The sequence below is a fragment of the Suricata suricatta genome, chromosome 12, assembly GCF_006229205.1.
Source record: "Suricata suricatta isolate VVHF042 chromosome 12, meerkat_22Aug2017_6uvM2_HiC, whole genome shotgun sequence".
Taxonomy (NCBI): Eukaryota; Metazoa; Chordata; class Mammalia; order Carnivora; family Herpestidae; genus Suricata; species Suricata suricatta.
In genome coordinates this window covers 83490611-83559499 of record NC_043711.1, presented here as the reverse complement: position 1 = coordinate 83559499, position 68889 = coordinate 83490611, and the positions used below count along the sequence as shown (strand labels likewise).

The 68889-nt window shown below is 49.0% G+C and overlaps 5 protein-coding genes and 1 long non-coding RNA gene across 8 annotated transcripts in view; 4 read left to right on the top strand and 2 right to left on the bottom strand.

Annotated features, from left to right (window-relative positions):
* The window catches only part of LOC115274034 (ubiquinol-cytochrome-c reductase complex assembly factor 1), a 102218-nt gene extending 100255 nt beyond the window's left edge, over nt 1-1963 (top strand). For both annotated transcript variants that reach the window (XM_029917402.1, XM_029917401.1), the window contains exon 10: nt 1-1963. This exon is cut by the window's left edge and continues 446 nt beyond it. The gene's annotated coding sequence lies outside the window, so the exon portion shown is untranslated.
* A 10490-nt stretch (nt 1964-12453) lies between these two features.
* On the top strand, nt 12454-17564 carry FAM83C (family with sequence similarity 83 member C). The gene is made up of 4 exons (XM_029916006.1): nt 12454-12966; nt 15139-15306; nt 15496-15620; nt 16124-17564. The coding sequence occupies exons 1-4, from the start codon at nt 12454-12456 to the stop codon at nt 17562-17564; spliced, it is 2247 nt and encodes a 748-aa protein (XP_029771866.1).
* A 2078-nt stretch (nt 17565-19642) lies between these two features.
* On the top strand, nt 19643-25933 carry EIF6 (eukaryotic translation initiation factor 6). The gene is made up of 7 exons (XM_029919279.1): nt 19643-19745; nt 19958-20076; nt 20198-20283; nt 22033-22208; nt 22758-22934; nt 23129-23310; nt 25658-25933. Exons 2-7 carry the CDS (start codon nt 19970-19972, stop codon nt 25665-25667), a joined length of 738 nt encoding a protein of 245 aa, XP_029775139.1. The 5' UTR covers nt 19643-19745; nt 19958-19969; the 3' UTR covers nt 25668-25933.
* On the bottom strand, nt 23833-26528 carry LOC115275505. Of its 2 annotated transcripts, none has more exons than XR_003901591.1 (3): nt 26237-26528; nt 25368-25547; nt 23833-24140 (listed from the first exon to the last, which is right to left on the bottom strand). It is a non-coding gene; the product is annotated as an uncharacterized LOC115275505 (long non-coding RNA). The 2 variants fall into 2 exon arrangements; XR_003901592.1 differs by lacking the exon at nt 23833-24140 and adding an exon at nt 24192-24244.
* Nucleotides 26529-26533: 5 nt separating this feature from the next.
* MMP24OS (MMP24 opposite strand) lies at nt 26534-28377 on the top strand. Its single transcript, XM_029919282.1, has 2 exons — nt 26534-26644; nt 26723-28377. The coding sequence occupies exon 2, from the start codon at nt 26726-26728 to the stop codon at nt 26891-26893; it is 168 nt and encodes a 55-aa protein (XP_029775142.1). The 5' UTR covers nt 26534-26644; nt 26723-26725; the 3' UTR covers nt 26894-28377.
* Nucleotides 27733-54279, bottom strand: MMP24 (matrix metallopeptidase 24). Its single transcript, XM_029919278.1, has 8 exons — nt 53646-54279; nt 49430-49546; nt 47593-47897; nt 38967-39128; nt 36974-37188; nt 34326-34464; nt 32592-32858; nt 27733-30428 (listed from the first exon to the last, which is right to left on the bottom strand). The coding sequence occupies exons 1-8, from the start codon at nt 53822-53824 to the stop codon at nt 30091-30093; spliced, it is 1722 nt and encodes a 573-aa protein (XP_029775138.1). The 5' UTR covers nt 53825-54279; the 3' UTR covers nt 27733-30090.
* Between the last annotated feature and the right edge of the window lie 14610 nt (nt 54280-68889).

Genomic DNA, 68889 nt, shown 5'->3' with positions numbered 1-68889 from the left:
AAAGGCTGCAGAGGGATGGGGGTACAGGGGACTTCCACCAAGGGCCCACCATGGCCAAAGAGCAGTTTGGAATGCTGCTGAGTCAAGACAGGTAACCACACTCTGTCCTCCAGTTTTGAGCCATGGGGTTGAATTGGCCATTAAAAGACACAGAGACATATCTCTGCCATGGCTCTTTATTCCAGGGTTTTTTAGGAACTTACCTGAGAGGGCATTTGCTGTAAGCTGAGGAGCGTCACCCCACTCAGAGACAGGATAGGAAGAGAGTCAGGAGGATCTCTGCTGCTGCTCTTGTCTCCAGTTCATGGAGATGTCACTGTTCTGGCCAAGGGGTAGCCTGCCAGCCTCAATCCTCTGGGACCCAAGAGGCTTCTGATGGCCAGGGGGCTTGTCACATCCTGAGTCGTTTGGAAAGAAGCCCCAAGAACATAGCCCCTTTGTCACTTCCCCATGGAACAGGGTGAGGGGCATGCTGCCTTTTCCTCTCTTGGCTCCTTTATGTGAGATACGGGGGAGAAGAGGAGTACTTTTTTCTGGCTTAGTTGTACCATCCCAAGCCCAGCCCCACTCCCAGCTTTCTAGCTCCTTGAGCATGTGCTACAGAGCCACCTTGGTCTGTGCACTTGAGGGTCAGCCCTCTCCTCCCTGAGTATGATTCATCTCTTGGGGGATTTTCTTTGCACCGAAGGAAGGGGGCGGGGAACCATATTGCCCCTCCTTCCCCCATCAAACTTCCTTCATTTAACTTGCTATAAAATGAGTCATATAAAGAAATTCTATATGGGTGAGGTATATCCCACTTCTGTGAAAACATTACAAATCAGACCGCCTTCTCTGAGTTTATTTAAGATGCTTTTGTTGCGAGCGGAGTTCTAGAGTGAAGCCTCCTCTGTGTGTGTGAGATAATAACACCTTGTAACTCATTACAGCTGGGCACTATTTACATAAACCAGAGCTGAGCCAGGCAGGAATTTGCTGATTAATTTATTTTTAATGGAGTGAAGTATACCATGCACCAAAATAAACTTTACTGTGTGTACCTAACTGCTCCTGGAATGGATGGAAAAATTAATGGAACAGATTTTGGCTCCCAACTCCACACATTAATTCATATATAAAAGTTATTTGAGCCTTAACCCATTTGCTGTCCAGGGCGGCTTCCCAGCCACAGATCCCAGCCACAGATCCCAGCCCACAGCACCAGTTCAGCTACTGGGCTTGCTTGAGAATCACGGAATTGCAGATTTAGAAGAAACTTTAGAGGTCACTTAGTCCTGCCCTGGTCCAGAACTTGACTCCCTGTCTCAGCATCCCAGTTGGCCTGTGTTCATACAGGCCGTTTATGAATGCCTCCAGAAGTAGATGGTCCCGGCCTGCAGGGCCATGTCCCGTCTCCATAGGATGAGTAATCACCAAACACTGCAACGTGTAATATGGGGCTGCGCTTTAAAGAGCCAAATTGGATCTATCACGTCAGTTATGTCCCGAAGCCCTCACTTCCTGACGGCATCTTTCACCCCCACCCCTTCAAGATAAAGTCAAGGCTCCTGGAGGCCACAAGGCTTCTTAATTTGACTTCTGTTTGTTTCTGAGTCTCTTACTCATTTCTTCTCTGAGGAAACGGAACCACTTGGGGTCACCTGAAGAGACCACCCTGTATGTTTCCTTTACCTGGAATCCTTGTTTCCTCTTTGGACTAAAGAAATCCTTAAATTCTCACCCCCCATCCTACCTTGTCTGACAAGGTTGAAATTAATTTTTACATACACACCCTTTATCCTGCTCTGTGAGCTCCCTCAGAGTGGGCACTGTGTTTGAACCAGTCACCTTTGTTTTTCTAGAGCCCCAGGAGTGCCTGGCTCATGGTAGGCATTGGAATAAACTTTGGTAAATGAAAGAAGGAATGAATGACTAGATCATCAGTCATTAGTACAGGCTCAATAAAAGTTCCTTTCTGGATCATTCTCTGACTCACAGTTCAGCTTATTTTAACAATTCAGTACAAAGTACCTCCGTTGGCCTTTGCATAGGATGAGAACTAAGTGTTCTTTCTATAGCCATATGCTTTTCTTTCTTTCCTTCCTTCCTTCTTTCTTAAAGTAATCTCTCCATCCAACATGGGGCTCGAACTCATGACCCCCGAGACCAAGGGTTGCACACTCTACAGACTGGGCCAGCCAGGCACCCCTGTAGTTATATGTTTTTCTACTGTAAACTGTTATTATACAAAACAAGTTAAGGATGTTTCTTGTCCTCAGGGAGAATGCTGTCTAGAAATAATTTTGTCATTTATTTGTACTCTGTATACTTCCTGAAAGGATCACAGCAAATTAAGAGACACAGTTCTAATAAAACTGCAGAACAATTAGAACACAGTTTAAAAGTTAAGGTGCAAGTATTGGGAGGCGGGAAAGGGAAATAATCATGTCAGAAAACTGTGCTTCTAAGGGGGCCTGCGTGGCTCAGTTGGTTGAGCATCTGACTCTTGATTTTGGCTCAGGCCTTGATCCCGAGGCCATGGGACTGAGCCCTGAGTTGGGCTCCACCCTGAACATGGAGCCAGTTTAAGATTCTCTCTTTCCCTCTGCCCCTCTCCCCTCACTCACTGCTCAGTCTCTCTCAAAAAAAAAAAAAAAACTAAACTAAACTAAAGTGGTGCCTGGGGGTTCAGTCGGTAAAGCATCTGCCTTTGGCTCAGGTCATGATCTTGTGGTTCACGAGTTCCAGCCCCGCATCAGACTCTGTGCTGACAGCTCAGAGCCTGGAGACTGTTTCAGATTCTGTGTTTCCCTCTCTTTCTCTGTCCCTCCCCTGTTGGCACTCTCTCTCTCTCTCAAAAATAAACATGTTTTAAAATTTAAAAATTAAAAAAAAATTAAAAATGTAGGGTGGCTCTGTCTCAAAAATAAACATTAAAAAAATTTTTTTTAACAGTTAAGAAAAAGAAAACCTGTGGCGCCTGGGTGGCTCAGTCGGTTAAGCGTCCAACTTTGCGCAGGTCATGATCTCACATTCGTGGGTTTGAGCCCCGCATTGGGCTCTGTGCTGACAGCTCAGAGCCTGGAGCTGCTTCAGATTCTGTGTCTCCCTCTCTCTCTGCCCCTCCCCCACTCATGCTCTGTTTCTCTCTGTCTAAGTAATAAATAAAAACATTTAAAATTTTTTGTTTTTAATTTAAGAAAAAGAAAAAGAAAAGCTGTGCTGCTAATAACCAACTTTCGTAGGATTTGGGGGGTGCTTTATGAAGTGGCTTTAATGCATTTTCTCACAGCAATCCTGTAAAATAGGGATCCTCATTGTTCTTACCCCTTTACACCGGTGAGGGGACTAAGGCTCAGAGAGACCTGGAGGGTCACTTAGACAGAGGAAGAAGGGGCCCAGGGTGCCCCATTCCGCATCTTCCAACCCCAGGGCCCTTGTTCTTCCCCATCTCACACTGCCTCCCACAGGTCAGCGAGGAAATCTGCAGGGAATAGAACCCTGCTCTGAGCTTCCTGGCAGCCAAAGGCAGAAAAGGGAGTCAAGGTATTATAGGTTCCATTGTCACATAAAAGGAAGTATACTTTTTCATGAGAATAAGTAAATTATTTCTTTACTCTTCAGAGAAGAACGTATTATATGGGTTTTAAATGAGAAACAACTGAACGATGTGAATAGTACCTCTTAGGATTTCAATTTTGCCTAAAAGTTTGAGAACCATAAATAATTGCTGTTTCTTACATCAAGCTGAGATTAAAGCCAAGGCCTAAATTCTGCCAGTATCTTTTGCAGTTCTGTTTTTGTCTCAGACATTACTTCGTATTTTCACTTGTTACCACTTTAAAAAAATTTTTTATATTCTTTATTTATTTTTGAGAGACAGAGACAGTGGGAATAGGGGAGGGTCAGAGGGAGAGGGAGATACAGAATCCGAAGCAGGCTCCAGGCTCTGAGCTAGCTGTCAGCACAGAGCCCGACGCGGGGCTCAAACCCACGAACCGTGAGATCATGACCTGAGCCGACGCTTAACTGACTGAGCCACCCAGGCGCCCCACTTATTACCACTTTTAATCCTCAGTGACAAATCTGTGAGGTAAGTGTTGCTAAACTCCTGTTAACCATTGCGAGAAACTGCGTGATGCTCAGGGAGGCCCAGATTTACTCTGCATGCAGACTCAGGTGGTTCTGTGACCTGAGTCCAATGCGTTTGGGAAAGGAGCAGTTGTGCTACAATTTAAAAAAGCAAAAGGAAACCTTAAGCAGTATTCCAGCCATGTGGGTTTGTGTGAACACATACATACTAACAGGAGAAGTCAGAACAAGGGGGTTAGACATCAGAAAAGCCTTGAAGGGAGTCGGGACGTAAGGATGGGCAAAGTTTAGGTCGGTGGGATATAAAACAGGAGATGAGTTGCCCAGGGGAAAGCACGGAACAGGAAGCTCTTCGGACTCAAGTGGGCCAGCTGAGTGGTTTTCTAAGGTTGCAGCAGAGAGCTCGGTGGGGCCACGAAGGGGGGGCAGCCTGGATAACGCATCACCTGGCAGGCATTCTCAGGCCTGTGACCTGATGGGAATGGAGACGTTTGGTGGTATGCAAGGTGAATTGGCTCAGTCAGGAACTAGCCAGCTAGGCATGAGGGCCTGGAGGGTGATTGTAGAAATTCAAAGGGAAGCTCAGGGGCACCTGGGTGGCTCAGTCGGTTGAGCATCCGACTCCTGGTTTCTGCTCAGGTCATGGTCTCACCATTCATGGCATCGAGCCCTGCACTGACAGCACGGAGCCTGCTCAGGATTCTCTCTCCCCTCCTCTGCTTGCACTCCTTCTCTCTCAAAATAAATAAACTTGAAAATTTAAAGGGAAATTCAAACTCCAGATATAGTTTGAAGAAATCCTCAGAACTTGATGCCTCCCTGCACTTGGGGCCTGAAGAAAGCAGCCTGGAGCTCTCCTGGCAATGCGAGCAGAAGAGGGAAGCTCACAAAGAAGAATCCTCTGTATTGTGTTTTTTCCAAGTGCTAACTACATTATCCTGTGGGATAGACAGGGCAGAGATTATTGCCCACATCATGCATAGGGGAACAGGTTCACTGAGAAGAGGCCACTAGTTGGTGCAAAGTGACTCAGTAGCAAAGCTGAACAGCCTCCTGTCTTTCAAGCGCTGCCCCATGGCTTTTGGTGTGTGTTGGTTATGTCTATATGGGAGTGGGTCTGGTGGAAGGTGCCCCAGGGAGAGCAAGGGCAAAGGGTGGGGCTGAACCTCAGGAGAGGATTAGGATAGAGGGGCTAAGGGCTATGGCCTTGTCTTGGGTATAGAAGGGACACTTGAAAACATGAGAATGGATGGAGCTCCTGGAGGTGAAATGTAGAGGGCTGACTAGGAACTGGGGTCAGTGTGGGAGAAAGCACTCTGAGGGGCTGGGGTTGGGGAGGAAGAACAAGAACCAGCATAGGAAGTAGAGGCTGGGGTAGAAGCCAGGAGAAGAGAGCTTCCAGAAGGAGGAGGGTTTTAATGCTTCATGCTGCAGAACAGGGGCCAAGGAGTAAGTGAATGAGGCTTATGGGCTTTAGACTATTCCAGGAACAAGATTTTTGAGAGAATACAGACATTGCAAAGGGTATCTTGGTAAGTGACCTAGCTGAAAATAAATGTAGAGAACATGGGCAGGAGTTAGGAGAGCATGGTAAGAACTAAGGTATTTTCAACACAGGAAAATGTTGAAGATGTGCTTGGGGGGTGAGGAGGAACCTGAGTAAATGTAAAGCACCCCGTGGAGTAGGAAACTTCCCATGAATGTTAGGAATTACGAGATCTCTCTGCGAGTGGAAGCCTGTTCTTAAGAACAAGGACCTGGCTTTGGAGGAAGGAACATTTTTCTGTAACCAGGGATTGGAGCACAGATGGGGATGAGGGATTTCTGAGGTGATGGCTGAGAGGGGAAGGACCAGCTCTTGCTGGTCTTGACGCCCAAGGAACCTGGAGTTTATCGGTCATTGGGGTGAAGGGAAAAGGAAGGGGAGCTGGCGGGCTTGTGGAGAGTCTCAAAGTGTTTGAACTCTTCCTTTGGGAGCAGCCCTCCTGTACTTGTTGCCCTGGTTCTGCCCATTTCTAGCCTTCCCACAGAATCCCACTATGCCTTGCCCTCTGCACCACTGGTTTGGCCTTAGGGAGGGTAAGCCAGACCGCAGGGCCCTGGCCATGATCTATGCACTCCTGTCCCAGTGTTAGCCAGCCATCACAAATCATCTGTGGCTTCCAGGAGACTTCCTTTGAGCCCTGCTGGTGAGCCTAGGATCTAGACCCTTCCCAGGTCAAGGGCATCCCCTCCCCCTACCACACACAAATATACCGTCTGTCTATTGAGAGGAGAAAAGGTCCTAGAGATCCTGAATGGAGAATTCCTAGAAAGGGAGTCTTCAAGTACTGACCAATGATGGGGGGGGGGGGGCGGGAGTGATGGAATATGTAAGTGCTAGAAGAGACTTGGAAACCTCCAGCCCTGCCTTCTTCACACATGGGAGGCTGAGGTCCTGAGAGGCTCATGCAAGATTTCACAGTTGGGAACCAGAACCATAGGCCTGTGCTAGCTTGTTTCTTCCCTAATTTTATGTCTTCCTGCCCTGAAATGGCTCCTTCACCTCCCAGTCACCATCTGAGAAAAAGCCTGCCACAGGGCTGTACCCTAGTTGGGGAGGGGGGTGTGGGTGGAGACACGGTTCCTCTAAGGTTCCAGAATGGGTCGTGAGCTGTAAACCCCAAAGCATTTCATTTATACTTTGGCTTAACCTGTGGCTTATAATTATTTATGAATCTGCCTTCCCCACTAAACTATGAATTCCTCCAGGGCAGAGACTGAGTCTTACTCACCTTTGCGCCCACAATGCTGGTTTAAAGGAGGCATTAAATATATGTTGGGTGAACTAGATGGACAGAGGGAAAGGAGGGGATGGGATAGGATGGGAGGGTGAGGTGGCTAGACCAATAATGTTGGGGGCTTAAGAGGTCATTAGATAATATCTTTTTCCTCCTCTCCCAAGTTCAAAATGAATTGAGAAATAATACCTAAGAGACAGGAGTGCCTGCCTGGATGGCTCAGTCGGTTGAGTGTCTAACTTTGGCTTAGGTCATGATCTCATCTTTTGTGAGTTCGAGCCCCATATTGACCTATCTGTTGTCAATACAGAGCCTGCATCAGATCCTCTGTCCCCTCACCTGCTCGTGCTTATTCTCTCTTTCAAAAATAAATAAACATATAAAAAATTTTTTTAAAGACCTAAGAGACAGAAAGACATGAAAACAGTAGTTTTACCAGTATTTCTGACAAGCTGATTGGAGAATGTAGTTTTCACTCTCTGGCCAAATGGGTTTGTTAATTTTCTAAAACTAAACCTACTCATGTCCACCCCCAGAAAGAGCAGACCTGTCCCTCCCCATTACGGGGGCAGAACCTCCTCTGGAAGTTTGCCATTCAGTTGAATGAATAATATGCTACTTTTGCCTACAGCAGAATCAAAGAGAGAGAGAGAGGACCAGGCAGAACAGAAAATTGGAGCACACCTCCTTCTAGGCCCCCAGTCAGATAAGCCATCCTTCCTTGGAGAGGAAGAGTGAGTGAAGAGAAAAGAGGGGGTGGTCCTCTCTCACTTCCCCTCCAGGAAAGTAGAGTAGGAATTCCTCCCCCCGCCCCTTACAGAAACAGGAGTGAGAACAAGTCTCGAACAATTGAATGGGATAAGGTGGATGGGAGGGTCACGGGAGGTTGAGGGAAGGGAGGCCCCATCAGCACAGTGTCTAGTATAGACCCCAGACACCTTTACAAAATAGAACGCCCAAATTCTCATTCTTGTGATCTGCCTGCCAGAATGCTCATCTGTGTATGGATAGTGAAGAGAGGATCTTGTCTCCTGTGAGCTGGAATAAGAGGCCAAATCTCAGAGCCACACTCCACTGACATGGCCAGAGGGCCAAGTTCACATTCAGGGCCAGCATTTGGTCTAGAAAGGGTCTGAGACAGACCGAGGGAACTTCTCTGGTCGCTGCTTCAGGCCTCTTTTGTCTTCAGGCCTCTGCTAGAGCCCCTGCCCTTTCACAGCCTGAGAAAGCTCTAGAATCCAGCATGTACTGAACGACTACTACTTAGTCATGCACTTGCCGTAAAATAGCCTATTTATGGGGCGCCTGGGTGGCTCAGTCCATTAAAGTTCTGACTTTTGGTTTTGGCTCAGATCATGGTCTCACAGCTTCGTGGGTTCAAGCCCCACACTGGGGTCTGCACTGACAGTGCAGAACCTGCTTGGGATTCTCTCCTCTCTCTGCACCTCCCCACTTGTACTTTCTCCCAAAATAAATAAATAAACTCAAAAAAATAAATAAATAAAAGAACAGCCCATTTATTCCTCACAAAAACCGGGTGAAGGAGGCGATATTGGTCCCATTTTACAGATTAAACCACTATGACTCAGAGTTGTGATTGTTTGATTTGCTCATTAAGTGCCAGACCCAGTGGGACCTCCTGAAAGCCTGCGAGGTGCTCGAGAACAGGGAACCACACCCATCTGGGTTGTTTCTGCAAGTCTGGTGCTTCGGGCCACTCTCTCCCTGGGGGCCTGTTTCGTAAGTTATTCTAAAATACCACTCTAGGAATCTTGCCAACCTTGCACCATCGTCTGGATAATGAGAGCCAGCGATTCAGAAAGGCCCTCTTCAGAGTGTGGCTCCCGAGGCCTTGCCGGCAGCCCTTTCCCTGCACCACAGCCCCCGTCTCCCTTCAGCAGCCGTGCCCTGGCCCCTCCAGCTCTCCAGCCCAGAACGTCATTCTGCACATCTTGGAGTCGTTCTCATCCTCTAATATGTTCATCCCTTGTTCCTGTGTCTCTAGCTCTTAGGTCACTTTGTCTTGTTGCAAGGGATTCGGGCACATCTGGCTTTCCTCCTTTCCCTGACTGCTCCTCCCAGGAATATTGTCTCCACCGACCCAGAAGCGCCACATAAAAGGTACACGGCAGCGTTGGCGTCAGAGCAGCCTGCACCTGATGGGCTCCGACCATCCCCACACGACAATCATCAGGCCAGGCGCCACCTGGCTCCTAAAGGACAACAGACCAGGTGAAGTGGCCCCCAGGATGGCAGAATGATGCTGGGCAGGCGCCTGACACATCCCCAGGACAGGAAAATATTTTTCTTCCTTTTAATAACAGTTATTAAGGGGCCTGTGCCAACACACTGCCGCCTGGGTCCGGGCTTTGCTATCTGTACGGCTCCTTCCACTCTGGGTCTCCGGCCCAGGCCCAGCCCTGAGGCCAGGGATACCTGTCTACCCTCCGGTTGCCCTTTACCCATTCAGCCCATCGGGAGCGGCTACTCTTGCCACCCGGGAGATTTGATTTGATTTAATGCTTTCATTATCAGCGTGTCAGGGATACCTTGGAGCCCTTTCCACTTCAGTTCGTTGTCTTCCCACCTCTGCCCCCTCACTTGAGCTCCCCGTGTGCACAGCCAGTACCACGCAGCGGAGTTGGGCTCAAAGACCTCCCCTGTTGCCCGGTCACTCTTGCATACAAACAGATCTTCACCCAGACCTCACACAAATACACATACACACATGCGGACACAGGTAAATGCACACCAACATATGGCTAGATATTTAAAGGCAGCCAAGCAGACATACAAACGTCACAGATAGCATGTACATTACATGCACAGGTACAGTTAGGTATGGGCATGTGTATATAGAGTTGCATATGAAATTACTGATACTCAGTGTTGTTGGTTTTTTTACTTACAAAAATAGAATCTAGGGATGTCTCCCTGGCTCAGTCTGTAGAGCATGTTGCTCCTGATCTCAGGTCGTGAGTTCAATACCCACACTGAGCATAGAGCTTATGTTAAAAAAAAAAAAGTGTTTAATACAAATGTCAGCATGGAGGGAAATATACAAAAATCTAGAGCTAAATTTGTACACCTGTGTTTAAGCAGCACGAGAGCCAAAAGGTGGAAACAATCCAAGTGTTCATCAGTTGTTGAATGGATAAACAATGTGGAATTGTTGAAATATTATTCAGCCTTTAAAGGGAAGGAAATTCTGACACATGCTACAACATGGATGAACTTTGAGGACGTTATGCTAAGTGAAATATGCCAGTCACAAAAGGACAGATTCTGTTTAATTCCGCTGAGATGAGATGCTTAGAGTAGTCATGTTCATAAAGTCAGACAGTAGGAGGGGGGGCGACTGGGTGACTCAGTTAAGTGTCCGACTTCGGCTCAGGTCACGATCTCATAGTTCGTGGGTTTGAGTCCCACATCGGAGCCTGCTTGGGATCCTCTTGCCTCCTCACTCTGCTCCTCCTCCGCTCACTCACTCTCTTTCTCTCTCTCTCTGTTTCTCTTTCAAAAATAGATAAACATTAAGAAAGAAAGAGAGAGAGAGAGAGAAATAAAGGAAAGAAAGAAAGAGTGTGGTTACCAGAAGCTGGAGGAGAGGAGGGAATGGGGAGTTGGCATTTAATTAAGGGTACAGAGTTTCAACTGGGGAAGATGAAAACGTTCTGGAGATGGATGGTGGTGACGGTTGCACAACCATATGAATGTACTTAATTCCACTGAACTGTATATTTAAAAATGGTTAAGATGGTAAACTTTATATTCCTTTTCCCATAATTAAAAATAATTTTTATAAAGATAGCCAACAATATGTATCATCAGATAGATGTGTAACATTGAGGGATAAACACAGGCACTCAGAAACACGCTGCCTGCCCTCCCAGGAAAACTTCTCCAACCCAGATAAGGGCCCGGTTCTCCCCCTAAACAAACCTGGAGATAAGGCCCTAATGAGGGCCCTGCCTCCTTAGATGCCCCTACAGCTCATTACCCTCCCACGGTCTGCCTCTGTTTACCCAATTTTTATCCTTCACCCACCACCCCTCTCCCCTACCCCCCCCCCCACGGAAGGACCTCCTTAGAGCACCTGGTGTTCCAGTGTCTGCCCCTGCCTCCAGAATGGGATGGAATGGCCCAGCATCTATCTCTTGGCCTTATCCTGACCCCTGAGCACCTCACTTTCAGGCTCCTCAAAGACAAAGCCTCAGCCCCATTCATCTTCGGTCCCAGGGCCCAGCTCAACATGGGAACCCCTAAATCCCTCTGCCCCCTACCATGAATGTGTCAGGCCCTGTGTGAAGCTCTGTGGACATAGAAGGACCGGTGTCTGGTCTGAACATGATCACAGACCAGATAAAGCAAGTGTAATCAGTATTATACAGGGTTTGTGAGACACGGTGTTAGGTCTCCTGTTCTCCATCCTCATTGGACCTCATCCCTCCTTAGAAGGGTAGCACCTTGAGCTGGCATTGTGCACTGTTGTGACCACTTCTGCCTGGCCTGCCTCCCTAACTAACTGCCATCTACGGACCCCTGTTCTCCAGAGCAAAGCCTCTCACTCACTAGGCCAAGCCATGTGGAACAGCATTTCTCAGGGATGGGCCTGGGTCCACTGTCCCAGGTGCACCAGGGTACTTGTAAGTAAAAAAGTAGGCTTCAGAAGGTTACTCAGACTTTCTGGATTTGCATCTCAGATGGATGGATCCTGGGGATCAGCATTTTAACCTTCCCCAGATGATCCTGGGGTCTAGGCTGAAAGCCACTGCTTGAGATCCTTGGAGGATGGGCTCAGAGCCAGGGTGGGGGCTGGGCAGGGGACTGTGAGTGTCACACTTACAGAGGCAGTGGCAGAGTCATCATGGGAGCACAGAGGCCTGGATGGGGGGCAGATAGGTGTTGACGTCCTTGACAGTTCTGTGTGACGCCCTGTTCAGTTCTTATTTAGGGTCTGTTTGTAGGTGTGCCCAGGCTTCTGTTATCCACCGCGGTATGGTCAGGGTTATGGCTCGTCTCTGAATTAGCATTTGGGTCAGTCCACACGGGTTTGATTGAAATGAATGGTCTGCATATGACATGTCAGCCCGTCTACTTGTGCATTCATATCTTTATCTCAGTGTCTTGAGTCATTTATCCACCCTGGTGTGTATGTGCATGTGTTCGTGTGTGTGCATGTGTGTGTCTGAGCAGGTCTGGGCCCCTCTGGACCATAATCCAATCTCTATGGGGGCTCTGGAAGGTCAGGGTTTGGAGAAAACTTGCTGGGAACCTGGTGGTACTGGGGCAGGTGATGCTGGGGTGGGGCTGGGGTGGGGGTGGGCAGGAGTGTGTGCTAAGGGCCTGGCACTGCCATTTCCCTGAGCGGGCGAGTCTCAACAGCAGGCAGACAGGTGAGGCTGACCCGACAGGTTCCAGAGGCCAGGGGCAATGGGGCGGAGCATGGCTCTGACTTAGGGTGGCAACGTGTTGGGGGCCGTGGCACATACAGGGCGGGCAGGCAGGAGGTGGTTCTATTGGTATCTTCTTCCTGCTGCAGCTGGCCCAGGGTGCAGGCCATGGAGCCTGCTGGGGGGTGAGGGCAGCCAGGTGGGCAGGAATGTTTGGAGGCCTGGGGCCTGGGGACTCAGGGTCCCAGGGCATGGCAGGACCCCTGCGGGGCCGGGTGGAGGAGCTGAAGCGGCCGTGGTGGCGGGAGGCCTCACCACTGGTGCTCCAGCACAGTGAGGCTGCCCGGTTGGCAGCCGACGCCCTCCTGGAGCGGGGTGAGGCCGCCTACCTGCAGGTCATCTCCGAGGAGCGGGAGCTGCCCTTCCTGAGTGCTCTGGACGTGGACTACATGACCAGCCATGTGCATGGGGGCCCTGAGCTCAGTGAGGTCCAGGGACTGGAGGTCTCAGGGCCTGACCGCCTCAGCCTGCTCTCTGAAATCACCTCAGGCACTTACTTCCCCATGGCCTCCGACATAGACCCCCCGGACCTGGACTTGGGCTGGCCTGAGGTTCCACAGGCCACGGGCTTCAGCCCCACCCAGGCTGTGGTTCACTTCCAGCGAGATAAGGCCAAGAACATCAAGGACCTTCTGCGCTTTCTCTTCAGCCAGGCCCGCACGGTAAGGGCCTTCTATCTTCAGACTTTCATTCTACAGGTGTGTAAACTGAGGCCCAGGGAGGGAAAGGGACCAATCCAAGGCCATATAAAGAAGCTTGGGGTAGCATTGGGACTAGAGCCTCTGGCCTCTTCAGATTACAAGCTCCTAGAGGGTGGGCATCTGTTTTATTTACTCTGGTAATCACTTGGCACTCGAGAACATTATTCACCAAACACCCTAAAAATGCATGCAGAATTGGGCATATTGATGGGAGGGATCTTCTCTGAATCTTTCTTAGGAGAGGGTCCATGGCCTTCATTAGATTCTCGAAGATTTTATGATCCCAAAGTAAGAAGTTCAACCTTGATGAACATTTGGGTCACCCCCTTGACTTACTGAGGAGGAAACTGAGGCCAGAGAGGGGCTGGAATTTGCTCAGGAAGGTCCAGTCAGTTGGTGAAATAGAGCTCATGGAGAGAGAAAGGGGCCCTGACTCAGGCCCTGGACCCAGGCTGGGGGACCCTAGTGCATACCCCCAGCCGCACCTCACCCCCTCCTGTACTGCATTTCTAGCTGGACCTGAGACAGGGAAGAGGGCACTGGTGCCTGGGCCTCAGCGTGGCATTTGAGGGCTGGGCTGTTAGTTCTGCACCTAAATGGAAGAGGGATGGAGGCTTCTGGGCTCAGGGATGGAGAGCCGGGGCTCAGGAGAAAGAGAAGCAGGGGAGGAGAGCAGGTCCAGTGATCGGTACCAGGAAGGCTCCAGCCACAGACCAGCAGAGCTCTGGCCTCCAACTCAGGAGGCAGGGAAATGGATCAGATGACCCCAGGAAGGATCTGAGATGGGTTAGACTCAGTGTGTTAGTCTGGGGTGCATCCTGCTGCAGAGATCAGGAGCCAGCATGCTGGGATCTCCCAGGGACTTCCAGAGCCTCCTTGGCAAACCTGCCTGAGCCCCAGGCAGGGGAGGGCCAGGCCTGATTAGCACTGGGAATGGGGTTATTAGTGAGGTGGCTGCTGTTGTCACCCCTGTCCCTTTGATCTTTCTTGCCTGACCTTGTTCCCCCCCACCCTCAGCCAGGCCTGTGCCATGGACAAGGGCACCCTCCAGCACCTTCCCTCCTCATCCTCATCTAGACCCTCCACCTCTGGGCCAGGAGCCAGGCTTCCATTCCGGGCTGTCACTGACTCTCAGAGTGACCTTGGGAAGGGCTTCCTTTTCTTGTGGGCCAACTCCTTGTTTGTTAAGCAGGCAGCAGGAAAGGAACATTTATTGAGCTTCTGTTGTGTGTTGAGTATTTTCACATTGAATTCCCTGTAACTATGAGCTGTAACTATCATTATCTCCATTTAACAGACGAGGAAATTGAGGCTCACAGAGGTGAAGAAACAAACCCAAGGTCATATCAGTAGGAAGTAGCAGAGTGCAGATTTGAACCCGGTTCTGTCTGGCTCCAAAGCTAGAGTGATTTGCTCCTCTTGCCTCAGCCTGGATGGGGAGAGGCAGTTCTCACAGCAGATATACGCAAAGGGAAGTTGGGGGCTTGATGGTGTTGGGGAGGGGTTTCAGGGCTTCTCTGAGGCAGTCCATTATATGAGGAGACCACAAGCCCCAGTCTCTTGACTGAGCAGAAAACTTGGTCTGCTCAGTCCAAGGTGGAAGTGAGGGAGTCTGTGGGCATAAGATACCACACTAGACCTCTGTAGTTTCACAGGGAAACTGAGGCAGGTCTGGAAAATGGCTTGAAGCCCCCAGTAACTGCCTTGCAGCTCTAATTCCTGAGGATGGAACCTTCGACAGCACTAGGGCTGGAGCTAGTGGGAGAGCATGAGGGCCTGCGCTGGGAATGGGGATCTGGGTTCTGCTCCTGATTCCTTCCCTACTCTGGGCCTAGGTCTCCCCACAGACATCTTTGAGGAATTCATGACAGATAAAACCGTCTGTCCCCAGACATATGCACACAGAAACCTTCAAACATATTTTGGGCTTTCAAGACAGTGGAACCCCCCCCCCCTAAGTTAAGAACCTCTGAGCAAGGTTGTTAGGTTGTTGCTAAAAGCCCTTCCAGTCCAGATGTTCTCACAGGTTCTGGCCTCCTAATTTTAAGCCCAGTTCTCTTTTCTTGGGACCTCAGCCCCCCCTGGGCTGGGCAATATCCCGGGAAGGGCTGAACTTCTCCCTACATCCTCCAGGTGGTAGCTGTCGTGATGGATGTATTCACTGACATGGAGCTTCTATGTGACCTCATGGAGGCCTCGAGCCGGCGTGGTGTCCCCGTCTACCTGCTTTTGGCTCAGGAACACCTGAGGCACTTCCTGGAGATGTGCTACAAGATGGACCTCAATGGGGGGCACCTGCCGGTCAGTGAGGACAGAGGCGGTAACCGGGGGGTTGTGGGTCAGTAAGCACTAGCGGGGGGGTGTCAATGGGAGTTGGCGACTGAGTTTCCTTAGCTGTTTAAGGTTAGAGACTGCATGGGATTTAGATGTGGCTTGAGCCCCACACTCTCAAGGTCACCCCCCCCCAACCTACCACCCTCCTTGGCCCAGAATATGCGTGTGCGGAGCACATGTGGAGACACATACTGCAGCAAGGCCGGCCGCCGCTTCACGGGGCAGGCCCTGGAGAAGTTTGTGATCATCGACTGTGAGCAGGTGGTGGCAGGCAGCTACAGGTGAGCACGGGGAACGGGAGAGAGGGGCCGGGGGCTGTGCTACTGGCTGGTGAGGGCACCTGGGATCTGGCAGCTTGAATTTACCTTCATCCACCCAACCCTTGCAACATGGACTGGGCAGCTACCAAGTGCCAGGCATTGTGTGGGCCTCAGGGCATAGTGTGGGGAGAAAGACAGCCCCCCACTGGGCCCTGGAGGACCTCACTCTGTGGAAGGATCACTTTCATGTCTGGCCTATCACACCTCAGAACTGGAGGGACTCCAGGGACTCTCGCCTCCAGTCCATTTTACAGATGGGGAAGTTGAGGCCCTGAGATGGGAAACCATATGCCCAAGTCCTCTAAGGGGAGTTAGGACTAGCACAGACTCTGAAGTTGGAGCTCTGTCCCCTCACTTGGGTCCTAATGGTGGTGAAGTTGTCCTGGTATATTCCCCTGGTTATGACCCCTGCCTAGCCCCAGGGTCCTGCACTTTGCCTCCTGACCTTGACCCCCTGTCCCCAGCTTCACCTGGCTTTGCAGCCAGGCCCACACAAGCATGGTGCTGCAGCTGAGGGGCCGCATCGTGGAAGACTTTGACCGGGAGTTCCGCTGTCTGTATGCCGAGTCTCGGCCTGTGGAGGGCTTCTGTGGTGGTGAGGATCCCGTGTCTCCCAGGGCACTGTGTCCTCCCACGGTGCCCCTGGGCTTCCGGCCCGGTGTGTCGAGCCCGGCATCCTCCTCACCCTCCAGCACCAGCCTTAGCAGCATCAAACGCTCACCTCTAATGGGCCACTCTTCTTACCTCAGTCCGCCAGGAGGCGGTGGCTACAGTGACACGGGGATCGGGTCCTCACCCCTGGGCCCTGCCCACTGCGAGGCCAGTGGCCAGCCCTCTCTGAAACGCCAGCTGTCAGACCCTAACCATGGCTCCCTGCCAGGGCCCTACAGGTCCAATCTAGGAAAGCTGGGGGTGTCCCCATGGTCCCAATCCTCCCCTGCCCTCAACCACAGTGGTGCCAGCCCCCTGACCCTGGCAGTGAGGTCACCTCTGCTTGCTCGCCAACGCCCCCTCCTCCCCTTCCCCCAGGGTGTTGCAGCCCTCTCCCGGCTCCCAGAGAATGAGCTCCTGGGAAGCCAGGAGTCTAGTCCCCAACGAAGTCGCTGGGTACCTAGTACAGCTCTGGAGACAGTGGAGGAGAAGAAGGTGTCTCTGAATCAGAGCCATGGCCAGTTGGATCTTCTCATCCCCTTCCCTAGAGCCAGAGAAGCTGGAGGCCCTGATTCTGGGGTTAACCCCAACTCAGGCTCCCTCTGGCCTGGAGATCAAACCTCAGAGGACAGGAGGTTTTCCCCCAATGAGAGATACAACCAGTTGGATCTCCTGCCCCAGACCCAGGGTGCTGGGGGTACCCCTGAGTCAGGTTCCCCCAGATCTGTTAATCAAATCCCAGAGGACAAGAGGCTGTCCTCAAATCACAGCCACAGACAATTGGACCTCCTGGTACAGTACCCCAAGGCTGGGGGCTCCAGAGTGCCCCCTGAAGCCAACTCCTCAGCCAGGGCCGGAAAGCATGGTCCTGATGAGCGACGACAGACCCTGGGCCACAGCCAGCTGGACCTCATCACAAAGTTTGGCCCATTCCGGAATGAGGGGCCTGGGCCCAATGGTCTCCCCAGACCAAGCCCTGCTCAAAAGGCTGGAGTGGGCTCTGGTGATGAGAAGAGGCTGACCCTGGGCCACAGCAAGCTGGACCTCATTACCAAGTATCATCAATTGCAGGGCGCCAGGCAAGGACCTGAGCCTAGCCTCCCTGGGGGCTCCACAGGTGGCCATCACAATGGCAGTAGCAATGGCCTATCGGGGGATGAGAAGCGGCTGACCTTGGGCCACAGCAAACTGGACCTCATCACTAAGTACAACAAGTCCAAGTTCAAACTGCTCCGAAGCCGCTTTGAGTCCTAGTCCTGTCCCAGCAAGGGCATGTCCCTCCTCCATCTACTTAGATTCTAGATGTACTCAGGTTCCAGACTCTAGAGTTCTCCAGCAGGGGCTGCATGGGGAGCAGAGGGTGTCTAGAAGCTCAGGTTAGACACTGACTAAGTTCAGAATTCTTGTTCTCTCTCTCTCTCTCTCTCTCTCTCTCTCTCTCTCTCTCTCACACACACACACACACACACACACATGAAAATAGAACCCACAGTACCTGCTATTTGCCACTGTGCTGGGTGCCTCACACAGGTTAATTCTCATCTTTCATCCTTACAACATCCTACAAGATAGACCTCTAGTAGGTATATATTTCTAGGGTCATAGGTACTATCTTTCCTGTTTTATAAATGTGGAAGCTGAGGTCCAGGGAGTTTGATAACTTGCTTGGAATCTGATCCAAGTGAAATCAGTGGCAGAGCTGGGGCCCAAGCCCATGGCCCTAATGCTTAAGATTGTGTTTTTGCACAGACATAATACACCATTATCAACAGTTCACATGTCCCCATTCACACAAAATACACACATCACAGAGATGCCCCAAATGCCTGTACAACACAAACAGCGCACTGACAGCGTTCATACCCACAAACTGCATACCCATTGACACACAGTAAGTAAAAACAAAGGTCAGTGTGGTAAACCGAAATACTCAGAATTCTAGTTATAGGTACCCAATGAATGTACTATGGCTAAATGAGTGGCTAAACAAAATACATGCATTCAGTGCACAATGTAGACCCCTCAGGTTCCACAGACAATAAATGTGCATATAACCTCACACACACACACACACACACACACACACACACACACACACACACAGAAGCACAGGCTCTGACAGGTTGTGCGTCTTTTCCTGGATTTGCTACCTCCCTGGGAGAGTTTACACAATACAAACCAATAAAGGCAGACATGCTATGACCCAGCAGCAGCCTGGTGTATCCTGAGAAAGGCGGAGTTATGGAACTGCATGTTGAGGGCTGGGGAAGGGCACCATTCAGCCCAATTGTGGAGGGCGCCCGGAGGGAGAGTAGATGTTTGCGCAAGGGCTGAGGGAAGGACAGGGGATCCAAGCCCCCTCTATCCTCATGGTGACATTCTGAGAGGCCTTGGGGGCTTTTGTAGACTCTACAAAGTGTAGATTAAGTTCATCTCATCCACGAGAGCAGGTCCCTTGACTGCTACCATCTATCTTGGGGACAGAGAGTGGCTGCTGAGTGAGTGATCAAGCACATGCATAGCGGAAGCCAGTCAGCATCCACGCCATTGCCCATCTGGTCCCTCACTAACACCCGGTTTCATCCACCTTCCCCTTTCTCCAATACCTTCTTCAGACTGGTTTCTTCTACTTCTCTGGCCACATCTCCTTCTCCAGCCTTTGTCCTGGTCTCATTTCTCCCCACTGGACGCCTCTGTGGGTGACCTCATCCATCCCAGGCTTCAGCCCCAAATCTCAGCCCTTCACTCTCCCCTGGGCTCCAGATCTGGACTGGATGTTTGTCCAGAACCTCACACTCAGCACGTCAACTTCCCCACACCTGCTCTTTCTCCTTAGGCTTTATTTACTTCAATAAAAACTTCCATCATCATTTGGGGCGCCTGGGTGACTCAGTAGGTTAAGCGTCCGACTTCGGCTCAGGTCATGATTTCAGGGTTCATGGGTTTGAGCCCGTCGTCAGGCTCTGTGCTGACAGCTAGCTCAGAGCCTGGAGCCTGTCTTCGGATTCTGTGTCTCCCCCTCTCTCTGACCCTCCCCTGCTCACGCTCTCTCTCTCTCAAAACTAAATAAAAACATTAAAAAAAAATACTTCCATCATCAACTCATCTTCTGTTGGACATCCCTGGAGCTCCTCCTCTCTTATGCCTCGAATCCAACCAGCCACAAGTCTTCGTCAATGGCACCTCCCAAAAAGCGCCTGAATAAATAAATGAAGGAATGAATGGATGAGAACATGCGTGGGGCGGGGCCAGGTAGGGTCCCGAAAAGACCACTTACAACCTTAGAGTCCTCCCAGGGGGTGGAGCTACGGTGGCGGCTGCCTGCGTGGGCGGGTCTCCCCGCTCTCCCGGAAGTCTCCTTGGGCGGAGGCGGAAACGGAAACCTGCTTCGGGCGAAAAGAAGCTGTTGAAGCGTGCGGAGGTTGCGGTCTTTTGGTGAGCGGGTGTGGAGGGACGCCGGAAGGGATAGTTCCGGGCTCCCTGCTTCGTGAGTGGTAGGGGCTGGAGGATTCCGAGTCAGAGAGTCCAGAGGGGTCCAGTGGGCGGGACCTGAGATTGGAGGAGCCGAGAGAGGGGCGGTTCGCGGCTGGCCCTGAAGGGCTGAGGCCGGGAGAAGATCCGCTGGCCCTGAACCCCCGGTTCCGCAGCCCTTAGGCCTCATGGCGGTCCGAGCGTCTTTCGAGAACAACTGTGAGATCGGCTGCTTTGCCAAGCTCACCAACACCTACTGCCTGGTGGCCATCGGAGGATCGGAGAACTTCTACAGGTGCGGCGGGATCCCCAGTGTCTGCTGGCAATGGGGTGGCTGGATGGCTGAGGGGGTGCGGGGAGTCGGGGGCTCAGACCCCTCAGCCCCTTGACCACTGACTGAATCCACGTCCCTACAGTGTGTTCGAGGGCGAGCTCGCCGATACGATCCCCGTGGTGCACGCGTCCATCGCTGGCTGCCGCATCATCGGGCGCATGTGTGTGGGTAAGCCAGACTCTGAGCGAGGACGTGGATCCTCCCAAAGTCCTTAATTGTAGCCTTGGAGGGGACCCTTAGTGATCCTTGGATTTCCAGGCTTTCCTCTATTATCTCCAGAGACTAGGAATCTCTCTGGCCTGTGCCGGACCCGGTTTTAAAGTGCCTTCAGATCAGAGACGATCACTGGCGAAGGCTTCTGGATCATAGGATAACAACATTAAGTGCTTTCACTCTTAAACTTGATTTCATTTCTTCACCAAAACCCTGGCAGGCAGGCAGGCATTATTGGGTTGATCTGCTAATGATGAAGCCAAGATTCAAGGAACCCAAGTGACTCACCAAGTTCCACACCTTCCCTCCACACTTGGGAGGGAAGATAGAAATGTTTCTCCCTTGCCCCTGGCTCTGGGCAAGTTGCTTCCTCTTTCTGAGGATCCAGTTCTGCCGCTACAAAATGACAAGCTAAGATTCTGAGTCATCTTATTCATTGTCCATTTAAGTCTTAAATTCCCTTTATTATGTCTCTGAGTGGCATCCCTATCCTCGTCCCCTACTTCTAATCACTGTTGAGTTTGGCCATTGGTCCTTTGTTTGAGTTGGATCTGTCTTCCATTACTGTCATCCCTTATTTCCAGTTTTGTTCATTGGGGCCATATAGGAGTTTGTTCTTTTATTTTTTATCATAAGCCTGATGACCTTGGCCTCTGAGTATTTTCTTATTCAGGCCAAACACTCTGGGCTCTAACTATGACCTTTAGACTTGACACTTGGTGTTATTTTTTTTTTTTTTAATATAATGGGTGTAACCCAAAGTTTAGAAGTTCAAGAGTTGTGTTCTTGCGGAGGGAGGCAGAGGTTTAGTTGTTGTCACAATATAATTGTAGTTTGTTCATTCTTACTGTGTTTTGTGTAAATATACAACAGTATATTCATCCATTTTATTGACAGTGGGCATGAGGGTAGCTTTCAGTTCTAATATGAACAGTGTTGCTATGTCTTTTAGTGAACACATATGCATGTTTCTATTGGCTGTATAATGAGAGAACTGGTTGGGCACAGGGGATGTAGATATTCTATATAGTAGGTGATGCCAGATAATAATCTGAAGTGGTTGACCAATCTACACTCCTGTTGGTTGTTCCATATCTTTGCCAATATTTGGTATTGGCATTTGTTTTTAAATTTTTTTCTCTGTTTTTTATTTATTTTTGAGAGACAGAGAGAGACAGCACAAGCAGGGGAGGGTTAGAGAGAGAGGGAGAAACAGAATCTGAAACAGGCTCCAGGCTCTGAGCTGGCTGTCAGCACAGAGCCCAACATGGGGCTAGAACCCACAAACCATGAGATCATGACCTGAGCCGAAGCCAGCTGCTTAACCAACTGAGCCACCCAGGCACCCTTTGGCATTCTTTTTAATGCCTTCTGGTAGGTGTGTTGTGTTACCTCTGTTTTTAAGTAGCAAAATATACAGCTAACGCCAAGAGCTCCTCTTGTTAGTCCCAGCCCCCTCTGATGATGGCAAAATGGGCAGGGTGTGTTGGAACAAATTCCTGGGTTATCTCTGGCCTGCCCAGTGGGACTCCTGGTCCCTGGGGGTGTTGTATGGATCAGCGGGGTAGTGGGCTGAGGTCTGGGCCTAAAGCTTTCCTGGGGAAACTGATGGGCTGGGTTGTATCTAAAGCCCTCGGAGCTTAGCAGGACTGTTGTGTATTTGTGACCCATTCTTGCCCCACCCCCTAATTTGGATCTCTCTAGGGAATAGACATGGTCTCCTGGTGCCCAACAACACCACGGACCAGGAGCTGCAGCACATTCGCAACTGCCTTCCAGACTCAGTGCAGATCCGGCGGGTGGAGGAGCGGCTCTCAGCTCTGGGCAATGTCACCACGTGCAACGACTATGTGGCCTTGGTCCACCCAGACCTGGACAGGGTAAGGTAGCCCACTTTCACCCAAGAGTCACAGGACCAGCATGGTCAGTGGTTAGTCACTGTTCTTGCCCATCAGGCAGGACTTAAGGGTGTCTCTTGTTGTTTCTCTTTGTACTTGGGCTCTCAGATTTCAGGTGCTCATTGGAATAGTTATAATAGTGATAACAGAGGTGTGATCAGTGCCAGAAAGAAGCTGAGGAGGGTATTGACCCTTCAAAATCAGGGAGACTGGTCCATCTCAGCCTGCAACCAGAGCCAGGAGAGATGATTGACAATTAACTCTTGAGTGTAGGTTAGAGGGAAGAGGGTGATGTGGAGACCAGGCCTTATCTCCTTAGGGCATGTGTAGCTGTTAGGGACTCCATTGCTGGTCTAGACTCTGCTCCAAGCTATATTTCCTCCTTTTTCTGCGTGAAGCTTCCACATGGGGCTACACAGCAGAGGAATGAGGGGCTTAGGAGCCAAGCCCTGGGTGGTTCTGGGCGTGGAGGGCCCCAGGTTCCTTGCCTTGCAGGTTCTGGGCCCTGAGTACAGTGCCTTTGGCTAATAGGAAACAGAAGAAATCCTGGCTGATGTGCTCAAGGTGGAAGTCTTCAGACAGACAGTGGCTGACCAGGTGCTAGTTGGAAGCTACTGTGTCTTCAGCAATCAGGGAGGGCTGGTACATCCCAAGACTTCAATTGAAGACCAAGATGAGCTGTCTTCTCTTCTTCAGGTCCCCCTTGTGGTAAGCATTCCTTTCTCTAATTTGTCTCCTCCTGATGCAGATCCTTTGCCCAGTGTTAAGGGACTGAGTTATTACCTGTCACAGCAATTGGAGATGCAGGTCAGGGAGCAGAGTTTGGGGAGAGTCCTCGCCAAGGAGTGGCAGGACTGTGGCATCTGGTGCTGTGATCCACACATTGAGCTGTCCCTTGGCAGGCGGGCACTGTGAACCGAGGCAGCGAGGTGATTGCTGCAGGGATGGTGGTGAATGACTGGTGTGCCTTCTGTGGCCTGGACACAACCAGCACAGAGCTGTCAGTGGTGGAGAGTGTCTTCAAGCTGAACGAAGCCCAGCCTAGCACCATTGCGACCAGCATGCGGGATTCCCTCATTGACAGGTATCTGGGTCTCTCTTCTGCCTTTGGAGGGTAGAGGAGGGAGATGCCACCTAGAATGGGGCGACACTGCATTCACACTGGTGGGTCCTCGTGTGTGAGAGCACACCGGCACACTGCTGAGCAGTCACAAGGTTCAGCCAGCGAGCATTGCCTGAATATCTGCTCGTGCCCATCTTTTGAAGACTCAGCTCAGTGTCCCCTCTTTGGGCAAAGCTCCCCTCTGGTCCATCTTATTTTCTCACTGACCGCATTGTTTTGTAGTTTGTGTGTGCTTGTGTGTCAGTGTCCCCAGCCAGCAGCCCAGAGCTTGAGACCAAAAAGAGCTGTTTGCAAAGGGACAGAGGGGAAGCTGCTCTTAGGAACTAAGGGGATCCTAAAGGGCTTGTTGGGGGTGGGGAGTGCATCAAAATTGTCCGGATTTTTGTGGGTTTAAGAAGAAAGTGGGATCTTGGGCCTAATCCTGGATGTTCTGGGGTATGAGGCTCTGGAATCTCTTTTTCCTTTGGAGGAGCAGCAGGTGCCAATATTCACCCTTTCCCACTGAGGATTCTTCTCAAGGCATGCCACACCCCAGTATCCCAGGAATCTTTATGAAGACAGAAACCCCGCATACCCATATAGAGCAAGTACCCAGTGACAGACCCCCTACTTACAACAGGCAAAATTACCCTTCATTCTCCCTTCTTCAATCATTCGTTCATCTGATGTTCATTGAACCTTGTCGATAGGACTCCATGCAGGATAGTCAGGCAACTTAGTCCTGTGTTCTGCCTCTAGGAGCTCACAGTGTAGCTGAGAAGTTGTAGAGGCTACACATAACTCTTCACTACCTTCAAAGAAGAGATAAAAGGTGCCTTAGGTGGCTCAGGAAGCTCCAATGAAACACTCTGGTATCCCGGAAGGTTTTGTGGAGGACAGATCATTCAGTCTGGCCCTGGGGGAAATGAGTAGGTATTTGAATGTGCAGAGATGGAGTTAGGGAAGCACTTCAGACAGACCCAGAGGTGGGAAAGTATGGAGAGTGTGAAAGGGCAAGGTGGTATTGCCAGAGTGTTAAAGACCCTCAATGCCCATGTCAGGAAGTTTTGACCGTAGGCCTCTGATTTTGACCTTTAATCTGTGTTGAGATGCTTGTTAATAAGATTCCTGGCATCAACCCTGAGTTACCAATTCCCTAGGTCTGGAGTGAGACCCAACCCTGTGTGGTTTATTTTACTAAGTTTCCCTGGGTGATTCTGATGGGGAATCGGAATTGAGAGCAGTTGAAAGGATCTGAACAGGAAAGTGGTGCAGGTGGTTTATCATTTGTTCAATAACTTTTTTTTTTTTGGACATGCCAGACAGTTGTGATTTGGTGAATAAGATATACCTATACTCCTCCCTGCCCTTGTGGAACATAGAATCTTACAAAGAAGACAGTACACAATCATTTAATTAAAGGACAAAACAAAAAAAAACCTCTTACCAGCCTAAGAACAGAAAGAAATTTCTGCAGTCTGATAATTGTTACCTACTAAAAAAACTACAGCAAATGTATTTAATGTAAAATTTCAGAAACAGCTCTTAAAGTCACGCAGAATTGCCCACAGTCACCAGCACTGTGGTGGTCAGTATTCTGCTGGTTCTAGCTTACACAGTTAGATAAGGTACAGAAATGGATACTGGCAGCCACCTCATTACCCTCCTTTGTTTTGAACCTGTTGAGTTTGAGGTGCCCATGAGAGTTGATAATGAAGGTGTCAGGTAGTTGATTAGAAATATGTACTTTAGTTTTATAATTGTACATGTATTTATTTCTCCTGTAATTTTTCTTTTTTTTTTTATGTTTATTTTTGAGAGAGAGAGAGAGAGAGAGAGAGAGAGACACAGAGCATTAGCGGGGGAGGGGCAGACAGAGTGAGACCCACAGATTCCGAAGCAGGTTCCAGGCTCTGAGCTATCAGTGCAGAGCCTGATTCGGGGCTTGATCTCACAAACCATGAGATCATGACCTGAGCCAAACTCAAGACGCTTAACCCACTAAGCCACCCAGGTGCCCTTGTACACATATTTATTACCTCTAGGAAGAATATTTTGACTCCATCCCTGTCACTGGGGGATTTGTGGTCTGGACACATCCCTTGTCTTCTTTTGAGTCTCCTTGCTCCTTTCTCTGATGTTTGTAGTTACTTGTAGTTACTAGACTGGATTGTGACTCAAGGAAGCAGTGGAATCTGGAAGGGGCTCTGAGTGTGGCTCTTCAGGGTTGAGTTGGAACAAAGGGGTAAGGGTGGAGGTAAGCATCTTAAGAATAAAGGGTGGGGTGTGCTCTGAGAAACAGCTACTGACTGTGTCCTTCTCTCTCTAGCCTCACCTGAGTCATCTGCCATGGTGTTCTGCGGGTTCCTGCCTCTGGACTTTGGCCTCCTCTGCCCCACCCAGCTAAGCAGGGAGTTGGCAGAAAGCTCACTGGGAGTGAGTGGCTGGATGCCCAGCTTTTCACCTGTGCCCATCTCTTGGATCTATAGTTACTCCCAAAATCTGCCATATTGTACTGTCTGTCAGGCCTTACTGGCTCCTGATTGACTGCTCTCTTTCTTGTACCACCCCTATTAAAGGGCAGGTGTCTCTGGTTGTTCTTGAATGTGTTGTTTGGGGGCCTCCGCCTACAACCCTCCTTCTCTAACATTGTTCTGGGGGAAAGTGGGTAGGATATGCGCACGCACGCACACCCACACCCTCAGTCTCACAATTTCCCACCCTCCTCCTGAGATTATCAGGATGGGTGCTAATGATTGTCCCAGGGCAAGAGGAAGAAACACTCACTACTCTAGTTCTCACATTTTACACACAACTTCACCCTCTTATTTCTGGGGTTTAAGAGACGAGAATCTGTTCCAGCTCTCCTCTGGGCCGGAATGAGGACTTGTAGGGGGGTTTGGGGCACCTGGCTACAGGACAGTCTTGTCTTCTTTGACCAAGGTGGATGAAGGTTGCTGGCCTGACTGCCAGGTGCCATGGACAGCCTCAGAAAACTGGCAGGCACCCTCCCTTAGTAGCTCCAGTGGGTGTGGAGCCAGGAAGCTTCCAGATGAGTCCTGCGTGGCTGGGGCGTTGCTGGGGTGGCTCTTTCAGTCTCTGGATGTGTGCGGGGCGGGGCCTCCGGACGTTGGAGCAGCATTGGCTGGTTACTGGTGGGTGGGGTCGGGCCGTAAGCACCGCTGCGGCGGCCAGGAGGCGGAGCCTGTGCGCGGTGAGGTCATGACGCTGGCCCCTCCCAGCGCCGCTACGGAGGCCTGCGGTGTGCAGACTCCGGCACTAGGATCTTGGGGACCCACGGCTCAGGCGGCGAGAGGTGAGGGCCGGGTCTGGGCAGGGCGGGAAGGTTGAGTCGCATGCAGCCGGCCCCGCACCTAACGACTTCTCTTTGCAGACCATGGGTGCTCGGCTGAGCGGCGGCCAGGGCGTCCCGGAGCCCGTGCAGCCGCAGCCCCAACCCCAACCCGGGGCGCCCGAGGCCCCAGAGCGGCCCCAGCCTGAACCCAGTCCCTGGGGGCCACTGGACGATGTGCGCTTCCTCATCGCCTGCACCTCCTGGTACTGACTCGACATCCTCCGCAGTTACTGCCGGCTGCCAACATCGTTATGCTCTTATGTTCCTCTCTTGTCGTCTCTTTCTCCCACCCCGGCGCCCAGGACGGGCTCGGAGAGTCGAGGAGGTCACGGAGGACTGGAAGGAGGTCTGGGCGTGGCCGCCTCCGCAGCCTTGTCGTGGGGCACCTCTAGCTGCCCCTGAATTTGTTCGCTTCCTAGCCTGCTTAAACCTTCGTGCTCACCCCCACCCTACAACTTCTTCAGCCGTCTCGGCTCTTGGGCAGCCCTCCTTGGCACTGGCTTCCAGAACCAGGCCAGGACTCTTGGTAAGACCCCAAGACTGCTGACCTGACTTCCTCTCGTCTGTCCCTTATTGCTGAGAACCAGGCTTTTGCTTTCGTCCCTGGTTATGGCACCACTTGCCTTGGCTTCAGAGAAGACCTTGCCACAGTGACCCTACCTAGAGCTTTCAAAAAGTGAGAGCACCAACCTGAGGAGTGGAGAGGGAGCGGGAAGGGGAGAAGGGAGGCCAGGAGAAGATGAATAAAAGAGACACTTCTGACCTCATCCTAGCAGGGGCTTGTTCTGCCATCCTGGATCCCAGTGAGGCATTATCAGGCTGTGTTCTAGGAACCTCAGTAACACTGGGCATCTGGGGCCAGCCTTTTGGAGAGAGGGGACATCTGACTGCTGGGAAGATGAGATGTGTAGATGAGATGTGTGGGTAGATGAGATATATGGGACATTTCCCAGACACCCCCAAAGCACCCTGTTCCCCTTCTCCCAGAAGCTTCTTCAGGCCACTCCCAGAACCTGATCCTTGTACCTATATCCCAAGAAAACATCACACTCTGTCTTTTTCTTTTATTTAGAAATGATTTAAAAAACATTATACAAAGGCTGATCAGTTTAAAATGTGACCGACACTGAAATGCTGTGATATTCCCCAGGCCGAGGGGAAGCTGGGCTCTGGGGTCCCCAGTGCTGTGCCCTTCTGTCTGTCTGCCCTGTCCTGGAGTGATGGGCAAACAGATGACCACAAGACAGGAGAATCGGAGATTGGAAGCCTCCAGGCTGAGCCCTCTCTGGGCCTGGCCCTGCATCCCTCACATCTGCAGCCTGAGCTGCCTGCCTCCATCTCCTGCTCTTTCTCAGCTGGCCTCGGTAGTACCAGGAGCCAGTGGGGAGCCTGGGGAGCCTAGAGCTTTCAAAAAATGAGAGCACCAACCTGAGGAGTGGAGAGGGAGCGGGAAGGGGAGAAGGGAGGCCAGGAAAAGATGAATAAAAGAGACACTTCTGATCTCATCTTGGACCCTAGAGGAGTCCATAGGTGGGTACCCGAGGCCCAGCCAGCCCACCTGATGGCCTGGGCGAGAAACAACCTCTCTGTGCTTCATTTGAGGGCACGGTGAGAGTTAACCCTAGGCTTCCCAGGGCCTACACGAGTTGCATGTGAGTGGACAGGTATGAGCTAATAAAGTGCTTTGCAAAGTATAAAACACTATACAAACCTATGAATCACTAATATCTCTGCAGTTGTTCCCCACCCGCCCCAGGGAGCCCGCCCTTGGCCAAAATGAGAAAAAACAGAAGGATGATGACAGGGAACACAGTGGACCCACATAGGTGCCTCTGGGACAAGAGAGATTTTGCTCAAGACAGCTCCCAGGGCAACAGTAGTCCCTGTCTGCTATAGGTTAAGCCAACCCAAATCCCAGAGGCCACAGGGTAGGGGTGAGGCCCATGTAGGCTCAGAGGGTCTGAATGGCATCTGAGACTCTGCCAGCACCCTGAAGACATACCACCTTTTGGCTTTGGCAGAGAGCCAGTGGGCATCACTGAACCCTTTAGTCTTGCCTGGGATCTTCAGTGACAAACAGGGCTGCCTCCACTGGGTTGGAGTGAGGCAAGCTGAGCCCTAGAAATTCCTGCCAGAGACTGTGAAGGATGGGCCAGCTGGGTGTTTGTGTGGCGGTGGGGGGGTGCCCTTTTCCAAAGAGCAATGCAGGCAGATGGGCCCAGTGAGCTGGGTTAGCGAGGGCCAAGCTTGTATAAACACTGCTTCCAAGCTGAGAGATTGAGTTGGCCTCGGGATAACTGGGGTGTGGGCTCTGAACACTTCAGAAGGCTGCCCTGGGCCCATTATCCCCAAGGCCATGAGAAATGCTGGCCTGGAGCCATTTCTGCCTCACCTAGCTAGTCAGGCTGAGCCCCAGGCCATATGCAACAGAGCTGGGGACTGGGAGAGTGGGGAGAGGGACAGAGGAGTGGAGGATAGTCACAACTCAGATCAGCCTCCAGAAATGGGGTCAGCTCCTGCCCCAGCCCTTTAGCCTCATGAGCAGGGTCCAGCTCCTGGGATGTCTGGGCGGCTAGAGTGGCCTTAGCAGCACCTTGGTCCTTGTCTTCTGGGGAAGGGCCGGCCACACTGGCCTCATCACCAAGATAGTCACCTCTAATTCACCTAACGCCTCAAGCAGCCTTTGCAGAATGGGACTTCTAAAACAGTAGTGACGGGACATTTAAATATTCACGACATGACAGCTGGGTCCTTATAAGACCCAGCTGGGCCACAGCACTGCCTGCAACATGTGACCCTAAATCCTAGATCTCAGAGGAGACCCTGATGTGTGGAGCAGGTTTTCTGAGGAATCTGCTGTATGCCAGCAGCGGAAACCCAGGCTTGGTGCCTGCCATGTTGGCAGCAGGGATCTTGTATCCTTGGAGGACAGTGGGGTGGGGGCAGGGGGGACATCTGACCAGCAGGTGTTGGCAAAGGGGGACCAGGATTGGTGGCATCTCCCAGATGGGGCTGAGAGTGCTAGTGCTGGCTTCCACAGAAGGTGCTGGGTCCAGCCAGGAATGGAGCTGTGGTGCCTCATTGATACCACAGGATGCAGTGACCACAGGCCTCCTCCTGGCATGGTCCCTGCCTCCTGATGGGGCCTGGTCTATTCCCTTGGGTAGGGAGCAGTTCACAGGACAGAAGGCTGGCAGCTGGCTGCCAGACACCCACCCTGAGGCACAGCCACCATCACTCCCTGCCTCATGCTCAGCCTAGGCCAATGTACCTACCACTTCAGCTGCACGACCCCTGGCCTAGGGGCCTGCTGGCCCTGGTGGGCAGTGGCCAGAGCTGCCCCTGAGACCCTGATGAGGAAGGGCCTGGCTGGCCAGACCGAGTGGACAGAGAGGGCTCTGGGCTGCTCACACCCACTCCTGGACTGGCCGCTTATAGTAGGTGACAGGCTGAGGGCCTGCCTTGTTCTTGAACTGGAAGATGGTGTAGACCAGCACCAGGATGCAGAGGGACAAGATGCAGGGGATGACCACAGCCACGGCATTCACAGAGCCTGGTACGTCATTGATGGTCACCATGATGTCCACATCGTCCTGGGGCAGCCGCCGCTCCTTCCGCCGCTCCACCTCCTTCTGGTTGCAGCCCATCCAATCACGTAGGATGTTACGTGGATAACCTGGCTCCACACTCAGTTTCTGGTTGTCAAACTTCCAGTAGTCCCGGCCCTTGTAGAAGTAGGTGTAATCTGCAGAAACATAGTCCAGCATCACTACTCCCAGAGACTGCCCTGCACCTGCTCTGGGCCAGTGTGAGAGGGCAAAGGGTGCTGTGGCAGCGTGGAGGAAGGACACCTCTCCCATCCTGGAGTCCGAGAGGAGCTCTGAAGGAGGGGTGGGCCTATGAAGTGGTAGGAGCAGCGTGTTGGATCACTTGCAGATGGGGGGAGGGCAATGCGTGGCATACTCTGCAAACAGTGTGGCAGAGTCATGGAGTGTGACCTGCACAGTGGCAGAGAGGTGCACGCAGGACCTGGAGCAGCCTAGCCCATCATCACCCAGGTCCTGGGAAGCCACTGAGGGGCTATAAGTAGAATTGATACGTTCAATTTGTGCCTCCCTACCTTCCAACCCTCCCATCCACCCCGCCCACATGGGAGAGATCAAGTTCCCAAGTATGGCTTAGACAGCACTGCCTTTGTAGCTCTAAAGCCTCAGTGCAGCTTTCCTTTGAGGCAAGGGAGGCAAGGAGTCAGATTTCTCCTTTTGTTGACAGTAGACACCACTTTGTCACGTTATGGCTTTTCTTTGGCTTGGGTCACAACACAGATGCAGGGTCTCTGAGACTGCTGGGGAAGGAGGTGGAGGCTGGGGTGCCTGGGTGGCTCAGTCAGTGAAGCATCTGACTCTTGGTTTTGGCTCAGGTCAATCATCTCACAATTCATGAGTTTGAGCCCCTCATCGGGCTCTGTGCTCATAGCCTGAAGCCTGCTCGAGAGTCTCTCTCTCCCTCTCCTTCTGTCCCTCCCCTACTCACGCTGTTCTGTCTCTCTCAAAATAAACAAATAAACTTAAAAAAAGAAGAAGAAAAGAGGCAGAGAGGCTGGGCAGCCACCCCAGGCTCCCAGCAACAGCCTTCACGGCCCAGACGGTGTATAGACAGCAAAACAACTCACTGAGACTCTCCTATTGGGCAGCTTCCCCCTCTGGCACTTTCATTGGCCAAAGTCCTTGATGTCACTTGTCTCTGAGGCTCCCAGAAAGCAAGACCACGAGTGTAAAGCATCAGGTACACAGGAGAGCCATCAAGTAGCAGCTCTGCCGCTGAGACTTTTGGCTTTCTTACCAGTGACATCTCCTTAGAGAGCCCTTCCTGAGGACCCTCTCTAACATGCCCTCCCCAGCGTCCCCGACCCCCACCATAACTCTTCAATTGCATTTCTTTCCCTTCGAGCATTTGCAGCCACTTTAGTTGTTTTCTGCCTCTAGAATGGGAGCCAGAGATGCAATGCAAGTCTTATCCTCTGCTCCTTCCCCAGTTCTCCCACACGACCTGGGTCTCAGTCATTATCATGGAGGGAATGATTGACTTCTGTTGTCTACATAAACTAAAACACACCAACAAGATGATAATGATGATGGCAATAGCAGCTAAGTCTCACATGGCATGGATCATGTGCTAGGCATTGGTCTAAGTGCTCTACTGAATTTATCTTACAAATCCCAGTGAGGGTAGGTACCATTATTATCCCCGTTTGATAGATGAAGACACAGAATACTTAAGTGCCCAAACTCATAGTAAGCGGTGGAAGTGGGACGCGAAGCCAGCCAGCCTCCAGAGTCTGTGCTTTTGACCAGATCAGGGGAAATGTATTTAACAAACATTCGCAGATTCCCACTCTCCACTTGGCAACACCCAGCCTCTCCTCCTGAGAAGCTTCTCGTCTGCTGGGAAGCTCCCAGCCTGGCCTCCAGGAGGAGCTTAGGAAATGTCTCATAAATAAAAAAAGCTTCTCTTTCCATCTTCCTGCCCTCCCCCAAGCCTTGTAAAAAAAACAAACAACCAACACCTTTGAAAGCATCTGTATCCATCCTTGCTTTTCAGAGATGATAACTCGAGGAAGCCCAGGAGTACATTTGAGGACCACTATTTGAGAAATGTTGTCTGAAGGAATGAAGTCAGTCTATGAAAACATCTCTGAAATGTGAGTCATCTCTGCAGATGAGAAACTGTGACTTGGTAGCTGGTAAGAGGATTAATTTACTGTGTGAACATGGGTGGATGCGAGGCAGTTGTCTTTACCATCGGACACCATTTCTGAAACGTGGATACCCTGAGAGTATTCCCACGGGCCCTGTCGAGACCTACATAAAGTCAGGCCACCCCCCCACCCGGCCAGGTCCTTACGTACATCCTTCCTTGCTGATGAAGGCCCCCTGGGGAGCCTGTGGGATGCCCTTCCACACAGTGATGGGCTTGGGGTAGCCAGGGTCCGTGGCCCGCCGCTCCTCGCTGTAGCGCCAGTAACGTTCGCCTTTGAAAAAGTAGGTCTTGCCCACAGGTTCCCAGCGCAGAGCCGTGTCAATGCCTTCTCTGGGCAGACAGCTCCCCAGCTCCCCCAGGCTGTGGGGGTACCCAGGCTCCACCGTCACCTCCTTAAACACCCAGTACTTGTCACCTGTAGCCAAGAGAAGCCCGGGATCAGCCTTCCCTAGTCACTCAATGCTAGAGGTTGTGGCTAGTGCCACTTGTCCATCTTTTGCTAGGACAGAAGTCATTCATGGAGCCAGAGTGTCAGGGGAAACAGCACAAGGCCTGGTCGATGGCCTCTCTGGGAGACCGAGGCCCCTTGGCCCTGGCAGAGCATAGGGGCAAGAAGCCAGAAGCCAGTCACCACAGATCTTGGGCAGCTGGCTCCATGCTGCCCAGCCTTCGTGCCCCACCCGCTGTTCATTCATGTGACGTGCTCCTCTCAGGTGTCCTCAGCCACTCCCATGGCTTTGCACGCATTAGTATTCCCAAACCTTCCACCAGTGACACTCACCTCTGAGGGCTCACAGCCACTCCCAGCAGACCCGAGCCCCAGACCCGGGAACCCTGATCCAGGGTACACCAGCCTTGGGCACTTCCAGGTCTGCTTCCTGGAGTTCCTCACTACCTCCACAGGGCACTCCCTCCCTCCTCGCCTTTCCGCCTCCTAGTTCCCCAACAAGAAGCCTGGCATCACCTTTGACCCTCTCTTTCCTTCTCCTCTCCACGTTCAGCCTCTCATGAAGCCTTTTGCATCTTTTGGCTGTCCCCCTCTGGCCTCACTGGACCTCCCTAGTGTGGGCCTTGTTGACTCGCTCCCCTCCCCTCCAGCAACCGACTCAGAAATGGCCTCCCCACCTCTGCCCTGTTCTGTTGGGTTGCTGCCTGCCCTCTGGCTCTCCACTGCTTAGAAACACCCAGTGAATTCTAGTGTTTCTCTAATGGGTCAAGACCACATTCTGGCCTGGCAACCAAGACTTCTTAGGCCTTTCCCTCATTCTCCTTTCCAGGCCACTGCTCACCGCTCTCCAAGGTGGGGCTCCCTGGCTGTCCAGTGGGTCTTCTAAGCTCTTCCAATGTACATGCACATCCCCACACTACTCTATTCTCATGCTGTTCCTTCCCCTTGGACTGCTTTCCTCACTTCTCACTGTCTGTATCTTACCCTTCTGAGGCTGGGCCCACCACAAGATAATTACAATGAAGCAACCTAGCCCTGGGTGGGCATACAGTACATGCTAGCTCCCCCTGGCTCCTTCCCTGACCTCTCCAGCCTGTGTGACCTCCTCCCAACCAACTCTTACAGAACTGATGGGAGTGCCTTCCATGGAGCACTGTGCCTGGATCCTCTACTTCACGAGGGTGAGCCTTGTTGTGCCACCAACCTGGGAACACCACAGACCCTCAACAATCACTTCATGACTTGATTCCTCTGGACTGTGCTTCGCCTGCCTGCAGGGATTAGTCTTGTCAGAAGCCATGTCTCTGTTAGGGCTCGAGGGGCCCTTGGAGGCCATCTGCTTCTCACCCTGCCTCTTCCAGCGTATAGATGGGGAAAGAGGGTTCCAGGAAGGGCAGGGAGCTGTCCCAGGTCTCTTAGCACAGGCTGTCTTACCTTTGAAGAAGACAAATCTTCCATCAGCCCTTTCGTAGGCTGCATCTATACGGGCGGGCAGTCCCTTCCAGAACTGTTCAATCTGCATGGGGTAGCCCTCTTGCACCCGGTTATTGCGCAGGCGCCAGAACCAGCGATCCTGGAGATTAAGGGGAGAAGAAAGAAGTGTGGCAGGCCCTTCCTCAACTTAGGATCTCAGTCTTGGGGCTCAAGCCCCAGTAACCCAAAAGTTTACCCCGGGTCCAGTTTTGCAACTCTCTGTGATGTCTATCTTTTGCGTCTAGCTTCCAGTTCCATGTGAGGAAGACAGAATGCCCATTAACTCTTCATATAAACCTCCTGATGGCTCTTGCTGTCCAAGGGACCATGAGACAACACAGGAGACAGGCTTGGTGCAGGGATGAGGTGTGGAGGAGCTGGAAGGGATGGTGCCAGGGGCCTGTAGTGGCCACATGAGGGCAGCAGAGAGTCACTGAGATCAGTGGGCCACTCACCAGGCTGGCCACTAAGCCTGGGCAGAGTGCCCTCCTCACCCTTCCATCCAGCAGGGCAAGGACACTGGGAAGCAAGCTGCGGGAATCCCTCAAGACCTGGGTGTGAATTCAGGTTCCTTCACTTAGAGTTGCATGACCGTGGGCACGGTCCTGCAAGTGCCTCACCTACGAATGGGGGTAATGTTGGGGATCAGAGGAGAGATAATAGGTAAAGCATCCAGAACAGCATCGGCACATGGTTGATGTTAAATAAATGGCAGCCTCAGTGGGCCAAGAATCTGATGAAAGCCCTCTTCTTCAAACTAGTGTCTTATGCCAGCGCAGCCCTTGGCTGGTAGGAAATCTGCACAAGGCCTGTAACCTACAAGGACCTCAGTGTAAATGGGGATGATGAAAGAGGCACCTACATGGCTCAGTCATTTGAGCATCCGACTCTTGATTTGATTTAGGTCATGATCCCAGGGTCATGGAGTGGAGTCCCACATGGGGCTCCATGCTGTGTGCAGAGCCTGCTTAGGATTCTCCCTCTCCCTTTGCTCCTTTCCCCTGCGCATGTGCTCGCTCGCACGCTCTTTCTCTCTCAAATTAAAAAAAAAAACGGGGATGATAAAAGCCAGATTTGCCTAGGAACCGTTCAGTGGGGGGATCAGAGTACAGCAGAACAAATGTGATTTGTAAAAGATGGTACAAAAACTAGAAAAGTTTTTTTAGAAGGTGTTTTACAAAGCACTTTCATGTTGTTTTAAAACTTTAGTTTGACTATCATAAGTCTGTTAAGTAGATTTGAGATATACACAGTCTTTTCTTTTTTTTTATTTTTGAGAGAGAGAAAGAGAGAGAGAGAGAGAGAGAGAGAGAGAGAGAGACAGAGTGGGAGCAGGGGAAGGACAGAGAGAGAGGGAGACACAGAATCTGAAGCAGGTTCCAGGCTCTGAGCTGTCAGCACAGAGCCTGACACCCATGAACCACAAGACCACGACCTGAACCGAAGTCGGATGCTTAACCAGCTGAGCCACCCAGGCATCCCAAGATTTACAGAATCTTAAGGAAGGCCAGTGGCTTTCCTAGAGCCACTCAGTGAGAGGCAGGATTGGCACTGACCCATGTCGCCTGATTCTTGCTCAGTACTCATAGCTTGCTGGGAGAGCTCCCTGAGGGGAGTGGGGCAACCCTGCACAACCACCCAGTGTGATGGAGACATGCTGGCCAGACCCCCTTCCTTAGAGGGCTTGTTGCCCTGGTGGACCAGGGTGTGGTCAGCAGGCTGTTTTCAACTGCAGGCCTCTCGGGATGGCCTCGGCTTCAGCGAGCTCCCCCAAGATCATGCCCCTTCTCATCCAGTGACTGAATGTAGCAGGAGGTACAAAGTCCCAGCTATTTGGGGCTGGTGTGGGATGACTCTGATGGGCCCTTCTAGCTCCAGAGCTCCTGGTGGGGGTGGCCGACTCTGCAACTCCTACTTGCCACTTATATTCTCCTGCCCAGTTTCACTTCCTTCCCTCCTTACCACAGATGTTGATCCCAAAGGTAGTTTTTAATGAAAAGCTTGTATTCTGAACACTGTGTCAGAGTCCACTTCCCTGGGAGCCCAACCCGCAACACACCAACCAAACATGCTGCCACCCATTCAACCTGTGGCTGATGTGACAGGAATAGGACAAGTGACAAGATGTAGCCTGGCCAGCTTTCTACCAGGCATCCCTCAGTACTGGCCTCTCAGCCCTGGCAGGATCTGGAGACAGACTCCACCATCTCTGTGTCAGCCCCTACTCCAAGCTGCTATCTTCATGGCCATACACTCATTTGGTCTTCATACACCTTCATTAAGGGAATGGCCCAGCTTTCAGATGGAGAAACTGAGGTCCAGAGAAGGGAGATGACTTGCTCGAAGTCAGTGACCAGAAGCGGGTCTCCAGTACTTTCCCCAGCATTGACCCCTAGGAAGGTGTAAGATCACCAGTCTACCCACCTCCCTCTTAGAAACAAGTCAATTCACCCGGCATCACCAGAAAGAAACCCATGTCCTGGCCGCTGGGCCAATTCCTGTCCAGGCCCAAAGCGGGCCTAATCCCAGAGTAGCAGCCTTCTCCTGCTCCACAGAGGGGGCATGACTGGGGGAGGACCATCTGAGTGTTACCAGTTGACTGGCCCTACCTTAAATACAAACATCTCGCCTCGGAAGAGTGCCACCGTGTTGAAGTTGCCATCACAGATGTTGGGTTTGGCGCCGGGTGTGGACGGCCGGTCCCCGAGGGGTGGCCGAGGTGGCCTGGGTTGGCGCTCATGCTTCCTCTCACTTGGTGAGTGGATCCTGCGGACGGGGAGCGTGGGGAGGGGTCTGGTGGGCTCCAGGGGCTCAGCTGGGGGTCCTGGAAAGAGGGGCTGCATCTTAGACAGGGCCACCCATTCCCTGCCTCCCGCTGCCATTGCTTCATCAATACCCTGGCAGCTGAGGTCTGTCACCCTCCAGCCTTCTGTTCCCTCTCCCATTTTTACTCCCCAATATTTGAGGAAAGAGATGAAAATAGCCGTTAAATGGGAACTCACATCTTTCCACCCCCAAATCTGAAATCTTCTCTTCTTCTCTTCCATTATAAGAGAGAATATGTCCTTTCTGAGGCTCAGTGTCCCATACCATTATTCTCTGCTCCCTCTACACATGCCAGCCTCATTCTCTCCCTTTCATTCCTTGTCCCACTCCAGGACAGCCTCTGCCCTGTCACCTATTGAAGCCACTCTGTCAAGATCTCCAATGACCTTCAGGTTGCCAAACCCTAGGGTTACTGACTCAAACTTTGATGTCCATATCAAGATCCAGGGATCTCGATAAAATGAGGATTATGACTCAGAGGGTCTGGGGTGGGGCTTGCAGTTCTGCATTTATTCAGGCTCTTAGGTGATGCCAGTGTTGCTGGTCTGAGACCCACACTTTGAGTAGCAAGATCATAGGAGCACTTTTCCAGGGCTCTGTACTGTCTTGGTTTTCCTTCTACTCCATGGGCTGTTCCTTCTCCACTTCCTTTGCTGGCAGCCTTTCCTTACCCACCCTACCCTAAAGGTTGGAGTGCTGCTGGGTCTTGTCTCTGTTTTTGTCGCTGTGTGAGTTTCCTCCCTTGGGTTGCATATTAGGATCACTGGGAGAGCTTTTAAAACTCCCGATGCTCAGAGTTCACCCCAAACCAAAGAGAACCCAATCTCTGAGGATGAGGCCATTTTTAAAATGGAAATTCCAAGGCAATTCCAATGAGTCCCTTAGTTACGGATCACTACCTTAAGTGATCTCCACTCCCTGTGGAGAGGAGAATGGGGAGGTGCCCACGTTAATGGCTTTAACCACTTTCTATGTTGGAGCTTTGTTTTGTGATATCAGAAATGTTTTGTGATGACAGAAATGTTCTGTATTAGCACTGTCCAATACAGTAGCCTCCAGCCATTTGTGGCTATTGAGCACTTGAAATGAGTGACTAGTTGTTAGTGTGACAGAGGAACAAAAATTTTAATTTTACTTAATTCTAATTAATATAAATTCAAATTTCAATAGTGACATGTAGCCAGTGGCTATAGATTGGACACCAAGGATTCCAAATCAATATCCCAGCCCAAATCTCTGAGCCACAGACTGGTAAATCCTATTGTCCTACACTTAGAAAAGCCAGAAATCTTGCTGTTGTCCTTGACCCTCACCCCCATGTTGGATCTATCAGCAAATCCTGTCCATTCTACTTTCAGTCACCTCCGGTCCCTACCTCCCCTGTCCAGTCCTCCACTACCTCACTTATGGAGATCCCGCCCATCCCCCAGGGTTCGGGTTGGGACCATCTGCTCTCTGAGGTCATTAGGGCCTCCAGAAGGAGCCCTCCTCCCGTGCTTCATAGCCTGGAGGCTGAGGTGGCCTGTGCTGTGCTGACAGGCATTTGCTCAAGCAAACTAGTCTTCCCATTTCAACTGACTTGACCAAAACAAGACCTTTGCATTACCAGTGTGAATAGGGAACTGTGAGGGAGGCGTGGTAGCAGGCCTTTTATATCTTATCAAAATATCAGATAGCCTCTCCTTTTTTCTTGCTTAAGAAAACCACCCGATCAGGCAGGTAGTCACAGCCCAGCCCTTAAGAAGGAGCAGCAGCCCCCGCTCCCCTGCCACACACCGTAGATCTTCTGGATGCCCTGGAGATCATCCTGAGGCAGTTTGAAGTTGTGTGTCTCCATGTACTGGTAGAAGGGCGCCATGATGGCGCTGGGGTCGTTGGAGTGCTCCAGTCCTAGCGCATGGCCCAGCTCGTGCACAGCCACCAGGAAGAGGTCATTCCCTGTGGAGAGGGGAGTGGGGAGGTGCCCAGGGCACCCACTTAGGTATCAATCAACCCATTGCTTCAGCCAACACTGAGCATAGGCTTTGTCCCAGGCCCTGTTCTGGAGAAATCATACACAGTCCTGCCTTTCAGAACTCTCAGTATAGTGGGGGATTTGGAAAGAGAAACAAAATAAGTGAGATTAATGTTCCAAGTGCTTTAACAGAGGTCTGTAAGGGTGGAGTAAGGATTCTGAGAAGGGCGGAGTAATTTAAACTTGAAGGAACCTGTGCAGGGAAAGCTTCACAAATGTGAAGTTTACCTAAGTCTTGAAAGATAAGAAGTTAGTCAGGAGAATGGATTCAGAGGGTAGGAGAGGGAGGGATGGGGTGGCATTCCTGACAGAGGGAAGGCTATAAACAAGATCTACGGACAAGCAGGCTCATTCCACTTGGCTCTGGAACAAAGCAGGAGGGGAGGGCAGAGAGAGATGAGGTCAGCCAGGCTGGCAAGTGGGCTCTGTGATGCCACGCAAAGGAATTTGGACTGGCTTCTTGGCCAGTGGGGGGTTTAGAGCAGGAATGGGGGTGGCGACATAATGAGTCACTCTGGCTGCTCTGCACTGAGGAGGGCTGAGAGGGGAAGGAGACCAGAGACAGGGCTTCCATGATCTTTTGGGTAGAAGGGTCTGGGTGAGAGATGAAAAGGGCTACACCAGACAGGGAGTAGGACAAGCAGAGGGGAGATCTGGGGAGGCAGGTTCACGTTCAGCATCAGGAGGTCCAGGGGCAGGCAGGGCCCTGATCGCGAGGTGCTCTCAGTCCAGCAAGACCTTAGTTCTGAAGGAACTGAACCTTGGCCAAGATCAAGGCAGGGACTCAAATTCGAGTGAAAAACAAGTTCCAGGTGCCAAAAGTGGGACACGGGATCCCGAGCACGAAGCTGAGGCAGCAACATGGCACAATGGTCATGAACATGGGCCCCTGAGCCAGATGGACCTCCTTCGTTTCCAGCTCTGCCCCACTGGCTTTGTGAACTTGGTCAGAAGTCTACCCTCTGAGCCTCAATATCTTCCCTTGTAAAATGGGGAGATCATACCTACTTCACATTGTTGTATGAGGGTTGGATGAGGTAATGTGGGTGAGGGGCATGGCACTGCACAGTAGCTTTTGTCACCAGACATCAGATGGAAGCTTGGTGCCTGGAACAAGCCCATTGACCAGAAAGGAAGCATAAGGCCAGTGGGGGTCCAGCTACCAGATTTTCTTAAGCCAACTCCTCTGACCCTCTGGATTGGGCCTGGGACAGAGCAAGGCCTGACTTTGGGGGAATTAAGTAACCCACCTTGGGAAAGAAACACGAGGGACAGGGCATTGGGCAGGCTGTCCTACTGAGAGTCCTGACCTCTGTCTGTCCAGTTGAAAACTCTTGCTTGCCTAGGCCTTTGGCATTTGAGCTCTGTCTCTCCTGCCCTAAGGCATGTTACAGCTCATTCCTGTCACCTCCAAATGCAAGGGAGGCTGCCAGGGGTCTGAGAGGTGGTCAGGAGTCCTAGTGCCTACTTTGGCTCCCGTGTCACTGGCATAGTTGCCCAGCCCAGCCCAGTTGAGGGACCTGTGAGGGTCAGATGGGACTGAGGATTGTCTCTGGCCTTTTTGGCTAAGGTCTTGGAAGAGAGAAGAGCCTTATGGAGCAGACCCCGACGCAAGCATGCCTGCCGCTCTGCTGACACCACCAGTGTCTTCAGCGAAGTAGGGATGGGCAAGATCAGTGCAAGGTTGGCCAAGAGCCTGGGGCTGGCCTTCTGCTGGGGAAGGGCAAGCTGGCAGGAGGAGGCCAGGCCGCCCCCAGTTCCTTCCTCGGGTCCTGGTTCCTCTGGCAGCGGGGAAGGGTGAGCTCATCTCTCAGCTCCATCCCAAACAAAGGCGGCTGCTAGAGGCAGCAGAAGGCAGCTCTGCTTCCTGGGGGCTGGCCCTGCCTGGCTCTGCCTCCTGGCCTGTTCTTCCACCTGGGACAAGCTGTTCGGGCCTCTTGTCTCCTGACCAGGCTCTTCCTCAGGGGGCATCCGCAGGGATCTCCATTGGGAACCAGGGAGCAGGGCTCTGAGCACTTGGCAAGACTCTAAACCTTTGTCCTCAGCCTGTGTCTGTTTCTCTGTAGCCTCTGTGCCTGGGTCTCTGCACAGAGTAGGAGTAAGCCCTTGAAGGAAAGGGGACTGTGGGTTTATTCCAGGGACCAAAAAGCAGAAAAGAGCTGGGGAACTGGCATCCTATTGTGCAGAAGCCCAAGAGACCTGCTAAGTGGGGGTTGCTCTAGGGAGATGGAAGGAGGGGGAAGGACAGAAGAACTCCCTGGAGCTAGCGAGGGGAAAGGCAGAAGGATGGAGAAGATCCCAGTGCTTAATGGGCAGGAGACTGTTAGGGTCTTCAGTCTCCAAGAGGGGGAGACACAAGGAAGCAGAGTAGTCAGAAATGCAGTCTCAGAGAGCCAGACTGCCGTGAATCCCAGCTCTGCCATGTTGCAGCGGTGTGACATTTTAAATCTTATCTTCTGCAAAATGCAGTACCTGCATCCTAAGAACGGGGGTGAAGTTAATGAGGCAAGGCATGCAAAGTGTTCACACCGCCTCCTGGCACAGACCTACTAGCAGGGTCACATTGACCTATGTGTGAGGACCAGCAGCCCCAGTATGGAATGTTCCCAAGGGCTGGGAGCTCAAGTCCTAGGGCCTCCTAGCAGGTACCCAAAAGTCTTACTCAACTATCTCTGCTTCACTTCCTTCCCTTGGAACCTCCATATTTGGTCAGTCCCATCTCATCAAGCCCTCCAGTCCCCGAAAAAGGCTGTAACATTTCCTTTTGCCTCTATTCTTTTGCCAGTGCTTTCCCTTCTACCCAGGATAGCCTTACTCCTTCAAAGTTCAGCTCAATGCCACATTTTCCAGGAAGACTTCCTTGATTTCCCCCACTGGCAGTGAGTGCTTACTCCTCCACTCTCCCAGCAGTTTATCTGAACCATCTTTATGGCACTGATCACTTTCCACCATACGTTACAGCCATTAGCACACACTCTCTTCTGCTCCAGGAGTGTGAACTCTACGAGGGAGTTTATTACACCAAGTGCAGATTCCCAGCCCTTACTCCAGAATCAGAGATTCAGAATAGCAAGATGTAACCTGGGATGTGCATTTTTAAAAAGATTTCTTTAAAAAAGTTTTTTTAAGTGTTTATTCATTGGAGAGAGAGAGAGAGACAGAGGCAGAGAGAGAAGCAGAGAGAGAAGGGGGACACAGAATCTGAAGCAGACTCCAGTCTCTGAGCTGTCAGCACAGAGCCCGATGCGGGACTCGAACTCACAAACCATGAGATCATGACCTGAGCTGAAGTTGGATGCTCAACTGACTGAGCCACACAGGCACCCCGCTATGTGAGTTTTTATAACCACATGGAACTTTACTTCTCTGTTAAAGGGATATTATGATCCCTTCCTGGGCTAGCTCCCAGGGTTGGGGGGAGAGTCACACAGAAGTGACTGCCAAAGGACTCTTCTCTGTGAAGGGCTGGTCTCAATGACTCTTCCTGTCTTGTTACCTTTCGCAGGCCTGGCCTCCCTTCTCATCAGAGCTTAGTGAACTCAGACATCACAGTGGACTCACTGAAAAGAGATGAGGACAGAGCGTGCCCGGAAGCAGCCCCTGAAGCCAGCTGGAAGGTATGGCAGGCCAGATTGCCTTCACACAGACTCCAGCGATGTGGAGAATCAGGAACACCTTCACACCCTTATAATCCAGTGGTTCTCCGGGAGAGCCTTCTAAACACACAGGTGAAGGAGCTTCTGATTCAGGAGTGTTGGGTTAGGACTTAGGCAACATTTTTTTTTTCTTAATTAAGTTCCCTCAAGTGAATTTTATAGTGATTGGCTCAGCTGACATGCCCGAGCCAAGTGCTCGCTCTTGGCATCCCTAACAGTGGGGCAGCCTGCGTCCTATGTGCGTTCTACCGTGATGCGGTAGGGAGGAGCCAGCCACTTTGGAAGCTCTTGCCAGAACGTGAATTTAGTCAGGTCTATAGGACTAATTACCAATATTCAGGATAGACGAGGAAGGGAGACATGTTAAAAGTGAATCTGAGTCTCATCAAGCCAAATGAGTGTCCTCTGGACAAGTGACGAAGGGCGGGGTCGTGGTGGGGAAGCGAGCTGACTGTTGTAAGTGAAAATGGCTTAAAAAACATGTCAACCATGCATGATGTGTGGATATTGTCTGGTCCTGATGCAAGCAAACAGCTGTAAAGGACATTTTTGAGGTAATTTTGGGAAATGAATATAAACAGGAGTTGGATTTTGAGAAATTATTGTTCATTTTGTTGGGCTTGATAATGGTTTTGTGGTTGTGTTAAAAATAATCTTTTTGGGATGTCTGGGTGACTCAGTCAGTTGAGTGTCTAACACTAGATTTTGGCTTAGGTCATGATCCCAGGGTTGTGGGATCAAGCCCTGTGTCAGGCTCCACACTGAGCATAGAACCTGCTTAAGATTTTCTCTCCCTCTCTCTCATTCTGCCCTTCTCCCCTGCTCATGCTCTCTGTCTCTCTAAAATATAAAAAAAATTTTAAAAGAAAATAATCTGTCAGATTTGAAAGGGTACATGCACCTCAATGTTTATAGTAGCACTATCAATAATAGCCAAACTATGGAAATAGCCTAAGTGTCCATCCACTGAGGAATGGATAATGATGTGGTATATATATACACACACACACACACACACACACACACACACACACACACACAAAATATGGAATATTGGAATATTACTCAGCCATCAAAAAGAATGAAATCTTGCCATTTGCAACAATAGATGGAGCTAGAGTATATTATGCTAAGTAAGATAAGTCAGTCAGAGAAAGACAAATACCATATGTTTTCACTCTTAGGTGTAGTTTAGGAAACAAAACAGATGAACATATGGGAAGGGAAAAAAGAGAGAGAGAGGGAGGCAAACCATAAGAGACTTTTAATGATAGAACAAAGGGTTGATGGAGGGAGGTGGGTGGGGGATGGGCTAGATTGGTGATGGGCATTGTGGAGGGCACTTGTGACGAGCACTGGGTGTTACATGTAAGCAATGAATCACTGAATTCTACTTCTGAAACCAATATTACACTGTATATTAACTAACTAGAATTTAAATAAAAATTTGGAAGAAAAAAAATCTGTTAGGGCTATGTCCTAAATTGTTTACAGATGAAGTGATATTGTGCCAAGGATTTTCTTTAAAATACATCAGCCAAAAAATACAAGTGGCTGGAGGAGAGTAGATGAAATAGCAATGACATCAAGTTGGTAATTGCTGAAGCAAGGGGACGGGTGCCTGGGGGTTCATATTATCATTTTCTCTTCTTTTCTGAGTTTGAAGTTTTCCATCGTGGAAATTTAGAAGAAAGCCAATAAACACAAAGTTCCCAGGAGGCTGCACTCACTCCCTTGTTGAATTTATGTGGAAATTAAACAAGATAATATACAGGTGCTCCATAAATCTTGGTTCCTCTCATCTCCTTCCAGAAACTGTCCTAGGGCCACCTGCTGCATCCGGGGTCCATTGGCATACTTAGGAATTTCATCTGAACAGTTCGTGCTTGGTTTTCTAGATCACATTAAAGTCCTGACTCGTGTCTAAAGAAGACATTGGCCATCTTGGACTCTATCAGAACTGGCAAATGCTCATCAGGATGGGTGGGACAGATGGGAGGACTGTGGGATTGTGCCCATCTATGGGTCCCAGCTCCTTCCCACACACACTCCCAGAAGGCCTTGGGACTTTGAGACTGGGCCGCAGGTCTCCCCCAGCAAGGAGCTCTTTCGGGCAGTACAAACCTCAGAGCTGGGAAGGGGAGGGCAGTGTTGTTAAGAGTATCTTCCCAGTGCCTCCTCTGTCCAACAACCCTTTAAGAATTCATTTATCTCCATCAGGGCTATAACAAAAATCTTGTCAGCTAACAGTGCCTGGCACGTAACAGGGCTCAAAAATGTTCGTTTCTTTTCCTTGCACTTTATCAGCACAGCCAACCATTCATTGACACCGATTCAAGAATAAGCATGGGAGAGAGAATAGGTGTCCAGAAAGCCAGGAAACACATCCAGGACATAAAGGAAAGGGATACCAGGGCAGAGGAAATCGAGCTGGATAGGAAAGAGGACCGACATTTGAAGAGGGCAAGGGACAGAGAGAAGTGTGACGGTTTCGTATCTTCGCAGGGGCTGAGCCTTGGCCAAGCCACTTCCTGAACCATCTCTTCACAGATGAGCCAAGGGTTGCTCATTGCCTTCATGCAATGATATGAAATGTTTTCAAGAAGGCTGTTCCCATCCAAAGACACCAGACTCAGCCTCTGAGGAGTTGGGCCTATAAGAGTCTGCTCCCAGCCTGAAGCGTAGCCTAAGAAAAAGAACACCCTGTGTTTCCCAAACTTGTCTACACTTAAGACTCAGAATGTCCAGGGGCAGGGCCTGGAAATCTAAGTTTATGACAAGAAACCCAGGCGATTCTTGTGATCAGGGAAGTTAGGGAAACTCTGAGGATAAAGACAGTGTTTTTCAAGGGGGATGGAACATCTATACCAGAAGTGCCTGGAGAATTTATTACACCAAGTGCAGATTCCCAGGCCTGTCTCCAGAATCAGAGATTCAGAATAGCAAGAGGTTAGGGGACCTAACCTGGGATGTGTATTTTTAAAAAGATTTCTTTAAAAATTTTTTAAAAAAATGTTTATTCATTTGAGAGAGGGAGAGAGAGACAGAGACAGAGAGAGAGGGGGACACAGAATCCAAAGCAGACTCCAGGCTCTGAGCTGTCAGCATAGAGCCTCATGTGGGGCTTGAACTCACAAACTGTGAGATCATGACCTAGCCAAAGTCAGACGCTTAACTGACTGAGCCACCCTGGTGCCCCTAAAAAGATTTCTGGGTGATTCTGGTGTGCCCTGCAGTTTGAGAACCATGAAAGTTTAGTTTGATAGCTAAGAGTATGTGTGCTTCAGGGACATCTGGCTGGCCCAGTCAGTAGAGCATGCAACTCTTGATCTCAGGATTGTGAGTTTGAGCCCCACGTTGGATGTAAAAGTTACTTTAAAAAAAAAAAAAAGAGTATGTGTTCCAGAGTCATAATGCCCAGGTTCAAAGCCTTACTTCACCATTCACCAACTATGGGACTATAGGTAGACTACTTAATGTTTCTACATACCTTACCTATCTGTAAAATGGAAATCATAACAATAAATACATACTAATAGTATGTGGAAAGCACTTGACATGGACCCTAGAATATCAACATGCTAATCATTATCTGTTCTCATCTAAAAGCCAGAATCCTCTGTCCCATTCTCCTCCAGACTCATCTCTGCATTTTCTTGGTATTTCTGCTACAAGCTTCAGTCTAGTCTGCTTTGGAACAGGGTTACTATATACGCACTGTCTCCCCCACTCAACTGTGGACTACCAGAGGGCAGAGGTCATGTCTTTTTTTAAATGTTTGGAGCACCCCCTCCCTCCGCCCTGCTCCAGGCTGTGTATCATGTTACACTAAAGTTGGAAAGGAGCTTAGAATCACCTAGTCCAGTCCCTCATTTTTTATATGAGGAGACTGAGGGTGAATCATTTGCCCTGAGTCACACAGTCAGGTTGCTGAGCAGTGATTTGAGCTGCCCGCTACCAGCTAGCTATGCCATTTGAGTCCCAAGCCCTTCATTTTTAAAATGGACATGATGAGGGGCACCTGGGTGGCTCAGTTGGTTGAATGTCCAGCTTCGGCTCAGGTTATGATCTAACAGTTTGTGGGTTCAAGCCCTGCATCAGGCTCTCTGCTGTCAGCACAGACCTTGCTTCAGATTATCTGCCCCCCCCATCTCCCTGCCCTTCCTAAAGCACTAAGCAAGTGTTTTAGGGGTAAATACTGATAAGGAACATTTTTGCAACCTGAAGACTTGTTACTATTACTGTACAATATTGACTCTGGTTCCATATAACATTCATTAAGTCACAGTGGTGAAGAGCAAGTTATCCAAGGATGATGGATAATTATGGGGCCTGTTATTCACCCATGAGGGAGAGAGAGTAATATCTCTTAAGATGACCTTTGAAGCCATTATCAGCCCAGAGCATACTGCTTTCAGATCCCACTCTTAGCTTTAATGATTTTTTTTTTACCTTTTGCTCTAGCCTCTGATCCATTACTTTATCTTCTTATTCATGGCCTAACCCCTCCCTCTTGAGTCAGCCCCCTTAGACCATTTACTAAGTGATCTGACTCAACTCTGGGGACCTTGCCCTGAAGGATCAGAGAGCTCAGTTCCCACCCTCTTAGGTTCTTAGTCCTTGGACATGAAGCTGCAGAGCAGGAAACTCATCTATGGCATCCCAAGCTCTTCCTCATGGCTTCTTTCCCTGACAGTCCAGGACTGACCCCCCTTTCCCCTCATGGTCTTACCATCATGGTTGGCATTTCCTAGTGTCCACGGCTCATCTGAGTCAAAGTGAGTGTCTCCTCCAATCCCTGGGCCAGGAAAGTAGGCATGGGCCAAGAATCCCCCTTCTCCATCAAATGGGGAGCTGTCGCCATGGAAACCAGAAGCAAAGAAGATCATGATGTCTGCCTCCTTCCGGTCACTTTTGATCTCATGATATGGCACCTCTTCAAAGGTCAGCGGGGTCACCTTCTGCCACACATCGAAAGCCTGGCGAATTGCTTTCCGTGTGTCTAGCTCCCCCACCTTCGGGGTGTAGTTGTGAATGCTGGTAAGAGAAGAGAGGATGATTAGGGAGGAACAGTTATAGTCAGAGGCTTGCAGAGCTGAAAGGGACACCAGAGACCACGGAGACCAGTAATCTTCAAATGTTGAACCTGAGGTACCCCAGGCTTGAAGAAGAGGCTAGGTAGGCAAGGCTCTGGGTCCCTACCCCTGCCTCGGTCAGAGCAGCTTTGCTGTAATCAGTGCTTTATCTCTCTCACAAAGTGTGTGTTGAAAACAGAACTCCACTCAAGTATGCAGAAAAAACTTAAGTTGGTGGATAGCATTTTCTGAATTTTAAGTTTTTGCCTAATACACAAAATGTGTTTATAAAACATTTATAAGCATTATAGAAATACTGAAGCAGTGGAGGGTTTAAGTGAAACATCTCTTTTAAAAATATTTGGTACCAACTAACTACTTGTCTGCTGCTTGAACAAGCTACTGCTTGCCTACCTAGGAAATTGGTACAGGGTGGTATCTGATTTCATCAGTTATAGATTTAGCTATTGAAGGTTACAATAGGAGTATTGAGTGGTTTTTCATAGCAGAACATCACTACTCCTGGGTGCTCTGCCCCATGAACACCTGGGTGAGGGTTATTCATCCATTCTATAGGTAAGGAAACTGAGGCCAGAGAGGTTGAGTGATCGAAGTTAAGGTTAGCAGCCTGTTCTTACTCTTGATTCATTCTACCACTTCAGGAGGCCTTAAGATCCATCCAGTTTCTAACCCAGATCCTTTTTTAACGTTTCCTTCTTGTGTCAGATTTCTGGAAAAAGCCTTTTCTGGTCTCTAAAACCAACAGCAGGAGAGCCCTTCATTCTGCAGCTTTAAGGATCTCTGTTTTAGATCCTACCTCTGAATCCAGGGCATCCACCTGAGATGGAATCAGAGCCTCAAGAGGTGCTACCCAGAGTCCAGCTGAGCCTGGCCTTTGCCGCAGCCCCACTCTGAATTCTGCTGTCTGAGTCTGCTGTGATGGGCTCCATCATCCCTGTCCTTGGTCACTGGTCTCACTTGGAAGCTAATCCTCCTCTGCGCTTGGTTTCCCCAAACAGTTCAGGAGTGACACTGCTATGATTCAGTTCCCAGTTCTTTAAAATCCTTAGGAAACAACTGGAACTCTGCTGGCAAGTTTGGGTGAAGTCTGTCAGGCTAAGTGGAGAAGGGATGCAGATAAAAGGAAGTAGTGTTTGGCAAGCAGTGATGGAGAGAGTGAGTTCAGCGATGGTTCTTTATCACAGCTGAGAGTTGCTGAACAATCCCTACCCCACTTTCTCAAAACTGTAGGAATGTAAACAGGACATGGCTAATGAGCCCCCTAAGGACTGAATAAACCTGAAGTTGGAGACACAGAATCCTCTGGAAGCCACAAGGGGGACGAAGTAATAGGCATTTAGCACCTGGTTCTGGTGCCCACATACCTGGCTCTCACCCTGATCACAGACCCATCTACAGTATGAGGTGAAACTCAGGCCAAAACTGAGTGTGGGTGGAGCCAAATCCACAGAAGAGGAGAGGGAGTCAAAGCACCTGTAGGTTATGTGTTTTTGTCTCCACTTCTGTCCAGTCAGGGCATAGCGCTTGTTCCTCCGCCTACGGCTTAAGTGGGGGTGATCAGGGACACCACAGCGGGGCTTCTTCATCCACCTGGAGCAGAGAGAGGACACACACATGTGCACATGCGTGCATGTGCACACACACACACATACACACACACACGCACACAAACATGCTGCTGTGGTCACTGAATACTCTAGGAAGGTATTGCAGAGTCCCCAGTCCCAGTCGAAATGGCAGTGTGCATCCTGATGCTAGACTCTGGGGCTCTGGCTCTGAGGGGTTCCCCCACAGGAACACAATAGACACATTACTTAATTCATTCACTCACAATTGATTATGCAGACACAGGGCTGCATTAGAACCTGGGGTCAGAGACATAGGCTTGATGGTTCTGTCTCCACCACTAATCATAGGAACCTAAGCAAATGATCATCGTGAACCTCAGTTTCCTCATCTGCCACATGAGAATCACAGCTCTCACTATTCTAAGGTTATGGAGAGCCTCAAAGGAGGGGGTGTGGGGTGTATGTGGAAATACTCTGTAAATGGAATTAGATCACATCACTCCCTGGTTTAAAACCCTCCAATGATTTCTGCAAACACCTAGAATAAAATCCAAACTCCTCATGTTGGCCCCCAGGGACCTACATGATCAAGCCCCTGTCTACACATCAGACGACATCTTCCCCCTCCTTCCCTCTCATAGACTCTACTTCAGCCACAGTGGCCTTTATGCTGTGTCTCGCACATGCTAAGATCATTCCTACTTCAGGGCCTTTGTTCCCTCTGCTTTGCTATGCTCTTCTACATACGGTTTGCTCTTCATTAAGGTCCCTGCTCAAATGTTACCCCTTTAGTGAGGACTTCTCTGCCCACCCATCCTGCCGCTATCTGCTTATCCTGCTTCATTTTCTTCATAGCATTAGTCTTGCCTGAAATTATATCATATATTAGCTTTTCTGTTTAGTCTTTGTCTCTCTTAGCAGATTCTAAGGTCTGTGAGGATAGGAACCTTGCCTGTACAAGTGGCTAACACAGAAGATGTTCAATAATGATTTGTTGAATGAATGAATGGATGGATAGAATGATGGATGGATGAATGAATGAATGAATCAGAACTACCTGAAAGTAGAATGGCATAGCTTGTAAGACAGCAAATTCTCTTTCACTATAGATGTTCAAAAAGTGTAGGATTGCAGGACTGTAAGACTTAGAATTCTGTGCAGCATTTAGTATGCTGTATTGTGATTTTAAATCTATTAGTCCATTACCTCTAATAAATAGCAAATTCTCTGAGGACTGGAATGCTATCATATTCATCACCGTGTCCCCAGAAGCTAGTCCAGTGCCTGGAACTAAGTAAATCCTGATAACTGTTTTCTGTCAGGTTAAGTTACACTTAGGGAATAGTAAGCCTGGAACATCATTTAAAAAAAGGGCCAGGGTAGGAGATTTTAAAAGATCGTGGCTGATCGGGGCCCAGGCTCTCCTTGCATTTTACTGTCCCTGTGCTGGTCCAATGACCAACTATAGCCTGAGATTGTGAGAAGGGCAAACCAGCTACCTTGTGTGCGGTTGTTGAAAGCAGTGTCTTTGGCAATAGAGACAAGGATCCAGAGACTATTTTAACCAAATATTTTTAAAAAAGCCCCCTGAGGGCCTTAACCAGGTCTTACTCATCTTTGCATGCTTCATATTGCCTAGAGTGCCTGTACTCAGAGATGAATAATAAAAGACATAATAATAACAATATCATGTATTTGTATGAGCATTTCTAATTTTTACAGTGTCTGTGTTCTCTTAAAGAAATTTTTTGATTCTTGAAACACCTCTGTGAGGTAGCCAGAAACGGTTTATCTTCCTTTTTGCAGGTGAGGGAAAAGACACACAGATAAATCAAGTAACTTCAAAATACAACCGTGTGGCAGGACTGGAACTTAGTTGAATGAATAAATGAACTAGTAATGAATGCAATTTAACAAACAAAAAAACAAACAAAAGCCGGGGCTTTTTTCTTCTCGTGCTTAGCACAAGTTTGGCTTAGAGGATATGCTGAATGAAGGAATAAATGAGTGAGTGAACAATGTGTGACATTTCCCGAGGTAGGCACTCAAAAATTAGTACTTTAAATCAGTAATCTCGCTTTCTTTCACTGATAGTCCTCGGGAAGAACCAGGAGCCACCTCTGCTACAGCGAGGCTGAGCTAGACCTGAAAGGGCTCCCAGGGAGGAAAGAGGCCAAGAGAAAGGCAGTGACTACCCAAGGTTGCAGAGCTAGAAGGGAAACTAAGGTCTCTAAACTCTACCCCCAAACAGCCTCCCCACTCATGTCTGGGATTAAGCGTGAGCGCCTTCTCCCCATTCTTGCCTCCCAAACAGCATTGCCCCCACCCTTCTACAAAAAAGTGGGGGCAGAACTGCAAGTGGGAAATGCCATCCTCCTCCCTCAGATCATTCTGTCCACCTGCCACTCTCTGAACCTTGTCCAACAGGCCTGGGGCTTTCTGGAACAGAGTAAAACCCAAGGCCAGGTGGTGCCTCAGCAGAGACACCAGTGCTCCTGCCCCAGGATGCAACTGCCATGAGGCCTGCACAAAACCCTCAAAATAACCTCCGCTTTGAAAGGTGGCTGGGCTCTCTTCAACCAGCTCACTCACGAAGCCACACAAGGCCACTGGGCCAAGGCCCACAAGGTTCCACTGTCCTCATGATATCATAGCAGCGGTCAAACATATTGTGTCACAAGTTCACGATCTTGCAGTCAGATAATCCAAGGAATAGAAACTTTTCATAGAAAATCACGATTGTAAAACCCCAGACTCACCAAATGTTAACAGCTTAGAATAATGGGATCTGGAATTTGAGAGTCATAATCCAACACTCCCCTTTGTAAGTGAACAAGCTGGGACCCAAAGAGATGAATCTCTCAAGGAGTGAGTGACTCAGCCACCGGGGGCGGGTGGGGGGGTAGGATTGATCCTGGATCCACAATCAGCTGGATTCTCTGTTCCCCACCCACCACCTCCCTTCACCCCCTGATGGGGCCCTGCTCCCTGCTTCCACCTCTGCTCAGGACCCCACCCCTCCCGCCTTCTTGGGGAGTCCCCCAGCCACCCATTGGCAGCTCTGGCATGTCCTCACTGCAGAAGTGTGGCAGTAGCTTTTCTTGGCTGCTTTAATGACTTTTCTGGCTATTTCCTAAACAAATGTGAGGATGCTTAACTCTCTCTGATCTTCAAACAAACAAAAATTCATCCACCTCCAGCTACCCTCTATTCCTCCTTCGCTGATACACTTCTAGAAAGTCTTGCCTACACTTGCTGTCTCTACTCATCATCTCCCCTTCTTCCTGCTGCAGTCTTACCCTGCAAGGGCCTCCTGGCTGCTAACCTCGGCTGACACTTTTAGATTTCCTAAGTGATCACTTTGCAGCAGCCTGCCTGCTGACCATCCCCCCTTCTCTACCATGACACATAGCCCCTGGCTTCCACCACTGCTCTGGATGCTCCTCTTTGGCTTGCATCAAGAGGATTCCATTCTAGGCACCTGTCCCTTCTTCCTCTTCATGCTCCTGCCTGAGTAAATGTGACCATTCCCATGGTCTGGCTCATTTGTTATTACCTCATAAGTATTTCCCTGAAAGCTAATGTTTCCGCCTAAGTTCTAGACTGGTGCGGCCAGATGATTGTACTTTCCACCATGCGGTGAGCCTCTGGAGGAGAGAGATCATAGGATCCAGTCCAGTGCCTGGCACACATAGGCATTTAGCAAATATTTGACAAATGGAAGAAGTGGAATGAGAGCTGCCAGCTCATGATCATTCAAGAGCTCTTCGTATCAGGTCAGATGTGTACATCTCAGGGAATGCCACAGGGGTGATTCACGGAGCCAAAAGTTATTAGAGTCAGAGGAGATTTAAGGCCATCTCCAACCAAACCTCTTATTGTGGGGAAAAGGAAACTGAGGTCCAGATACTTGTTCAAGATCACATGGCAAACTTAGGGCAGAGCACCTCCCTGGCTCACATAGGAAGGGGCATCTTGGGGTATTTCCTCCCAGGATGATACTGCAGGGGTGAAAGATAGGAAGGCAGGCTGGGCATGGTATATACACGGAGCCATGACAAATGTGAACTCAAATGTATGTCTGGAAAGTTCAAAGGCACAATGCCCTACACGAATCTTACTCGATTGTTGTCTGATCCAACACACCGGTGACTGGGATCCCATAAAACTGCTGCATAGTGGAGACTGCTGACTGTAAGACCTTCCCTGAGTGCAGCGCGGGTGCCCGTGAGTCATAGGGAAGCAGATAGCCATAGGACTTTAACCATCTCTGAAAGACACGTGAAAAAGAAAGATGCATTATGCTGGAGAAGGCTCTGTTCTACCTGGGTGGAGGTTTGCCCTTGAAACTAGGGATCATTTTACCAAAGGGACCTATGGACTCATGTTCCGATTGCTTTCCCCTTCATCCCCTCCTGCACACACTGGCACATATCTCCAGAAAACCCAGCTCTTGTTGGCTTTCTCCTTTGGTATAAAGCTTTCATTGGATCTCTACTGGCTAGAGAATAAAGATTAAATTTGCATTCAAGGCTTTCCAGGACCCTGCCTCTTTTCTCAATTATGCAGTGGCTCCCACTGATATGTGGCTAGACATGCAAGGACACAAGAATGGTCCATTCTCTGAAGCAGAGTGGCCTGGTAAAATGGGCCATCCAGAAACCGTCATGTCTAAAGTCAGAGTCTGCTGTAGAATATTTACTGGCTTGAGATTATATACAATCTTTATTGCTAACCCCTCCAAAAGAGCAAGCCATTATAAGTATTTATAAACAATGCATTATGTATTTATAAGTTCATAAATGTATGCATAGAAAAAAGCATAGAAGGGCACATATAAAAAATAAAAAATAATAATATGGTATGTAAGATAATTTCTTGTTTTTAGAAAATACACACTGAGGTATTTTGGCTTATATAATAGTGCACAATGCCTGCAACTTTTTCTTAAACAGATTCAGAAAAGAGAGCAGGAGAGAGAGAGAGAGAGAGAGGGAGAGGAGAGAGAAGAAATAAATGTAGTAAAATGTTAAGAACTAGGGCATACAAGTGAAGAGTACTGAGGAATTCTTTGTCCCTTGAAAACCTCTCTAAGGGTGCTTGGGTGGCTCAGTAGGTTGAGCATCCAACTTCAACTCAGATCATGAAAATTTCTCATCTGAAGTGATGTCAAAATATTTTTTTTTAGGGGCACCTGGTTGGCTCAGTCAGTTAAGCGGCCAGCTTCAGCTCAGGTCATGATCTCACAGTTCTGTGGGGTCGAGCCCCACGTAAGGCTCTGTGCTGACAGATGAGAACCTAGAGCCTTCTTCAGATTCTGTGTCTCCCCATCTCTCTGCCCCTCCCCCACTCATGCTCAGTCTCTCTCTCTCTCAAAAATAAACATTAAAAATTTTTAAATATTTTTAAATAAAAAAAGAATTAACCATGAACATACTTTGTTTTAGTATTATGGGGGAGAATTTCTGTTTTCTAAGTTTTACACATGGAGTCACTTAAAAAGGGGAGGAAAACTTTCAAAGGGCAAGAGCATCTGAAAGTAGCTTGGATGACAAAGCTCACACGGACAATGACTCTGAAGGACAGCAACGTGGAGATGATTATTCCCATTGACAAGTGTGAGGGAAGCCTGAAGAAACCAGAGTACCAGGAAGTATCTGTCGCATCAATTGGAAAATGAAGAAAACCTCCATGGATCTCCTGAACCCACAAGCATTTACTGGAGCACTCCTGCATGCTGGTCTCTGAGCCAGATAGAAGCTGTGGCCCAGCCTCAGAGGGTTTTCTGAACACCAAGTGATTTAATGAAGGAGAAAGATCTTAGGAAGTGATATTATTCCCTTTGTAATTTTTGCTTCTTGTTTCTATATGAACAAGTCTTATTGTGAATGTGTCTGTTATTACAAGTCAAAGCAAACCACTTTGGTGTCTGGAAGTAGACCAGAAACTATAAATAAGATATTATTTATTTCATCTAAGGTGACTATAACATCTTTACTGCCTTGTGATAAAATGCAGTCAATTGGTTAAAAACAAAACAGAACACTAAAGCCTTAACATCTACAACAGCTCAACAACCTTATGTCTTTCATGTTGAAATCTAGAACGTGTTTTTGCTCTAAATTATGGCAAAGGATATCAGTACTTCTTGCACTTTTCCAAACATTGCATCTCTTTCATGCCTTTGTACAATTTCCCCCATGTCCCTGGAATACTCCTTAGGTGAAAATCTTTCATTATTTTAAGGTTCAGCTCATAAGTGACCACTTCTGGAAGACTTCCCTCACTCTCCACTCTCCCTCACTCTATTTTCTTCCTCTTTTATGCTCCCTAAGTCCCCTATTATAGGTATGTTGGGCTCTAATCATGACTTCATGTGTCAGACTCTGAGCACCTTTGTTCTACTCATCCCTCTATATCCAGTGCCCAGAAGTGCCTGACACACAGTAGCTGCTCACCACGTCTGTTCAACAAACACCATTGGGCATTTCCTACACCCTAGGCACCATGCAAGGCTCTGGGGACACAAAGATGCATAAGGAGCTCACAGACCAGCAAGTAAACCCCATGAAAACATAGCTCAAAAAGGTGTGTACAGGGCTTTATGGGAGAACAAAGGGGAGGTGCCTTCTCCACATGGGGTTGAGGATGGGAAGAGAGGGGATGGCTTCCAGGTAGGGGTGGCTTCCAGGTAGAGAGGGATCTGAGAAGTGCTGAGGGATACAGAATGTGCAATCCTGGGAGGTGTCAGGAGCACAGCATATCCTGATTCATGTTTCAAATGGTGAGAATTGGGGGAGAGGAGCATGGTGGTGAGAGGGCTGGAAAGTAGAGACATGGAGGGAGACAGTATGTAATTATCTGTTCACACAGTGGGCAAATCACAGAGAATCACTTGTGACTTGGCTGTGGCCTGGGATCAGCCAAAATGCTCAAATAAATCACCTAGAAATGGACATGACAGGGCAGCTAAGTTACCCATTGTTCATCCAGGTCTCCAGCTTCTACTCCCAGGTTAAATTATGTCATCAAAGCATTACATCCCTGCACTGCATCCTCCCGGCCAGAATGTCATGTTATGTTCCCTTTCTTTATGGAAACTTCAATGAAGTCTTATTGGGCTAAGCGTCCAACTCTTTTGGCTCAGGCTCCGATCTCATGGCTGGTTCCTGAGAGTAAGTCCCAAGAGAGGCTCTGCCCTGGCTGTACAAACCCTGCTTGGGAGGATTCTCTCTCTCTCCCTCTCCCTCTCTCTCTCTCTCTCTCTCTCTCTCTCTCTCTCTCTCTCTCTCTCTCTCAAAATAAATAAACTCAAAAAAACCCATGAATTATTGGGTTGAATAAAAAGGACATATAGTGGGAAAGAGGCACTCAGTTCTGAGATCGGACGGGTACATTGAACATCAATTTCCTTGTTTATAAAATGTAAACAATAATTCCTCCTCCACAGGATTGTTGTTCTGGTAAAATGAACAAATGCACTTGACACATAATCACGCAAAAGTGTTGCTATTGCTTAGGATGGTGTCTCTTTTATCTTTGGTAAAATCGAGGCGGAAAACTTGGTCTTTGACTCCTTTGCCTTTTGAAATCTAGTCACTATGCCCTCTCACATTCTCCCTGGACCAAGAGCCAGTCCTGCTGGGTCCTAACAGAGGGCAGTGTATCTGTCACGGTCTAGTTGCTTACTGTTAGGAGGCCTGTGGACATGACCATCTCTCACACAGCACCAGGGCACCGCAGACGGAGGACTGACAGCTGACATGAACTGCGCACTCTTCACCCTCACTCAGCTTTCTTAGGCCCAAACACATCTCTTCCCGTCAAGCTTTAGCTTGAGGAAAATGTTTTCCCTACGGAGATTTTGTATGCTTTCTGGTTTCAGAAAGTGGACACTGAGTGACCCACTGTTTTTCCCTGTTGGCCTTTTCCCCAAAAGAATCTTTCAACCAAAAGTATGGCTTAAATATGGAACATGGCAATGCTTGAAAATAACTTACTTTTTTCATCTTTTTCATCACCAAGTTATGTTTTGTCCTTAAAAGTCTTACTTAAAAACCTTGTTTCAACCCGTATGCTGTCTCAAACCCTTTCAGAAAGAGGTGTGGTACAAATCTAAAATAAATCGAATTCCTTCTTATCTGTGGAGTCTATTCTCTAGAAATCCAACTAAAATGAATTATGGCATTTGGGAAATGCGTGGGAATTTTTGGACAGATACTGCTGACAAACCAGGCAGCCAACTGAGGATTTTTTTGAGCACCCACCTCTGAACTAGCCTGGGAATTAAGAATCTTCTCCTCTCCTGCCCTCATTACTGTTTCTGGCCAGAGATAAGGAACAGGCAAATCTTGGCATAAACCTACCCTTAAGTCTTTGAACATTTGGGGACTTGAAAGTAGCCCCTCTTCGGTAAAGGGCAACCGGGTTTACCCAGCTCCTTTTCTGGGATACACAAGCAAGGAGTGGCTCGGAGCCAAACAGGATGCGCATGAAGATCACAGAGTTTAGCTCTGCAGCTTCAGGACCTGGGATCTAAGGACTCCAGTCCTAGGCAAATGTCTGGGTCAGGATCAAACAGAGTGGATCAGCCTTCTCTAAGTTCTGCTTCCTTCCCAAGTCACTGGGAACAATCCTCAGAGCTCAGGGGCAGACCCCTAAGAAGGGAAATGGGAGAGGGAGGGGCTGGTCATTGACAGCTTTAAGCCGGGCAACAGGGCATTAAAACTGGACCTGCATGTGCATGTGACAGAGGCTAAGAGGCCAGGGACAAGACAATTAAACTTCTGCCACTGAACCCAGTCTCTGTAACAAACTCACTTGCTCGGTGACCCAGGCAGTCCTCTGACTTCTCTGAAAAGAAGCCCCTGATGTTGGTGCAAGTCTTTTATACTCCAGTCATACAAATTCCAAGTCATTCCCTGCCCTTGCATACTCACAGGCTGTTCTGCTGCCTACAAGGCCCATTCTCTTTGTGCATGTTAGCAAACCCATCCTTTAAAGTCTAGCTGAAATGTTACTTCCATTGGTAAACCTTCCTTAGCTCTCTGCAGAACTCGTGGGTACCCTCCTCACTCTTGCAGTGTTTTGCTTCTCTGCCACTCTAAATGCAGCTGCCACAGTGCACCCTACCTGTTGGTTGATAGGTTTCCCCCACTAGATTGAGTTCCTGAGGGCAGAGACTGTCATGCTTATTCTTGTATCTGCCACAGTACTTAGAAAGTGCCTGGCACAGCAGATCATCACTGGATGGTTGAATGAACCAACCAACCAACTAACAGTGGGTTTAGGAGGCATTGCCTGGGTACCAAGGAAGGAATTTCATTTTGGGAAGGCTTAATGAGTAATACACATGAAAACACCAAGCCCAATTCTTGGTATCTGTTAGAGGCTGAGAAAAACATTTGCTGAAATTCAGTCTATTGTGGTTTGACTCCTTTGCTTGATGAGGCAATAGGACTCCATTGTCCCATCTGAAAAGAAAAAAAAGATAAAATCCAGGAAAGGAAAAAAGTCCCATTCAGTTTTAAACACAATGACCTGCCTTCCATCTTTTGACACCTAGATCCATTAGCCAATCACCAGCCACATCAGAAGCCTGACCTTTATAGCTCAGTTAACCAACTCTAAGATGTCTATCACCTTTAAGTGCTGAAAGAGGTGTAAACCCAGAGGAAAGTGAGAAAAATCGCAGAGTGCGAGCAGGGACCAAAATAGCTGGGCTGAACCAAAGATGTAGAGATGGCAGACAACACGTGTGATTGGCTTGCTGGCCAGAAGGCGGGATTTCGGTTTCTGAGGAGCCAAAGTTGAGATATTCAGTAGTGGCAGGCAAAGGAGAGAGCGGAAAATAACAAGAAGAAAAAATGTGGCCCGAAGAGGGAAGAGAGCGGCAGACAGCAGAGGCGGTGGTGACATTAGAAGAGGCATTGGAGGCAGCAAGCAGCAGATCAGCTGGCAGTGCCGCTGTTCACGCTTGGAAAACAGAGATAGCAGTGGGGGAGGAGAGAAAGATGGATCCGTGAAACAGCATGGCCTTCGGGGTGTATTCGGGAGCATCACAGGTGTGAAGCCAACCCAGACCAGTCTCCAGGTCTGGAGAAGGAACAGGAGAATGATTAGGATCAGATGTTGGATCGGGACTGCAGTGGGCTAGAAGGTATTATCAGAAAGGCCAGAGGGGAAGTCCGAAAAGCAGGACCAGGCAAGAGGACTTGGAAGCTGGGCTAGAATGAGGAAGAAAGAATAAAAGACTCGGATCAAAGAGTTTGGGCAGCCGAGGTCATAATCTAGGGTGATGATGTGAATAACAGGAACAAGGCATGACCTCCATAGGCATAAACGGTCCAAGTCCAGTTCTGGACGTTGTATACGCAGAGAGACCGTGACAAACGGCAGCATGACTAAGGGAGAGTGGCTAGGAGAATGAAGGAAGCACTCATATGAACCATGTCCTGTTTGGGAAGATGAAGATATTTAAGTAGGAGAAGGCAGAGCTGCAGGGGACATGCCAGTCTTCCTAAAGCCAAGGGCTGTGGATGAAGGAGATTTATTCTGGTTGACACAGAGGGCAAAACTAAGACCAGCACAGGAGATTATAGGACATAGAACTTGACTCATTATAGGAAAGAACTTTTAAACAGAGATGTTCTAATTATAGCAACAACAATAATAGCTACTGTTATAAGAACACCAACTATATACCTGGCATTGCCCTAGGCATTCTAGAATGCAATGACCCCACAAGATAGGAATCCCCCCTCCCTGATTTGCAGAGGAGAAAACAGGTTCAGTGAAGTTAAGTAATCATTCAGAATCACAAAGCTAATAAGTGGCAGAATTCAAATGCAGATATGTTTGAAACCAGGCATTCCATATTGTCAGACGATCCCCTCCCAGGATGGCCTACACCACACCCCTAAAAAGTGATGTCATATCTCACATCACAGTGAACTCCATACCCTTCTGCTGTGACCCCTATGCCGTGGGCACACCACCGTTTACCCATTTATCCTGCCAGAAGCCTCATATGACCTATGACTCCACCCTCTCCTTCCCAGCCCCCATCCATCTTCTACCAAAGTACTATTGGTTCTACTTCCTAAACATCAGATTTATTTCTGTTCGTTCGTTCATTCATTTATTCATTCATTCATTCAGTATTTGAGGACCTATTTTACTATGTACCTGGTACTGCATACTAGGCTCTGGGATATGACAGCAAACAAAAACATTCTTGTTCCTTTCTAGTTACAGTCTAGTGGAAGAACCATCTGGCAATAAGTGCTACGAAAAATAAAGCAGGTTGAGGAGCTAAGAAGGATGGAACAACTGTTTTATAAAGGGTGAAGGGAAGGTGGCCCTGAGGAAGTGACATCTGAATGAGAGACCTGAAGGAGGTAAGGGAGTTAGTTCCAAGAAGAGAGAATAGGAAGTGCCATTCCCTCCCCGCTCCCCCCGCCCCAGGGTTCAAGGACTTTCCATCAAGAGCCTTTCAAGGACAGGGGAACCAGAGTTCTTGGTCAAAGGGAGCAAAGTTTCAGGTATGCAAGATTAATAAATCCTAGAGATCTACTGTACAGCATAGTGCCTATAGTTAACGATACTGTACTGTATATTTTAAACATTTGCTAAGAGGGCAGATTTTAAGTGTTCTTAGCACAAAATAATAATAATAAATAATGAGGGCAGGAGGAAATCTCTGGAGGGGACGGGTTTGCTTGTGGCGTAGATTGTGGTGATGGCTTCACAGGTAGGTATTTATTTCCAAACTCATTAAGCTGCATATATTACATATGTACAGCTTTGGGGTGTCAATCAGTAAAGCGGTTTTAAAAAACAAAGCCCTTTCGTGACTTGGCCTGTGACTACATCTGCAACCTCTTTTACCATCCCCCACCCAGCACTCAGTGTTCCAGTGTGTTCTCATCCTTCCAGACCCTTCCATACATTGTTCCTTCTATCTGGATCATGCTCTTCTCTCTGGGAAGGCCTTTGTGACCCCTGACCTTATCACATTTCTTATCCCACAGTGTTATAATCACATGTTGTGACTTGTCTCCTTTTCTTGATTATTCGGTGGCTGAGGGCAGGGCCCATAGTCCATCTCTCCACTGCTGTTCCCTGAGACCTAGCACAGGGCCTGGTTTGGAGACATATTTATTGAATGAAAATGAGTAGAAGTGTTCAGGGAGAGGGAGAGTCATCTGGCCAGAACTTGCTGTAGAACAGCGTTTCTCAAACTCAGCACAATCAATAATTTGGGCCAGATAATTCTTTGTTGTGGGGGGTCCCCTTGCTCGGTGGAATGATTAGGAGAATCCCAGTTCCTTCAACTAGAATACTAGTAGCACCACCTCCTCAGCTGTGACAAACAAACAAAAGAAAGTCCCCCTGGGGGGAGGTGGCAAAATTGTCCCAGATTGAGAACCATTATTATAGAGGTTCTCATAGGGGCACCTGGGTGGCTCTTTCAGTTAAATGGCCAAATTCGGTTCAGATCACGATCTCACCGGCTTGTGAGTTCAAGCGCCCCATGTCAGGCTCTGTGCTGACAGCTCAGATCCTGAAGCCTGCTTCAGATTCTGTGTCTCCTGTCTCTCTCTGCCCCTCCCCCACTCACACTCTGTCTCTCTCAAAAATAAACATTAAAACAATTTAAAAAAATAAATAAGACATTCCCATATACAGCTGCCTTGAATATCCTCCAAGGGTCCTTTCAAACCTATATTTTGTTTTAGGGAGAGCACAAGGCATCAGTCAGTAGACTACCAGGTCAAGGCTCGGGGTGAGAGCCACTTTCCTCATCAGGGCAGGTGGGCAGGAGTGACCTTGACGTGGGGTCTGGTGAGTGGTGAGGAGTAAGACAGCCCAAAAGGATATTTAGGGTCATGGTTGAGAATGTGTACTCTCAGGGGCACCTGGGTGGCTCAGTTGGTTAAGCATTGGGCTCTTGATCTCAGCTCAGGTCTTGATCCCAGGGTCGTGGGATCAAGTCCCACATCAGACTCGGTGCTGAGTGTGGCATCTGCTTGGGATTCTCTCTCTTTCTCTCTCTCTCTCTCTCGCCCTCCGCCCTTCTTTTCTGCTCTCTCCCTCTCTCTTTTTAAAATAATAAGTAGAAAATGTACATTCCGGAAACAAATCCTGCTCGGCTCAAATCTTAATTCTTTCATTTACTTGTTACATCACCTTAGGCAAATTATTCAACCTCCCCATGCTCACTTCCCTCCTCTGCGCCATGTCCGTGTGTGTCTCATGGAGTGGTTGTGAAGATGAAATAATACAAAATATGGTATTAAGTAAAATATAGCAATAATAATTACTATTATTTTCCTGATAGATGACAGGCCACTCTACTTTGGGTACAGTAGCCTCAGACTCTTAGGCTGTGCTCCCCCGTGTACAGCACTTTTTGCACATTATAGGTCATCAGCATCAAAGGATTCAGAGAACTTGTTAAAAGTGCATATTCCCAGAGTGCCTGGATGGCTCAGTAAGTTAAGTGTCTGACTTTGGCTCAGGTCATGATCTCATGGTTCATGAGTTTGAGCCCCGCCTCAGGCTCTGTGCTGACAGCTCAGAGCCTAAAGCTGCTTCATTCAGATTCTGCATCTCCCTCTCTCTCTCTCTATGTCCCTCCCCAACTTGTGCTCTCTCTCTGTCTCTCAAAAATAAATAAGAATATTTTTTAAAAAGTGTGTATTCCCAAACCTGAACGTAGACCCTACTAAATCAGACTGTGTGTGGCTGTAAACTGGGTATCTCAAATTTCAAAAAATGAGCACCTAAGGTGGTTCAGTTGCCTGTTAAAGTTTAGAACCACTGCAGTAAGAACTGATCAGTGTCAGGAGTGAAAGGACCATGAAAGAATGAGTATGTTGTATGCACTATCACCTCTAGTGTACTCGGGCAGGAAGTATGTCACCCATTTGGAAAAGCCTTCTATTAAAACTAGCTCAATAGCCAGCCGCTACTCTCTGTGCCTCACTTCTGCCATCATCTCTGGGTCCTTCACCTGCCCATTTCCTTGGCTAGCTTTAACTTCAGTGTTCATCAGCACCTCAGCATTGAGATTCTATTGTGTTGTTGTAGATTGGCAACAAGAGTGGTCTAAGATCAGGGCACCTGGGTGGCTCAGTAGTTAAGCATCTGACTTTGGCTCAGGTCATTATCAATCTCATGGTTAGTGGATTCTCAGTGCAGAACCCGCTTAGGATCCTCTGTCTCCCTCTTTCTCTTCCCCTCCCACACGTATTCTCTCTCTCTCTCTCTCTCTCTCTCTCTCTCTCTCTCTCTCTCTCTCTCTCAAATAAATAAATAAACATTAAAAATAAAAATAAAATAAAAACAAAGAGTGGTCTACGATCATCCTTTCCCATCTGTTGCTATGATAGCTCGGTCCTCACATCTGGGTTTTTGCCTTGATTTCTCTGTCTGGCACTTAGGTCCCAAACTGAGATTGCTGTGACCCTAATCTGTTTCTTAAGATCTCACATTCCCTGACTAGTTCTTGGTCTTCTCCAGAGAGGGAGACTCTATCTCTCTACACCTGGGAGCTGGGTAGGGTAATCTGAAAACACAGGTCACTTGGCACCAAGATATCACTACATGCCAAATACTGCCTACCTTTGCTCTTTCCAGCTGAGCGTCCTTGGGCAAATGACCTAACTTTTTTAAGGTTTATTTTCTTCATTTGTTAAACAGAGGATGATAAAAGGAGGGTTGTGAGAAGGACTCAGTGAGATGATACACTGTGGTAGGTAAAATAGTGGCCCTCCGAAGATGGCTACATCCTGATCCCTGGGCCTCATGACTATGTGACCTCACATGGCATGACAAAGAAGTCTTTACAGATGTGATGAAGTTAAGGATCTTCAGGTGGGGAGATTATCCCAGATTATTTAAGTGGGCTCAATGGAATCATTTCCTCATAAGAGGGAGGCAGGAGGGTCAAGTCAGAGGAGAGGTGACAACAGAAGCAGGTGTCAGAGTGGCGCCATGCTGGAAGCAGCTGCAAGCCAAGGAATGTGAGCGGCCTCTAGAGGCTGGAAAAGGCCAGATATGAATTCTCCCTAGAGCCCCCAGAAGGAAGCCAGCCTGATAGAGACCTTGCTTTTAGTCCTGGTAAGTCCTGTTTCAGACTTCTGACCTTCAGAACTCTAAGATGAGAAATCTGTGTTGTCAACCACAAAGTTTAGTGGTAATCTGTTCCTGCAGCAATAGGAAACTAATACATGCATGTGAAGCATTTAGCAGATTTTGGCACAGAGTAAACATTCTCACAATGTTTTGTCTGTGTTCTTGCTCCCACATTCTTCTTGCAAGAGATTGGCCACCATCTTTGCTGCCCCAAATCATGGGGTGGTGACACCTCAGAGTTGAGTCCTACCATTGTGTCAGTCCCCCCGTCTCTTGCCTCACCAGAGCCCTGCTTCCTTCTTTACCCACACTGCCGAGCTCCCAGTCTTGCCGCAGAGCCCACCTCAGCTGTAACTAAATTTTTAAAATTTCAAACTTGAAGGTTTAACCATTCAAGTATCTAGAAAATGCACTGGTCAACATACTCTGAAACCATCTGATTTAATACACTTGTTTTGCAGAAGAGAAAAATAAAATACAAAGGGAGACATGACTTCAAAAATCACAGAGCAAGTTGACAGAGGAAATGGAGCCTAGCGTCCCTGCCTCCTAGGAAGGGTTCTCTCTGTCATGCTACACCCTCCCCACTAGCTCTGGTTTGCCTCCAAGTGCCGTCTTTTTTTTCCACTTACAGCCAGTCTAAAAAGGGCCATCAGGATCGCCCACAATAACCAGCTTAGCTTCTTGACAAACACCTTAATGGCGTGCGTTGCCTCTTGGCTGCCACCAGCTCTTGAGTGGGTGGTAAGTGCACTAGCGGGAACTCCCTGGCGCTCCGTTCCGTGTCCTTGGCCCATTCCCAGGAGGCCACCACAAGCCAGACAATCACCATACCCAGGCAGATGACACATTTGGGGCTTTGGGTCAGCACTGGGATATCCAAGTTTTCCAATTCCGGGGAGGCCTCCTCCCAAGGCCAGGACAGGGGCCATGCTCTCATTCACTCTCTGAGGAGGGAGAAGGCTTCATCTTCCTCCCCCTTTCCAGGGCCTTCCTGCCACCCTGCACAGATTTCTGTCCCCTGGTATTTGACACACTGATGAGTAAGAAAACGGAAGAGGGAAGATAAAGAGCATGGTCAGGCCTCAGTTTTTCAGCTGTACAGGTAGATGGCTGAAGTAGATAACTACTAAGTCATTATATAAAGTATGAAATACATAACAATTTTAGCTTGACTGGATTGAGTGTGGAGCCCGGCTTCTGGCTCCTCGCTGCCAGTTTTAAATCCAAGCTCCTTAGCATGGCACATGCTTCACAATCTGACCCAATGCACCTTTCTACCCTTATCTTCTGTCATTCATGTTCTACCCTTTTACTGCCCACTCCAAGGATATCTACTGTAGCTAGTGACCTATTTATGTTGAGCGCACACATCCTACAGTTTCCTCTCTCTGTGCTTCCCCCGCCCCCATAGAATGCCTTTTCCACATGGCCTCTCTATGATGAGCTATTAAATATCCAAAAAAAAATGCAACTTGAATGCCACTTCATCTGGGAGGTCTATCCAGGGGTGAGTGGACTTCTTCTGGGCTCTCCCAATGGCATTCTATGTACCCTTAACTCACAGCATCTTTCACATTACATTATAAATAGTATTTTATGTGACTGTGACCTCCCCCCGCCCCACAACTGCCCCAGAACTTTGCAGCCTACACGCTGGTGGGGGAGTCAGACAAGGAAAGACTAGATGTTTCACTGATTGAAATGAAGGAAAGGGAGAAGGCATTGTGAATGTATTTGACAGGAGATACAAGCTGTGATGTCAGGGATGGTCCTTCCCCGAGGATCTGGCATCTCAGTGGAGATCTGTGTTTAGGTAGAAGAAGACTGGTGAATGTGGAATAATGAGCATCCCCAGAGAAAGAATATCTTATGGAATTCCTGAGATGGGAAGGAGCCTGCACATTAGAAAGAGAGAAGGCCAGGGTGGCCAGAGTTTGGTAAGAAGGTTGTCTAGACAGAAGGGAGCTAGAGAGGTGGGAAGGACTCAGTCATGCATGTTTCCAGAGGTCTTATAAAGCAGCCTGGGGGGCGCTGGATAGGGGTTCATAATACTGTTCATTCTACTTTCATGTGTATTTGAGATTTCCCATAATAAGAATCACAAAGAAAAAGGGATAGTAGAGTAATAATAGTACTTTACCCTTCACCCTAAAAGCCATTTGAAGCAAGGTAAGTGTGGAAGGAAGATGATCAGATTTTTTGTTTAAATTTTTTTATTATTAAATATTTCTAGCACTCAGAGAAGCATAAAAATAATAAAAACAAACCTTGGATAATTGCCAATCAGCTTTGTTAAATCTTAGCTTTGACCATGTTTGCTTCAGATAGAACTGATCCCTGTGTAGATTTATTTTTAAAAGGTAATTCTGGCTTCCCTTTGAAGAAGGATTAAAGGGAGGCAAGAGAGGCTGAGCAGGTGGGAAATTTCGGAAGTCCAGATGAGGTATAACAGAAGTTCAGACAATGAAGGAGGCAGTGGAGGTAGAGAGCAGTGGACACTTGGAGGATCTACGCAGGAGTAGGAATCGCTGGAGCTTGGGGATTGATTCTGTTGAGGCAGGTGAGGCAAGAAAGAGGTGACAGGTGACCCCCTCTTTGTGGCCCAGTGCTCTGGGGGCACAGAGAACAGTATGCCCATGAGTGCGTGTGGTATAGAATTGAGTTTTAAGATGATTATGGCTAACAAAAGTTGTTAATTGACTTTGTTTTTCTCTACCTGCTTGATTATAACAACATGTATGATCTTTTAGAGAAAATGTTGCCTTTTATATATATGGCTTAGGCATTCTCCTATATGTCATTAAAGCCTAGTTCAAAGTTGCCTTTTAAAACAAATGCATGGGATAATGATGAAGGAAAACTAGCAAAGGACATGAATGGAATCAACCCCAAGGTCCAAAGAAACCAAAAGCCTTTGTTCCAAAATCCCTCAGCCGGGGAGGGCTGGAGCTGGGATTCGAACATTTTTCCGTGCACTATTTCCTAAAACAGGTACGCAGATCTGAGTTATGCTAGGAAAAAGCTAAAGGCATCTGGGCAGGAGCCAGCTCCCAGCTGGCTCAGGAACAGGCCCCAGTCCCTCCGCTTCTCAACCCGGCTCTGAGCAGGTCACTTCTCTGCTCACAGACCTTTAATGACTCCCCTCAGCCTTTGGACAAAAGCCAGTTTCACAATCTGCTCTCAGCCTCCCTCTGTCCAGCCTCTCCTCATACACTCTTACTGGAAATAGCGAGTAACTCGATGCCTCAGGCACATCTAGTTATCTGCTGTTTCCCAAACATGCCATGTGCTTTTGTGGAGCCTTGGTTCCCGGTTTTCCTTCTGTCTGGACCACCCCCTCACTGTTGTCTGATCTTCTCCTCCCTCAAAGGTTCATCTTTAATACCAACCTCTTTCTAAAACATTCTCTCTGCGAGCCTCACCTCCTTCCCGTTTTGTGCTCCCTAGCCCTTATTTATACCTCTGACATGTATTCATTTATTCTTCAAAAAAAAAAAAGCACTGACATTTGTGTATTAGCACTATTGAGAGAAGCTGGTGAGGGGCACAGACAATAAAATCAATTTTAAAATACTTAGAATGTGCCAGCATTGTTCTGGATACTGAGAACTCTAGACACTGGCTGCAATCTATTAAGAACTGGTTCCTCTCATTTTTAGTTCAAACTATACCATATTGTAAGGCTAGGCATATCCTAAAATCAATCAGTTTACTTTCCTTTGCTCTAAAACCTCTTTCTAGGATTGCAGCGGGACAAGCCTGAAAGTGGAGAAGATTGGCTAAAAGGCTATTGCAGTAATCTAGAACAAGCACTCAGACCAAGGACAGAAAATCAGGCTTTTAGTCCTAGACTTTCTGTTTATTAGCTACCTGTAGGTCCCTGGACAAGATGTGGACAGGTCACACCATTTCTCTGAGTCTCCATTTGCTCATCTATAAAATGAGGACAATATTTTCCCTAACTCACCCATAGTGTTGTTGCTAGGATCAGGTGGGACCACACACACGACAGCATCTGGAAAGTGCAAAGCACTTTTCAGATAAGAGACTGTTAAATAGGAAAAGCCACAGTAATAATAAGAGAAAATTAATAAAAAATGCAGCCGACTAGATTCAGATTAGGTAAAAGGAAGAACTTCCTGACAGTGAGAATTTTTTTTATAGACAAGAATGAAGATAAGCTGGGAGGCTGTGATCATATTGGAAGAAATTTTTGGTTTG

What these genes read in the sequence shown, in the direction of transcription:
- FAM83C (XM_029916006.1), top strand. Translation starts at nt 12,454, where the DNA reads ATGTTTGGAGGCCTGGGGCCTGGGGACTCAGGGTCCCAGGGCATGGCA. An exon ending in TCTTCAGCCAGGCCCGCACG is followed by an intron (nt 12,967 to 15,138) that starts GTAAGGGCCTTC and finishes TACATCCTCCAG; the next exon opens with GTGGTAGCTGTCGTGATGGA. An exon ending in TCAATGGGGGGCACCTGCCG is followed by an intron (nt 15,307 to 15,495) that starts GTCAGTGAGGAC and finishes TCCTTGGCCCAG; the next exon opens with AATATGCGTGTGCGGAGCAC.
- MMP24 (XM_029919278.1), bottom strand. Translation starts at nt 53,824, where the DNA reads ATGCATCTTTCTTTTTCACGTGTCTTTCAGAGATGGTTAAAGTCCTAT. An exon ending in CAAAAACACATAACCTACAG is followed by an intron (nt 47,898 to 49,429) that starts GTGCTTTGACTC and finishes TTCTCTTACCAG; the next exon opens with CATTCACAACTACACCCCGA. An exon ending in AAGATTTGTCTTCTTCAAAG is followed by an intron (nt 32,859 to 34,325) that starts GTAAGACAGCCT and finishes TCTTGGCTACAG; the next exon opens with GTGACAAGTACTGGGTGTTT.
- EIF6 (XM_029919279.1), top strand. Translation starts at nt 19,970, where the DNA reads ATGGCGGTCCGAGCGTCTTTCGAGAACAACTGTGAGATCGGCTGCTTT. An exon ending in CATCGGGCGCATGTGTGTGG is followed by an intron (nt 20,284 to 22,032) that starts GTAAGCCAGACT and finishes GGATCTCTCTAG; the next exon opens with GGAATAGACATGGTCTCCTG. An exon ending in TTCTTCAGGTCCCCCTTGTG is followed by an intron (nt 22,935 to 23,128) that starts GTAAGCATTCCT and finishes GTCCCTTGGCAG; the next exon opens with GCGGGCACTGTGAACCGAGG.
- MMP24OS (XM_029919282.1), top strand. Translation starts at nt 26,726, where the DNA reads ATGGGTGCTCGGCTGAGCGGCGGCCAGGGCGTCCCGGAGCCCGTGCAG.